We start from the raw sequence: 66,006 nt of genomic DNA on the forward strand, positions 1-66,006 counted from the left end.
CAGAGACTCAAGATTCTTTCAGAACGAGAGAGATGTTTGGCCTGAAGGTTATACTGCCATAAGGAAATTTACTTCAGTAACAGGTGCAATGTGATCAATATTCTATGATACATTTATTTAATTTTTCTTTTTCTGTACTTCTATGATATTCCTTGTTTTGATTTCATAAGTTTTGTAATAATAGTTGTCATTAATATTTTGGTTAGATCCAAGTGCATGTACCTTGTATAAAATGGAGGTATTGAGAGATCCTGAATCAAAAATTCGACCTCTGTTCCAAGTCTCATTGGACAACGGAGAGCAGGTTAGTTTTTCCATGCCTTTAATTTTCAGTGGTTAGACATTGTATGTCTTCTTTCTGAATTTTCCTTGCACTTTGATCATATGTCTACTGCAAAATTTACTTATGTATTGCTGATCACTCTAGATAGATGAATTTATATTTCAGATTGCAAGCATGGCTTGGTTGTATACATAAGAGGACTTTGTACATTCAATTCATTTTTAATTAGAGATGATAATGGCATTAGTGAGTATTCTTCTCCAAGTTATAAGTTGGATTGTCCTAAGCATATATCCTTAGAGGTGATGCCATTTAGGACCAAATTGTTAGGTAGTATTTGAGATTCGGGGCTTAAAAGACCAAAAACTTCCATGGCCCTTGGAAATTTGTTTCATTGCTGGGTTTATATAATTATGTGTTTTATGGCTGATTTTTTTCCCAAGTCAGAAACACAGTCCATTTCAGTGGGATGTAATGTGCAAGCCCTCTTTCTAGTTATATGAAGAACTGCCATTATATTTTTCAATAGGTGAACATATTGTCGTGTAATGTACTTTTACAGTTGTATTGTGATTCCATTTCATTCACAGTACAATAATTCAAATTATGTAAGATCAAGATATACTAGTTCTGTATCGTTATGTATTTTCCCATTCTCTCTTCCTAGTACAAGGGATCGACACCATCAGCTTGCTGGAATAAAATATACAAAAGGATAAGGAAAACACAAAATGGTGCTCTTGATGAATCTAATGCTAATGCTGAAGATGGATTAGAAAAGCTCTATAAATCTGGCTCTGAGATGTTTGGTTTCTCTAAACCTGAAGTTGCAAAACTCATACAGGTACCTTCTTAGCTCAGCTTTGCATTCACAATAAATTTATTTTGATTTACTACATTTGTCAGGAGATTAGATGTGGTATATTTATTCTGAAAAATATTAAATGATCTCACTGAGTCATTATATTTGGTTTCAGTGACTACCATCTTACATAATATATTTAAAGTCGGAATAAAAGAATCTAATCTGGGTTCCTGTAAATCAAAAATTTACAACTTTATTTTGTTCATAAATAGTGTGTTGGGTTTATGTAGTATATTAGGACTCATATTACACAGTGATGATAAGACAAGTGATGAGGTTGAGTGGATTGATATGTACTTTCAGATATTAGTCTAAATTGTATTCTGTAAGAATGCCCACCAGTTTTCTACCTCTTCCTTGGATAGTTGGAATCAAGTCAAGAAAATATAATCAGGCTGAACTACTTTGTACCAACAACACGTGGGTGGGATGTAGATGCATGATTTTGATTGAACACATGATGAAATTATTACATTTTCACATAGGGCCCTGTATGTAAAGGCCCACACACACACACTATTTATATATACTATCCATTTCATTATTGATCTATATTAGCATATGATATGTTTGCTATTTTTGTCTTTGATGTCATCATCTTAATCGTTAAGCATATGCCACTAAAAAAATTCTAGATATATTGCTGCTTCTGCATATATTGATCGATTTTTTCTTTCCTAAAATGATCTTGGTTTTGACAGGGGTTATCAAAATCCAGCCATGCTTCACAAGTAGCCAAGTGCAAGTCAACCTCTAAAAGATATAGAGATGTTCCTGTTGGTTACAGACCAGTTCGCGTGGACTGGAAAGACCTTGATAAATGTAGTGTTTGTCACATGGATGAGGTACAAGCTTGTTTATTTTCACCTTCATCAACTTTATCAGTGATACAATGTCTTTCCTTCTGTACAACAATTGGCTGCTTATTTCCTGTTTTGTTAATATTTGTTTCATTGGTAACAGTAGTGTGTCTGCGTTTTATTTCCTGCGAGTTGCTGAATTTTCTCTTCCTTTATTTATTTATTTGTTTTTGGGGGGGGGGGGGATGGGAAGTTGTGGAGTAGCGTGTTTAAATTGTTTTTCCTACTGCTGAATTCTCTCACTTTATTTTCCGGATTTTGATTCTTTATTTATTTGTGCTTGGCTGGCTAGCTAATTGGCGTTTTCTTTGTAGGAGTACGAAAATAACTTGTTCCTTCAGTGTGACAAATGCAGAATGATGGTAAGCGTTTTCTTCAGTTATTCAGAATTGGGGATCCCCTAACTTGTGCACTGGCTATATTGGTTTTGTTTTGGTCAGCCCCAGTTTAGTAAATCAAGGTTCTTATTATAGGGTTTGAGTTGCTTCGTTCTCTGCTGTATTATCTTTTACTGTTCTTAAAGTACTCTTGCTCTAGCTATATGTGGCTTATTCTTGATTTCACCAGAAGTAGTAATGTTTTCCTAGGTCCACGCAAGATGCTATGGAGAATTAGAACCTGTTGGTGGTGTTCTATGGTTATGCAACTTATGCCGGCCTGGAGCTCCTGAACCTCTGCCACCCTGCTGCCTTTGTCCTGTAATAGGTAGTTGGATATCATTATGATTTCATTTTTGAAATTCCAGGGTTTTATGTTATTAATGTATTGAATTGATAATTCCTTAGGGGGTGCAATGAAACCTACAATTGATGGGAGGTGGGCTCATCTGGCTTGCGCCATATGGATACCAGGTTGATGACCAAACAGTATATTGTTTATTGATATATATTATATATCTATTCTGTTAATGATTTAAAAAATACTCCAGAAACTTGCCTGTCTGATATCAAGAGAATGGAACCTATTGATGGGCTGAGCAGAATCAATAAGGTAATTGCTTTTTAGCTTTATATGCGCACCACTATCACCTTCGCTGTTACTGTTAGTTATTTACTCCCTCCATATTCTTAGCGATATTGGTCGTCTATTTTCAGTAATCTCGAAACAAATTCACCAAAAGCCTTCATGGTGAGGTGTATCTGTTTTTACTAATCATCTGTTCTGTAACAGGACCGTTGGAAGCTGTTATGTACTATATGTGGTGTTTCTTATGGCGCCTGTATTCAAGTAAGCTCATATTGGATACATATTAGTGTTCTGTGATCTATTATAACCAAAATTTCAACTGGTTCGTTTGCAATTTTTTGTTACGCTAGAGGGGAATCGATCCCTGACCTAGCCTACTTCTAAATCAATTACCACCGTAACCACTTGGGCGTACCCCAAGGGCGTTAATTTGCAGTATGGACCATATAGTGTCTGGGGTATTATTGTGCTGTCAATACTGTTGTGAAGTAGAGCTGCTTAGAATCTGTTAGGTACTTGCGTGCTACAGTAGTGTTACTTTTGAATTCAGAGGCAAAGATAACAATAGGGACTTCCGATGGGTGGAAAAAGTACTTGTGATTAAATTTGTCTCATTATAATCATGTTTGGACTTTTTTGGTGTTGCTGCAAACAATTATTAATCCATTAATAGAGAATCCATGGTGCTCCTTAGATATTAGAAACTTGTAGCAGTTAAGTTGGTGTGCCGCATAGAACTTTGTGCAGTTATATCTGTGCAGCAATTCTGCTTCTGCAGAAACTATTATTTAAGGTCGGTAGGACTAGGAACCTTTGCTTTATCAGGCCCATGGTTTGCTCCCATCAGGTTTGGGGTTTGAAAGGCCTCATGATATTTTCCCCTAGCTATTTGCTATGATTTGTTCCTTATGTGGACACAGGACGTGCTAGAATTTTTATGATACCTGGGCATTGGCTGTGGGGGTTGTTTGCTTGTATGTAAATAAGCTAAGCTCTGGAGTAAAATAAGCCAAGAAAATTATTGAAAAGTCAAGGCATAAGCCTTGCTGCATGAAAGAAGCTCTGTCCATGCTGCCTCATATACATTTTAGGGTTAGACATGAGGCCATGTTTCAACCCAAGATTTGTCTACCGGTCTTGGGAGATATATGCAGATATTGTAAAAATCACAACCTTTTTCCATTTACATTAGTATCATTGGGGAGTGTTTATTTCCTTACAAGAGTGGTAAGTGTTGCTTCTTTGCTAAAATTTGGTTGGTATTTTGGTATAGTAACTGGTCTAGTTTGGACTACTGAAACATAGAAATACTGATTTTATTTTAGTCTGTTGGGGCGGAGACTTAAATTTCTTTGTATGAAATAATGTTTTGGATTTTCACTGTGTTTATTTCTTCTGTAGTGTTCAAACCATACTTGTTATGCGGCATATCATCCACTTTGTGCACGGGCTGCTGGTCTTTGTGTTGAGGTGATTATTCTCTCAGTTCTACGTAATGGTTTTAAGCTATATCCATGTTATTTTAGTCGGTTGCTTTATGTTATTATTACTATCTTTCTTTTTGGGAATTAATTACCTCAAATAAATCATTGTGGAGTGTTTATATTGATTTCTTTCTCTCTATCTAATATATCCAAAGCTTGAGGACGAAGAGAGACTGCATTTACTTTCAGTAGATGATGATGAAGAAGGTCAATGCATTCGTTTCCTTTCCTTTTGCAAGAGGCATAAGCAGCCATCCAATGACCGTTCAACTGCTGGCGACCGGATTGGCCGAACTGTGCGTCGATGTTCAGACTACAATCCACCATCTAATCCATCTGGATGTGCTCGTACAGGTATGTTTATGCTTTATCAGTATTATCTTATATCTGCTTTATTGTTATTCTTGCTGCAATTATATGCATTTGATGTTCATAAAAACGTTTTTCCATTTTGGTGGATCTTATACATTTTGAAATTGTTGTTATTCTTGTAACAGATGTTGTGATTATAAGACTCTTTACTTAGAGACACTCCATCTGGTGTGATTGTAGTTGTTAATTTATACTTTGACGCAACTAGCGTTAGCTAAATAATACATACTAAAGACCTGGATTCCTCCTATTGTAAATAGTTTCTGAGTGAACAACCTCTGTGATACTGATGCCTGAAATCTGACCCCACAGCTCCTCAGCATCAATTTGATAACTGTTCAGTTTGCCAATTCTATGAATTAATTAATTTTGTTCAATAATGCCTTGCCTTTCAATCCATGGGCAGAGCCATACAATTACTCCTGTAGAAGAGGGAGAAAAGAACCTGAAGCAATAGCTGCTGCATCCTTAAAGCGTTTGTTTGTCGAGAACCAACCTTACTTAGTTGGTGGGTACAGCCAACACCAATTGTCAAGCAATCCACTGCCTTCTGATGGTGTTGTTGGCTCTAAGTTCATCTCCAGGCTTCAGAGGCTGAAAGCTTCTCAACTTGATGCTCCTACAGATATACTTTCAATGGCTGAAAAGTATAAGTACATGAGGGATACTTTCCGGAAGAGACTAGCTTTTGGTAAGATATAGTTGATATTCTAAGAACTCAATATCTTGGTCTTTATTGTACATTTTGAGTATTTAAAAATACTGTTAGTGTGAATTGAGCTATTAATTCTGTTGTATAACTGCATATCTCATGTTTAATCGTAGATTCTAATAGAACATTATTCTATTGATTGTAAAAAGTCTATGTTTTTAGCATTGAAGAAATAGTATGCAATTTAAGCTAATCACTCTACTCTTCTATAGTATACCTGTATAACAATTATGGTTAGTTGCAGATACTTATTGTTCTATTGGCTTCAGAAATAAAATCCTGTCATGTTGTACTAATAATCCATCAGATTTGACTGTTTCTTTGTAATTTAGGTGTGGCCGTAAGATGCAGGGTATCATTAAATAAAAGATACACAGGATCACCAAAAGAGAAAGAAAAATAAATAAAGAGGAGAGTTGCATAAATATCTTTTAAAAAAAATACACGTGTATCCTTTTATGCTCAATTATTGTCAAATTTAAGCATTTGTTCCACTAGTTTCTCATCTGTATTTTCAATTTTAAGAACACTTGCATGGGTCTGCCATATTATTCAACGTTAGATGTTACTCTTATAGTTCTTTTTAATTTATTCTTCTCACGCCTCGTTTTTCTTAGGAAAATCGGGAATTCATGGATTTGGTATATTTGCAAAGCACCCACATAGAGCAGGGGACATGGTATGATATTATTCATTGTACATTCTAATTTCCTCGAGAAGAATATGGAATGCTTATCTCATCTCTTGCAGGTGATTGAATACACTGGTGAACTTGTCAGACCTCCTATAGCTGACAGGAGAGAGCGCTTCATATATAATTCCTTGGTGGTAAGTTATCTAAAAGATTTCATGCTGAGATCATTCAGACATATTAGGAGATTACTTGTCCCATGCAAGAGAAAGTACCTTTTACCTAATTAATGCTGGATATAAATGTATGATTATGTAGAAGAAGGTACATGGGATAAGAATAATTCATGCAACTGTATCCCCACGTGTATGTTTTAGCCCCCGAGTTTAATTGATACTCTTATATACTCCATTGATCAAACAGAACAAACAGTCAGTTTCAATTGACTAGATTTGTTTATCAGTTTGTTTCAAAATTTGTTTATACTACTTTTGTCACAACTAAGAATCAGTTAGTCTTTAGTGCTTCCCCAAGACTCTGGTGTCTATGAAGCATAATATCCTCTTGTGTTCATATTGTTGTCCAAATAAATTAGATTATTACTATCTTGTAACTTGTACATATTTTGAAAATTACTTTTGTCATGCAGGGGGCTGGGACTTATATGTTTCGGATTGATGATGAACGAGTCATTGATGCCACGCGGGCTGGAAGCATTGCTCACCTGATCAATCACTCTTGTGAAGTGCGTGTAATTTGACCTGGTCTTGCTTATCTGTAATTTACTGTTAGTGAAGTTTCATAAACTGGTCGATTTTGCTGTTAGTTTAGACGTGGATTGGGAGAATTCATGTGTCTATTTGGTCCTGCAGTTTTATACTTTCATGTCATCTGATGTTCTTTTACCTGCAATTTTGTTTGTGAATTGCATATCTATATTTGGTGAATTCCTGACCTGAATCGCTTTACTTGGTTGCAGCCAAACTGCTACTCAAGAGTCATCAGTGTGAATTCTGATGAGCACATAATAATTTTTGCAAAGAGAGACATTAAAAGATGGGAAGAACTTACATATGATTATAGGTTATCCTCGATTCTTACTATGCTTGCGGTTACTACTTTTGTACCTAAAGGCGCTAACGTTCTCCTTTGTTTTACAGATTCTTTTCAATTGATGAACAACTTGCATGTTATTGTGGTTTTCCGAGATGCCGGGGGGTGGTTAACGATGTTGAAGAGCGAGGGACAAAGCTTTATGCGCCTCGCAATGATTTAATAGATTGGACAGGAGAATGATTAAGGTTGGTATAAGGAGATGGACGTCTTTCTTGTGCCTTTGTTACCTTTAATTCGAAGCAGGATTTCCTAGCATTTTTCCGATTTCTGTTTTATATACTATATATATGCCACAGCTAACTTATCTACTATACATACGTAGAGGGAGCTTCTAGAGAGGGCCTCATCATACTTGAGATATATATACAGGGAGGTTACAGAGCGGACGTCCGCACCCTCCCTTAAAGTGCGAACGTTTCTGACGACAGCGAGGCGCAGTGGAGCTCTACCCACTGCGGGGCGACTCCGTTTGTACTGGCCGGAGCTCCATCGGAGACCCATGGCGGCCAAAATCTGCAAAAATCAATTTTATGGGTTTATTCCGGTGACTTTGCGATTTTGGCCGCCAATGGAGCTCTGGCCGACACAGACGGGATCGCCCCGCTGTGGTGAGTTCGGCAGTGCTGCTCCGCCCCGCTACTACGCCGTCGCCGTCGCCGGAAAAGGGACGTCCGTCTGTGATCCTCTATACATATATATATACGACAACGATCGAGAGAGGACGTCAGACGTTCTGGCGACACGCAATGACGGTGCGGATGGTGCTGGCCGTGCTCCCCCCTCCCAGCGTTCATGTCTGTGCTGGTCGGAGCTCCAGTGCCGGCCCACGGTGGCTAGAATCTACAGAGCTCCAGCCAACACAGACAAGAGCGCTGGGAGGGGGGAGTACGGCTGACACCATCCACGTCGTCGTTGTGCGTCACCAGAATCGCCGACGTCCGTACTTTAAGGGCTGTGCGGACGTCCTCTCCATTACCGGCCTGTATATATATATATATAATATATATTGATTTTTTTTTGTTGAGAAAGTATATATATTGAATTAAGACTATGGAGAGTGTCCTTGGCCAAAGGTTTATCATGCCCGAATTAAGGTTGCAGGTCAATTTTCAAATTGTAAATGGGTAGTTTTTAGGGGATAGGTAATACATAAGTTTGTGAATTCATCGGGCCTGCGGTTTGCTCCCGAGGGATCTGGGGTTTGAGTAATGTACTGTTTGGTGGGGAGAGTGCTGACTTTGAGCTCAAGTCTAAGAAAAATAGAAGAAGACATAAGATGCTTCCTGAATAGTTAAACAGACATTGGCTCTGTTAGAGATCAGTCCTTGCGTTGGGTTTAGGATCAGGAGATGGATAGAAACTAGAAAGGTCCAAGACATAGTACATGAAATAAATGTTGGATATGAGTTGTTTTGGTTTTACTATCAAGAGTATAAATTTTTACTACTGTACATATCTCTCATTTTATTGGTTATTGGTATTCATAAAGCTGCAGTAGTCTCTTAGGTCAGTTTTGTAAGATTTGCACGATTGCTTTCATCATTGTAGAATTAGTATCAGTCGCAGTGTCCATCATGTAAACCTTTCGTATTCAAGAAGCAAGTCCACCTACACGCAAGCCCACCCTACATACTCGTTGAAGACATTTAACTTAATATAATGGTTGAAATAGTTTCCAACCAAGGATCATTCTTGATATTTAGTAAAGCCATTTTCTTTTAAAATGGTTATGTACTTACATTACCTTCTTTTATGCAGAAAATTCTTGTGGTCAAGTATATTCTGGTGTGATAATTGGTACCCAGAGAGTCATCCCAGGGCAGATAGTATTGCAGAGCTCAAGTTCTCTTGCTTTGACGTGACCAGAAGCAAGTGATTCAGCTATTTTTTACTCAAGCTGGTTCCTCTTCTTGGTCCAGGCGTGTATGTGTGCAGATGTTGAGGTTCATAACTAAACTTATTTTCACTTGGCTGAAAGTAAGGTACTTTATCAATCCTAGCTCATTTTGCCCTGATTCTGTGATTCACCAGTTTTTAGGGGGTTCTTGTTCATATGCTTACATAACTCTGTGAAAAACAATTCAGATGTAATTAATGAAAAGTGATTTGTTGTAGCGACCTTAACTTTTGAACTGTAAAATTTCAAAATTTAGAATGCTAACACTCTACAATAATCTCAATGTAATATCACTCTACAATAACCTTTATAGTTTTTACAATAGTCTCAATGTTTTGACACTGGCTCTGTTGAATATCAATCTTGAGTTTAAATAACAACTTTATAACTTGAATTTAAACACACTGTTTACATTTAATATAAATACAGTTGTAGGATTCACTCGAGCCTCACCAAAATTAAATAATAGAATCAAATAGCTCGCTACTGACAGCTGCCCGATTGACCAACTGCAATTACGTATAACCTACAGTACTACCCATTGGACCATTGATTGGTACACCAGGATTGTAAACACAAATTTGGTCAGCTTCACAGTTGATATGAATAAATTGAAATATAACTCTTTAACAGATAAACAATAATATCATGAAACAACGACAATATATAATGCATCATATCTAAATCAAAGTTAAGTTTTCGACTTAACATCATCATCTCAACAACAATAACACTATGCCCATCACACATTCTATAACACTCTACCTCTTACTCAAAATCCAACTCACACCACTAAAACAAGAAAATAATTAGTGAATCATGCATGAAAACGTAATTCAAGAATTCACGTATAACAAGAAAAAAATACAGAAGATAAGTGATTCTTACATAATATCTTAGTTCAAAAATCACTTAACAAACAATAAGATACAAGAGATAAGTAAACAAACAACAAACACAACAAACACAACAAAACACAAACATAAAGAAAACACGAACTCCGCTCAACACCATTAGCATCATCCTAGATGATACTCAACAATACGTGTAATATATCAATACACATATGATATATATACACACCACAAACAACACGTATAATATATATATATATATATATATTAATCCACGCATGATATATATACACACACCACAAACAACATGTTTATTATATATCAATCCATGCATGATATATATTGCACCTCAACTAATTCTATGTCACCACAGTGACTGTCTGAAGACAAAACGTTTTAACATAACTCTAAAGTTATAACATAAGTACAATATATCAATCCATGCATGATATATGTATAACACTCCACCAACTCACAACAACAACCCACACGACACCACCACCACAACACACAACTCAACGAACTCACTCACACCAGAAAGAAATGTAAGAAAACAAATAATGATTCTTGCATGAAAACGTAATACAGGAATTCACGTCACAAGAAAATAAGATAAGAAAGTGTAATCCCTGCATAATAACTTAGTTCAGGAGATTACACTACACAGAAGAACAAGTAGTGATTCATGCAGAATAACGTAGTTCAAAAAATCACTTATCAAACAGATAAATCTAAAAAATAATAATCATACATCACAATCATTTAACATAATCCTTAATCATTAATCTTTAAACATTTTTAAAAACCATAACAATAAAATCATGTTTTATTATGATAATATAAAACAACTCACATTTAACATGACCCTCCTATTCAACAACCTTTCAAACCATTTTACTAAATTCTATTTTTACTTACCCATGAACCGTTGACGATCAAACGATCAAGTCCATATATTTTCAAAACAAATATATTTTTGAATGATCTTAAGGTTTGTAGATTAAAGACCATGCTAACCAGCACATCATCACTAACACACACTGTCAAAACATCTAATTTCGCCCCTTGGGCCACACCAATGAAAATCACACTCTCATTCATTTTGCCCAAAAATGCCACCATTTAAGGCAAAACACTTTGACACTCACCACATGCCACTTTGGCTAAACCACATAAGCACAACATCAATACTACTCAACCCGCTACATTATCACACAACACCCAATACTCACACCACTGTACATTTTCTTTCATTCCGGTCAACCAGAACACACATACACTTTAACTATACAATTATCCTCCACAAACCTCCAATTTACCCGAGATGTACATTTTATTCCCTCTCGGCCTCATCCTCCACAATCAATATAATCCAATGAAATTTCAAAATATATTTCACAAATATAACGTAACCATATATATTCAATGATAATATATGCATATCCCTTTACTATTTAGATACACACACACACACACACATATATATATATATCACCAATATATTGACAATCTCGAAATAAATAAGGCATGCATTAAACTTACATAACAAGCATAAGTAACTTTGTCACCGCCAAGAGTGACGTTGAAAAATGTGAGGTTTACTCACCTTATACTCGTAAGCAACTTTTCTAATCCTTGTGAGTTCACTCACTTGCTTCTAAAAATACCTAAGTGATAATAAAAGCACTTAATTAAGAATAACCCCAAGATTTAACTACTTTAACCTCAAACCCTTACATCTCTCAAAGAGTTTGGTGCATCTCTCTCACCAACACCTTCAAACTCACTTAAACATAAAGCAAGCCATTTGGCCTTGCCATTAGGACTTCTCCCAAATTAAATAATAAATGAAAATAACAACAAGCTTCCACACACTACCCATGAACAACGTGAGTCCTCACCTCACCTCTCCACTGACATAAGCTACCATAGGTAGTAACACTTAAGAATTGGCAAGCCCACCTCTCTCACAACTCCCAACTCCACAAACACATAACACCACCAAACAAAATAATGGAAATCAAACCCAGCTGTACACACAACCATCTGCAAACCACACCAAAACAACTTACAAAGAACTCAACACAGTGGCACAACCACTGTCAACAACTCACCCCCACAAACGCTTAAACTCTTCAAACCCTCACCCTCACAAACACCCAAAAAAACCCAACAAGCTCTACAATGCTCAAAACCTCAAAGCCTTAACATGAAAGTCGTAGAATACAACTAGATAGAGGTTCCCTTACCTGTACCTGAGCTTGGAACGGCCGGAAAGTCGCCGGAAAACTCCATGGATGTCGACTGTGTCTTGAGCTTCCAAACTCTCACTTGCAGCTCGAATCGAGCTTGGTAGAGGTTAGAATCGTGACCAGCGGAAAAAACCCAGTGGGGAGAGAGCACCCCCGAGCTCAGATGTCGCCGGAGGCAGTGGCGCCGCTGCAACAGCTTCTTCCGAGCCTTGCAACGTCGTATGTGGTGGTCTCCAGCGTGTGGGTTGTGGCTCAAAAGATGGAGGACGTCACAGAGGTGACCCGCACAGTGGCATCGCTGAACGCCGGAGAACGAAGCCGGAGAAGAAAACTGAGATTTTCGGCAGTGAATAGTACTGCAGGCTGAAATTTCTGAATTTTGATATTTTGAGTTTATAATTTCCTCTTTTTCATTTTATATTCTTTCAAAATTGAAAACCAAACTTCCATAGCTAACAACTTCCACATACGACATCCGATTAAAACGTGTCACGTGTCTATGAACTTGTATTGACGAGCTCTACAACTTTTGTGAAAGAAGTTTTCTGAAACGAGCAACAGATTAAAAGTCAACTCTTGAGTCGAATGAAGTCAATTGAATAACGACTAATTGGTTCACGAAACTAATTCTTACTTTGAATGAAGGCTATTTAAAGACGTAGAACAAGATTATAACCACTTTATTCATTCCATTAAATCCTGAGAATTACAAGAAATGGAAACGAATATTCGGGTTATTACATGTGTACATCAGGATTATCTCATGTCTTGCATAATTCGTTTAGTAAACCTCCTTCCCGTGATGACCTTATCGTCCATCTGCTTAGACTTGTTTTCTTTTTGTTCCAATTATTTAGGTCATTTCCTTCCTCATTTATGCAGACATGTCTGAAATCTATCCCAAAATATGCATAGTATTAGCTAGACGACCTTTGTGATAAGCATATCTTTTAGGACTTAAATGTAGTTTTTTTTTTCACTTTTCCAACAGTATATCAAACTTTTTTCTCAATGAAAAACACCTCGATAATACATTAAAATAAGGACAAAATATTTGTTATTTATATTTTTACTCTAAAAACAGTTGTGTCCTTATGTTTTCAATTTAAACTAGTACATCCTCAATCTCTCATTTGTCAACACTTTAGTCCATTTTGTCAAATAAACCAGCTGCTGTTAGCCATTTGACATTAAGATGACTAGACTACCCCAATTTGAAATTAAGTTTATTTTTTATTTTCTATTTTCTATTTTCTATTTTCATCCATCTCTCTTTACACACCATCGTGACTCACTATCACCACCATCATGCTCATCAACCTTCAAAGCATTGAACGCCGAATTCCATGCTATCTAGTGACAGTCGGATGTTGTCGCATGCGAGAAGACCATGGTTTCCCATAAGGGTAAATTCCTCGTATGGTACCTGATGTTTGGCTACTTGGACAATTTGGTACATGATGTATAAAATCGGACAATTTGGTACCTAAAGTTATCAAATTTAGGCCATTTTAGTACTTATGTCAATTTTGACCATATTTTCAAGGTTATTTCCGTCATTTTATCTCTACTTTACTTCATTTTTTCATAATACCTCCAAATTGCCTCTAAATTATCACTAAAAATTTGATAACTCATCAACTTAGTATCTGTGATGATTTACGTCTATAATTTTTCATAGTGTAGCTATCATTCTAAATTAATTTTAATTATAATTAATTTAAAATATATATTTTAATAAAAAATTACAATTGCATAAAGACAATTTATTTCCTTTGCAGAAAATAAGTATATTAAGAAAAAAATTTATTTTCGATATATGCGAAGTAGATATATCAATTTAATTATCTCCAAAAAAAGGCAATTATATGCAGAAATGAAAAAAAATGTGAATTTAATGAGTTTAGGGCTATAATGACGAAAATAACCCTAAAAATATGATCAAAATTGATAGAGGTACCAAAATGACTTACAAATAATAACTTTAGGTACCAAATTGTCCGTTTTCATACATCAGGTATCAAATTGTCCAAGTAGCCATACTTTAGGTACCATAAGAGGAATTAACCATTCCCATAAACTCCTCTCTCTCTCTCTCTCTCTCTCTCTCTCTCTCTCTCATTAATCATTCAACTGTAGTCTTCGTCTATTTCGATCAACTGAAGCTATAGTACGTTTGCCTTTGAGAATTTGAGTTTGTCCATAAGAAAAAGGGAGAGGAAATGATCAATTGAATTAATTGGTCATTTGATAATTGATTATCAAAATATGGATCATGGATTATGTTATCCACCATTCTACAATATGCAACTATCCATTGATCATTGATTATTCCCAGTAATCAATGTTCAATTGAGTTTTCATCATTCCCAGTACGCCGTGTAACCCATGTACGCAATTAGCAATTGATACATTGCTTATTCCCACCACAGTATAAAAACCTCGATCATCCTTCAAAACCAAAATGAAAGCACACCGTTGTCTTGTTCTAGGATCTCAAAGAAAGCAAATCAAGTACTTGGCAAACGAAGGGGTATGAAAAAGAAAAAGAAATCTCTCCCTTCACGAGCCCAGTAAGGCCGTCCCTAATGTCTCCACTGCCGCGTAAGAATGAGATGCATAAAAGAAAACAAAAAGAAAAAAGAATGGGAGAGTAAAATAAGACAAAATCGAAAGAATATTAATTAAAAGGGGGGAGGTATTTTAGTTATTATAAATATTTAACGATATCTTTTAACGGTAATATAATGAGAGATTAGAGATGCATCAGTTTAAATTGAAAACACGAGGACATAATTGTTTTATGAGTTAGCAGTGAGTAACAAGTATTGTATCCTTAAAAAAAATTCCAAAATTACAACCTTTATAATCTAGAAAGGAACAAGAATGAGCGAGAGTGTGATTGGAGACAGTAGAGGGAGCACATGTGGTTTGGTCTCGTCAGACTGGGAAGTAGACATGTCTACAAGTATGTACTACTTTGCAGCACAGAAAACTCGGGCATTGCAGATTACCAGTGGAATTGTTGCATGTCAGTCTTTCTTTGGGATTTCTGACACTCCATGTGAAAATACTTGTTTGGTGGGGGGATGTCCTTCCCCCTCCCTCCTTCTTCTTCTTCTTCTTCTTCTTCCTAAACCATGCATGTGACTCTCTCTCTCTCTCTCTCTCTCTCTCTCTCTCTCTCTCTCTCTCTCTACAGCCACACATAGAGCTTGAAGCTTACTCAACCCTATCCACTCCTTTTCTATATAAACCACTTTCATGCTGCAGAAACTTGAAAAAAACTTCTTCCATCTCCTCATTTTAACCAGAATGCAAGGCCAAACAGCTTACAAGCTTCTTCTCTGGACATCTCTTACTTCTGCTTCTCTTCTCTGCCATGGTCTCTCTCTCTCTCTCTCTCTCTCTCTGGAGTTTGATTGGGTTTTAGTTTTAAGTAACTCAAGTACGTGCTAATTCTCTTTTTCAGGATGGGGAGAAAAATGTACTACAAATGATCATGCTCCAACAGTGCAACAGTCTCAAATAGCGGTTGGAAGGTCTCCAACATTCATGGTGGAAGTGCAGAACAACTGCCCAATGTGCCCAGTTATCAACCTTCACTTGAAGTGCGGTAGCTTTCCTCAAGCTCTGGTGAATCCCAGGCTACTCAAGGTTTTAAGCAACAATGACTGCGTGGTGAATAGCGGTTTACCATTGGCACCTCTGCAAAAAATTTCCTTCAATTACTCTCACCAACTGTATCCGATGTCTCCTAAAATCTGGTATTTCCAATGTGAGTGAGACGAGTGATAAAAGCACTAATCGGTAGCACCTCATTGTCCTTTGCTTTATATTTTATTGATCAGCTAATGTGATTGAGTAGCCACTAGTGTAAGGTTAAGGTTAAGATTCCATTGACCATTGGAGTTAATGTAAGAGTATTTTTGGCTAGTGTATTCATTCCATGAAATTCCAGTTCTGCACATCAAATAATCTTTATAGAAAAACACCAAGAACAAAGCTCAAATTCATACAACTTTCCCGAGGGATAGAGATCACAAACAATAGATTATAACCAAAAATAAAAAGAGCATCACTGGGACCAACTGTAGAATTGATAAACAAGTAGTTGAGCAAACAAATACTAGATCCACCTTTCAAATAGCTTTTGAAGAAGGTTCTAATGATGGAAGTTGTTCAATATGCTTTAACAATGACAACAATTCTTCACCTCATACACAGAAAATTGACTACTTGATGGAGCATCACAACACAAAAATGGTTGAAAATGACAAAGCAACAAAGATGTGTTGAAACTTTTTAAGTGTACTGGAAGGCAAAGTTTACATTCTCAGATGAACAAAGCACCAATCGAGACTGCCAGACAACAGATGAACAGATATAACTAGAAAATGCACAATGAAACTGCAGGGCAGAGGAACCAAGTGCACATACCAACCTAGTTTAGAATGCTGGTTTAGTGTTTTTATTTTATCTTTAACTACCTCTAATTGCGCAATCGCTTTTGGTCTAGTGGCAATTAAGCTGCAGTATTGGTCTTCAACTAATTTCTTAATTTGGTCTCTACACATTGACTTGGTTAAAATCGCATGTCAAAATACTCTTATCAACAATGATGAACAAAGAAACAGCTGTATACGTATATTCTTGTTTCTATGAAAATGCAACACATTTCTGAAGTTAGATAAGGACATGCTGTGCAAAGCCTGAACCCATGGAGCCACAAAAGTCCTATTGGACATATACTAAGGATTTTATGTACAATCTTGTCTAGACCTAAGCCTAGACAAATTTCAAGATTTTGAAATTGGAACCATATACACTTAAATCTGAAGCTTTTGAATCTAGTAAGCTCTTATATACTTCTATCAATTCACAATGGGGAGAAATATATCCTATAGTGAAGTTTCAAGAGGCAAGTATCCTAGCTTTTGGGAGATACACAAATATGAAGCTAGTCTATGCACCATCTCGACATAAGTTCTCATGATATTTCTCTATGTTGATTTCCTATAAGTTGAACTGGTTGTCAGTATGTTTTAGTTGTCCCATTTTCAGTACATTAAACTGTACAGCAGCAACGCAAGGAAGATGTGTATAGTCCATTGGTGATTCAAATGACAAGTTTTTGAAGGGATATAGTGGGAACCTACTAAATGCACTGTTCCATTATGTTCATCCTGCACTTTGATACTTGACGAGCCTGAAAGTATACATAGGAAAGCTGCAATTAGCAAGCAGGTAACAACACATTATAATAAACTCCACATAAAAATTAAAAACCTTCCCAGTGAATGCAAGGTGCAGACAAAACCCATACTTCAGTGAAAAGGCAACATACCAACTTCATTATTGACTAAGAAAACCTTACTATCAACTATTTAGTTTTCCTCTAAAATGTTCAGGAAATTTCCTTCAACAAAAATCATTTTACATAAATCATTAGATGGACAAACACTGACAATCCCCAGTTTGGTTTCACGAAATTGATTTACACAAGACAATGCATATAGCCAATAATGATACAATAATCACCGGCATACGATATATAGATGATGACAGAAAACTTAAATGACACCTCCGATAATTGTATAATCATATTGCACAGCTGAGATTAGTTTTACACTGCCCTTTATTTCATAGGTCCCTCAATATTGGTTTCAGTAGTAGAGCTGTAGGCTATTAAAAAAAGTGTTAGGATTAGAACTAGTGATGTATTGGCTACAAAGAGTCACTAATGGGGGACCAAAAGCAGATGCTCTAGGACTTTTTGCATGTTGACCACACTTTAACATGTAGAATTCAGCCAGAAAATATATGAAAGCAAAAACGGCTACATAGTGATGCAGCACAGTAGCTGCTTAGGAACCTAGATCACAAGCTCTAAGAACTGTAGGTTAAGCACACACTGATTTTAGGATTCACTCCCAGGCTTCACACCCAAAACACTATAATTTGGGAATCTCTCCCAGGTTTCTCACCTTAATCCTATCACAGGAAAATTCAGTAAACACTGATATTCTTCTTCAACATAGCATATCAGCCCATTGGCTTTTACAGTTATTTATACTCAGTTCTATAACTGACACTAACTAGCCTTTAAGACTCTTTAGGACTCTTGAAATTCAGAAACTGAAACATAAAAGACCTAATAAACAAAAACTTAATACTCCTAAACTGAACAGAAACAAAAAGACACAAGTAAACTCTTGAAATAACACTAAGCCTAAAAACTCTTTGGATCAAACTTCTTATCAGCTGCTAATTAAAATCCTGAGATCAATTAATCAACCATAAAGAAAGGTAATGATCAGCTGCTCTATTTTTTCATCCCTTCCATTCATAAACCTTGAAAGGGTTGGCATGTTGACCACACTTTAACATGTAGAATTCAGCCAGAAAATATATGAAAGCAAAAACGGCTACATAGATATTGTATGCAGGAGGAAGGTGACATAATTTCTGGATGACAATGCATGCGATAATGCTTATGCAGGCATACCAGGCTGTTTCACTTATTTACATGTGCTGACACACAACATACTGCACCTTTCTCCAATACAGTAACTGAAACTCGTAAACCCTTTAAGCCTAAGTTTTCTCCTACACCGAAGGTCTACAATTCAAAGTTTAGGAATGACAAAAGTAGACTAATGGCCTATAAGCCCACAAATGTGTCTGCTTTACCCGATATGATTTTTTTCCCATCTCAACTATCATCCATTAAATAGGCCGAGAGCTGAGCATATTGTTTTACAATTCAAAGTTTAGGAATGCCAAAGTAGACTAATGACCTATAAAAAGTTAAACCCACAAATGTGTCTGCTTCACCGAATAGGAATTTCTCCTCATCCTCAATTATTATCCCTTTTTAGGTCGAGAGCTAAGCATATTGTTGTACATTTTTATATTGGTATAGAGGATCGATTAACTTTAAAATTTGATAAACCCATAGAACATGCCTTATAAATATGTGTGTGTGTGTGTAATCCATGCAATTGTACATGAAATGATCATGTCAACAGAATGCAGCACAAACAGATGACAATAAAGCAGACCACATAGTATGCCGTATTACATAAAAGTACAAGCTGCAGAATTATAAATAAAAAAAATGAATTATTATGTTACTCACAGTTATACTCAGTCCATCCAATGACCTGATTTTCAAGATCATACAGCACTAGCTTATTTGAAAGTACCAGATCTGCAAGGAACACAGAACTGATCAAATACCCTACTTTTTATGCTTTTATAATAGAACTGTAAGGGGTATCTAAACATTATAATAGTTTTATAGCATCACTAAAGCTTTATATGTCATTTAAAAGGAAACTTAAAATTAGACACATATTAGTTGAGATTTACCTCCCAAAAGGGTCAAATTCTTCCTATCCCTAGATTGCATTCCACTATTTTGCCAACCAATACACCAAAAGCCATCCTGTATATCCACATCAGTATTTCTAGTTAAAAAATGACAATAATAAAAAAAGCTGGAAGCATAAGACTTGAAAATAAACTGCTAATACAAGAAGACAGCAAGTAATGGAAGAGGGTATAATACTTGGAACAAACACCATCTACTATTTCGGCAAAAGCACCAGTAGGAGGAGAGGAATGATGGGAATAATTTAACGATACAAGCCGTATAAATATTTTTTTAAAGCATATGGCTTTAAGCTGTTTTCCCGGGGTTCAAATGAAGCCCATAAGACTCCCAAAGAAACTGTACCTGGACTATAGGAGCCCTCCAGTCAAACATTATTAAAGCAGTGCTGCAACCCCAAAATTTCATTGAGGCATAATATTTTATTATTACTAGCACATCAAGGTATGAGTTTTAGTAGAGCAAGTGCAGCACAAAAGGCGTTAGTAATCTTGTCTTTCCTCTCTAATTCTAATGACACATTTCAACGTGTTTTTACATATAAACCTTAAGAACATGAACTTTTAAAATTAAGCCTCTTCAGGATGGTCTCCATATTAAAAGTGCTAATTTGGTCCATAAAATATATAAATGGATGAAGGACGGTCAGTTCCTATGACTTACAGAGGGGAACAAGTAGTCATGTGGATAAACCTTCAAAGAAAGTGAATTTTCAAAATATAAGGTGACTGCAGGAAATCCATTGTCAAGACTGCAAGAAGAAACAAACCATAAAAAAATTAGGAAAGCATGATGTGCTACATAATTGAATCGTACTTGATTTATTTGTTGTATGGCAGATCAACATATCATCTAAGAAAAATAATAAAAGAACTTATCAAGCTGTATATAAGTGATTTAGGTGACAGACTGTATGGTCCAGAAAACATTATAAGCGTAGTGTAACATCATTATTAAAACTAATAAATACAGTCCCTTCTTGAACACATAGTAAAGCATCTGAAAAGTGCTTTTTCCAATGAACTAGCAAGAAGGTTGTAAGTAAATTTGCTCAGGTGCAAGCAAGATGAAATTTACATCTATGATCTTTAAATATTCATGGCAGAAGATTCTTTTCTGGACATAATGATTGTTGTTATCGGTTTACTGTTATTCTTGACACTCAATTTAGTCTAAAACTATGTACCATGCAAAACAAGCTATTAAGTATTAACTAAGGAATCATACACTCGAGACATGATATATATTTCAACAGTCGAGAATGACTTTCTGCTACCTTCTCCTAAAAGAATGTCAATCGGACAAAGTTTATACCTTCCTGAGTACTCAAAGCATGTATACTCGCCGCGAAGAGTGTGAATTTTCAAATCCGGCTGCTGAGCAAAGATCTATCAACAGAATAACATTTCTGTTAATAATGATTGCAAGCTCCTATGAATGGATAAATAAGAAATGTATAATGTGATACTGTTACGATAATCAATTAGAGAAGTATAATGAATCACATACCTTATTTACTAAGGACTCGTATACCACGTCCGGAAGATAGGCCAAAGTTGTACCACTGTCAATTATAGTCCCTCCGGCCTCAAATACATCTGTGGAAATATTTAGAAAAGAGAGCCCGACTTGAACTGCCTTCATATTGACATTGTAGTGCTGCCTATAAAACAAGAGCCACAGAGTCAGGTGCGAGCTTCATACAATTTTTTTTTCATTTAACAATTTCAATAATAACTTGAATGGTCCACTTTAATAAAACACTCTCATGCTCTCATAGACTTAAGGGAATCAGTCCATCTAGATGCTACTCTGCACTCAATGCTCACTTATATTTGCTACTATTTGTTTCACTGGTTACTAAAACAAGAATATATATTAGTGTATCACACTTCATGTGCTTAACTTCTACTGTGTCAGTAAAAAGAAAAAAGAAGAACTCTGTGATAGCATATAATGAAGCTTATATCTAACATGCAAAGAATATAATGAAAGAGCACTTCATCATAAAGAAAATATATCTTATAGAAAATACCAATTTTCTATAAAAACAAAATGAATACACAAACAATAGTGATACTATTGAAAACACCACATACTGGTTGGGTACCAATGGAGTCATGTTAACTTTTGGCTGCACAACATGTCCAATAGCAAAGATACCACCTCCATTCTTTCCATCTAAGCAGTGGGCAAACATCTTCTTCACTTTTCCTGATGAACCTAGCTGCGAGATTACAGATGAATTGGACTTTCCAAAGCCTAGTATTCCATCAAGTGCTTCTTCACCAGAACCTTGATCTCCAGATTGTGTAGCACCACACCTATTGCACATATATCAGAACCACCAAATGAGAGAGAGAGAGAGAGAGAGAGAGAGAGATTGATCCTTCTACCAGATATCAATCACACAGCTGCTTATTCACTTCTTTTGTTCTTTCTGAATACAAAGTAATATGAAAACAAATTGAGTGGCGTACATACCCACTGTCCAACAGTGGACAAGTAGACCAAATTATAGTTTTTGCTGTAATATTATCTTTCTAATTACAAGTAACTACATCACCAAATAACATGAAAGAAAATATAATCGCTGTTTTTTCACTTTGACCACTATGAATGATGACATAAGTAGTTCCTTTTGCACAAAAAGATCTAGTCAACATAGTTGACCAATAAACTATGTTTTGACTTTTGACCGGTTAGTCCAACCCAGTCCACAGACCAAAGATTGCCTAAACCTGATCCATTCCTGTCTCGTGAAAGGCTTCAGTGTTTCACTCTCCTTCACAATGCTTAATACTTCACCATGAACCATTCCTACTAATGATGGTAGTGTCCTGCAGAATGAATTTCACTTTGCAACTATTGAATACAATAAAACTAAAACTTAAAAATTGGGGCTTGAAAGGGGTTGATTGTTGCTTAAAATACACATCTTCTGGTTCAGTTTTCCCCAACGGCCCAACCTATAATAGAACCCCGTAATGATTCTCACCAGTCTAAACGAACCATTTCTAGTCTTCCGGTTGCTAGATACATTATAGTCTATAACTGGAGCACAGCCGATATGCAATTTCGGCACGCCCCAACTTGACTGATCCAGTCAGGTAATTAAGCAGTCAAAACTATCCATCAATACTACATTAATGTTGTACACAGAAAGCAATTGACTAGTCAAGTTGGAGAATAACATGCAATGCTGAGTTAAAGCTGACAGCTTTGCCTCAACCAACATGATTAATTGAAACGTAGAACAAAGCAACAACACCAACGAAGGAAGGACGAAGTTACCCAAATATGACGCTCCCATTGGAAGAGGTAGTCTTGAGGTCACCAGAAACTTGGTCATACAACACAATATCCTTAACAAAATAACCGGCAGTGGAGGTGCCGTCTCCGTAAATCTGCAAATAGGGACACGTCATATTGGAGGCACTATTGGTATTGGCAGTACCATTGACAGTTCTATTGGTAGTACATCCAGCCAACAGACCGTTATTCACCGCCACGCAGAACTCCTGATCACAACTAACGAATTTACCAGTCGAAGACTGCTTGATATCATACAATGACAGCTCAATCTGTTCCAAAACAATAATAAACACTGGTGACAATTCGACTGCGAAAAAATTAATAAAGCAATCAGAGAGAGCCATTACACCAAGCGAGCTTCTTGCAGGGCAATCCTTGCATTGGATACAATTCACCCACATGATATCACTTCCGGTATCAACTTGCACATAGTAATCCCTCGCCGGCGTTCCGATTCCGATTTTGGCATAGTACAATCTACACAGCAACTACAAATCATCGAATTCTAGTACGAAATTGTGGAACTGAGGAAGGGAGAGAGGAGTACCCCACGGCGTCAGGGCGGCCGGAGCCGCCGAGGGGGAGATCGACGCCGGCGATGAAGCGGAGAGTGCGCTTGGTGTCGTGAGCCTTGAGGTTACTGAGAGTGCGCTCGCGGCCGGCGTATTTGTACTTGACGCTGAGGACGGCGTTGTTGAGGGCGACGGCGGCGGTGAGGTTGGAGGAGATAAGGAGGAGGAGGAGGAGGGCGAAGGTTTGGCTGGACCTACGGAGAGCGGCCATGACGGAGGAAGACGACGTCGTGGTGGTCGTCGCTGGAGTTGGAAGAAGAGAAGAAGAAGAGGCCATTTGGTTTTGCTGGCAATGACTCGGCGTGGAAATTACTACTAATTTTAGTGGAACTGGGTCTTACGTGGACCTTTTTAATTTTATTTTTATTAAAAAAAAAACTAATAATCTGGTCCGAATTAAGACACCCTCAATTCGTCTTCCTAGATTTATTAGATTAGTATGATGAACAAGGACAGAGGACATGAAGAATCTAAACTATTTTTTCACAAAATTTTTTGTTTTAGAAAGAGAGATTAATCGTAAAGAAATTTTATTCAGACAAATCAAATTATATTTAAAAAAAAAATTCTGATGTGCTTAATCTAACCGTTTGAACTAATATTAAGTATGAATTATATTAATTGATAAGAGTTTGTTGATGAGGGTTGTTGTGAATCCCCATATAAGAGAGCACCTTCTCTATCAATAATTAGAATTGATTTCTCGTATTTACTACGTGCTATCAATACATTAAAAGTTTGTCTCAACTCTAAACCTTCGAGCAACTAAGAAGGGGTTTTTCTTTGATCCACCCAATGTAGTCGATCGATTGATCAATGTATACAACTTCATCACACATTCAAATTGTTTGGACGTGTTGCACCTACGAATGTTTAAGGCTTCATGGTTGATCCTGGAAAGAGACCTCGAATCTCATTTGCTTGAAGAGCTCAAGCATGGAAACTCCAGTTTTTTTTTTTGCAAGAGACTCTTACCATTCTAACTTTATAAGACCATACAACGAGGTCCAACTCTATCTTCCGTTGCTTGTCATGAACAGACCACCCTCATAGCCGGACTAGATTCCGGTGACAAAGATAGGAGCCACAGCCAACAACTCCGCCACGAAAAATCTTCACTCATTGCATCGTACTTTTGACATGGTTTAAGGTATGCCGTGCCAATTGTCGTCTATGGAAACAGCAAGGCTAACAGAATCCACCATACAACATGAACTCCAGTTGTAATCTTTACATGAAAACTAAGGTAACTATCGGTTCATCAACATCAATTTTATACCTTCCTTTATGAGTGAGACAAAACATTTCCTTAATGAACCCTTAGGCTCACAACATGGGGAGGAACTTCAATGTTCTCACATACAGAATCTATATACAATTACTCTCTGGCATTTGTTAATGTTTCTCTATCTATTCCTACCAATGGAGACCAAAACTGGCTGTCTGCATAAGGGGGTGTCCAAAGTATGCACCTAGCGTCAATGCAGTGATCGCAAAATATGGCAGCCGGATGAATTCCTTGTAGTAATCTTTTGGCAACTTTTGACGGCCATCTATAATGGCTGCAAAAGGCACAATACTTGTTCGCTTTCTCACAACTTCAAAGTTATCCCCATATCTTATAGTTAATCTTCTGTCACCATTCCAAGCACCAAAGAGGTGGTGACCAATTAAACCAATAGAAGCTGCCACTGTCACTGAGTTTCCAATCCAAAGTGTGTGAGCCAAGCACCAAACGACCTGGCCTACAAGCTAAAACAAATACAAATGCATTTGCAAACTATGTTAGTAAAATGATATACACAAAAAGAAACACTTTATTTTTAAACAAACAGCTGGTTTCTATTTTATTTCACAGATAAACATATAGAAAATCTTATTTTAAGAACATATCATCAGAAAAAGGGCCTGTAAATATCATATCCTACAAAAGTGCAAAACATGAACAGTAGTTTCACTTCTACATGTTTCTCCAAAATCGCAAAGCATCTATCCATACAATACTGCAAAACTCCAATTTTCCCAAAGAATCTCAACTTAATCTGGTCCTAATATAAAAATTGATATCAAGTTAGTTGCAGTCAACTTAGATCAATGGAACCAACACCAGCATTTCACCCAAATGCTCCATAAGTGACTTAAATATGACCACGTTAAGATACTGAACTAGTAACCTGTGGATGCCTGGTGATTCTCATAATCCCAGTTTCCCAAAGATGCATTTTGGGCTTGTCAACAGCTGCAACCTCTAGTAGATTGAAAGTCGATGGATAAAGGAAGAGGAAGGAAACAAAATTAGACAGCCACACTAATTCATGTACACCAAATACATCCTTCAGTTGCCATAACTGTACTCCGTCATATCTGTGGTTAATGAAATATACCTAAATCACAAAACAAGAGAGTCAAAAACTGAAACTGGATAGATTTTCCTTTTGCACTGTTGGATAAATATCTAAACATATGGTAATAAGGGAAGCTAGCTACAATGAAAGAAGAAGAATCTCCTTATGGAGCGAGTACTCACAACAGTGCTAACAGCCAATGGTAAAGATGTCCCTGCAAACAAAACCCGGAAAGCACGTTCTCCAATAAGCTTCTCGCCAGCGTCTCGTAGGCTGGCCAGACCACTATGGACTATGGCAAATATAAGAATCAAGAGCAACATTACAACCTGCAGTGTAACATTTCAAACCTCAGCTTTGTATGTAACTAAACGCTATCAACTGTTACATCTCAAAGTAGTCTTTCATTGAACAACCAGCATGTTGACAATCCATGAATCTGAAAGGAAATGAGAATATCCATCTCTTTTTTCCCTTTTCTAGGGGCTGTAAGGGTATATATGTTCACGAAACCAGATACTCATGGGAAAATAAATGAGAGGAAAAAACAAAAGAACAGGTTTACAGCAAGTAATCGGCTATATTACAAATTATATAGCACACCCTATCAAAACTCATCCTACAAGCTCCACAAGTGCTTTTGTTCCAAGCTTCAACCATGGACGTCTCTCTGACTTCTCTAATCTTCAGGAGACAAGATTAACCAAATGTAGACCATAGAAACAAACAGGTTACCCAAATGCTCCGGAACAATTCCCATGATTAAATAAACAAACAGGCAATCGCTCTGTATGAACATTGTCACCCCCTTATCCCCATCATTACCAGCACTAAATAAACCAAAGCGCCGGAACAATTCCCCATTCAGGTCAATCTGAATCCACTCATTTATAAGTTCATCTAAGCATTTAATCCACATACCCTTTTCCTCACTCCCACTCTAACAATTGCAACAAGTTCTAAAGGGCAGCTGTATTCTATTGACTGTCATCTTTTGTTATGTTCATGTAGATTTTCTCTAATCAATTAACAGACAAATCCAAGAACAATTATACCAGCATCTACCATGCTGCATTCTCAAAAATTGACTGCTTTGGTAATTAACCGAGCACAATGAGATGAATTTACCTCATGGCTATCAGAAAGCCTCGAAACCGCGTCAATGAAGGGCTTCCCAAACCCGGTGGAGTTATCAATCCAAACCACGTTGAGCACAAACAGCACAGTCCCAAGAACAGCAGTGAAATAAAGCCAGGAAGACAGCTTCTGCTTGGACAACAGAAACTCCGCCGAGTCTTCGCCCACAAATGCCCGCTCCTCTTCCTCCTTCTCAGCATCTCTGATGGTCGTGTAGGCTCGAAACCTCCTCAACAGGTGAACCCGACTGCTCTGAATGGTGTTGGATTTCAGAGGCTTTGAAGAAGAGAGGGTGAGCTTGGGGAGAATTGGGGAAGTGGGGAATGAGGAGAAGGGGAGTTTGGTGGTTGGGTGAGGGAGGGAGGAGAAGAGGGTTGAGAGGACAAGGGTGGATGAGGAGGAGGAGGAAGCCATGAATGAATGAAGCCAACAGGGTTTAGGGGGAGTTGAGGAGATTAAGGAGAAGACATGGAACAAGTGTGAAGGAGGGTATCTGGAACAAGTGTGAAGGAGGGTATCTGGAACAAGTGTGAAGGAGGGTATCTAGAACAAGTGATGCTGTTTGGGGGTGGTTTTGGAGTGTTGGGAGTCTCCTCAGTCTCACTCTCACCTATTTTGGAGGTGGAGACAATACTGATCAAAACAATTCTAGTTTAAGGAAGAAAGGGGATAAAACTCTCCGTTTGAACGGCTACGTCCAAAGTCGTTGACGTGGGCCAATGGGATCTCGACACTGTTTTCTACTAAAACCTTTGTTACTGAAGTAATTGGATTAAACCTCATTGTGGGATCTCACGTTCTAAACTTGTCATTTGACACTGATTGTGGTTATGGTCGATCACTATGTTAATACTTGTTCCATTATTTACCTTCATAATTAAAAAATATGTATGAAATGAACAAATACACCAAATCACCGAGCGTTTAGTGACTTACTCAAATAACGTCCGCTCATGCAATATCAAACTATCACTCTTTAGCCGTGACGTAACAAGTGTGATTGTTGTAACTGCAAGCTAATGAGGACAACAAGCCTCTTTAGGAGTTCATTGTTGATGTTGTTGCTAGTGTAGGTCATAATTGTACTAATGATGTAATTTGGAATGACTTTGTTAAAAGTGAGGTGCACAATGTGTTTTTATTTGGCGTTGCATATGCTGGATGCCCGAGAGGCTTAGCTAATGTAAATTCTTTCCTCCTTAGGAATTAGGAGTTACCAAGATGATTAATATATAAGCTTATTTCATCACTATTACTCAAGGTGACAATCAGCCCTATTGCACGGTTGAGCAAACACTGACTTGATTGTCGCCCAATAAGCAGGTACCAATGCAAAGCTTAAGGGATTCAGTTGGTTCTTATTATACAGATGGTTCTTCCGGCATGACTCCTAGGTGCTGCAATAATTGGTGCTCTCACTGAGATCGAAACCTAAAATATTGTTGCGAACACGACTCTTTACGGATGTCATAATGCAAACCAATCAGTCATCCTCCCCAGTCCCCAATGTATTCTGATAATTCCGATGCCCGGTGGCAGTAGGATTTGCGCAAGGAAGAGCATAGCTGAAGTCTTAACATGCTTCATCTGTATGACCTTCCTATGCCATTACTAGAGTTCATACAACACTGAACACAAATAACTATGCCAAGCCAAAATCTTATTTGCAGAGTGATTATTCATTTCACGGTGTGACCATTGTCAGCGGATAAGCAACTAGCATGCAAAAAACCCCCAGACCGTAATGCTTAAAACATGAGAAGAAATTAGAAAATGGAGAACAAGTCCAAACTGAGGTCTGAGTTAAGAAAAGAAAAGACCACAACACTAGACAGAAGAATAGCACCAGACATAGAAGGAGATGAGTTCCACGGCTCCCTTTCAAACAAATCTTAATACACCCTTTATATTTTTCCAGGACTTTGAAAGACCGAAAAACTAAAAAAATCAATAAATGATTGAAAGAATGACGAGAAATATACACAATAAGAACGGAGCTAATAAAACCTTGCTACTGCTCAAATCAAGAAGGCTTAGGAATAGGCGATTGTACCACGCCAAAAAGAAGCATGCAACCGATGTTCTTGTACCAACTCACATCCTGATATTAAGCCAATTTTTCAGATGGTATTTCTGAAGCAACTTAAACAGTTATTTTAACACCATCGACGTCAGCTACTTCTAAAGAGTTAACTTTCCCCTCGGGTATGCAAAGGGAAGTATTGTCTGAAGCACTAGAAGTGAGAAAGAGACAAACAACGGCACAATCATCAACCTTGGCATATGAGTATTTAAATTTCCAAGCTTGATTGGCCAACTCCACCAGGGCTCGAGCAGCAGCTGCTCGTGGGGATGCTGCCACTATTTCCACAACTTCTTTGTTTGAGAGAACATCCCAGATCTGCAGGTATGGGATACAATTACGTGCGGAATATACATAAACCAGGTGTACAAAATAAAATAAAAGCACATCCAAGTTCGTCTTTCTGTTGTTAATAGTACACGTCTTCTTCGCTAATCCCTTCGCAAGGCCAACAGCAATAACATTTTCTGACTAAAAACAAACAACTATTGTTGCATTATTTGAATTCCGAAGTAATCATGCCACTAATGATCACATCAAAAGTAAACTGTATATTTCAGAAACTGATATTTAACTTCTAAAATTCCTTCAAAGAAATGAAATTTACTCTGGTAGCAGAGATACAATAACTGAATATAGTAAACACAATTAATGCCCAAAATATAGTTTGTCCAAGGTACTTCTACCATCTGGACTTTAAAACCGACCTGTGCAAGTAAATATTATGCCTGTGTCTTTGGTTCAAAGGTTGCCAACCACTCGAAGATAGTGGTTTTAGAACTTTCTTAATCGAACATAAGCTATTGTTATAATTCAACGATTCACTCTACTTATGGATAAATATACACAGCTTGTCTATTCCACTCCAAGATTCAAAAGTTGACAGGCTTCTCTCCAATAAAAAAAGAACTAAGGCAAGAATGCAAGCTTGCTAGGCCTAAAAATTATAACGGAATATTTCCATTCCTTAAAAAAAGGTGGGTAGTCTCTCCATTAAATTTTTTATTTGTTTTCAAGTTAGATATTTAAAATGTGCTTGTGGTTTGTTGGTTTTTCTTAACCAAAGCCTTATTCTACATTGCTACCCTTGTGAACTAATAATACCCTTTTACCCATCCTTAATTTAGACTTAATCACCCACATTATAATTCATACCATCACATTTGTAATGAAGATCAAACACCAGCCATATATGCAAGTAAAATTGTGTTTTTGATGAATAAGTTGTAGGAAATATTATATATGCAGATGGATGTCTTACTCCATCAGTTGCCAATACTACAAATTCATCCTTCTCAGTGAGGCAGCGATAAGAAACATCAGGGACAGAGATTAAACCATAATCCTTTAGGCAGAAATCTCCAAAAGCCCGGGCCATCGCAAGTCCTGGAGAATTGCTGTTGGGCAACCAAACACGAGTGACATCAGGCTCGTTGTGGAGAGCAAATACTCGACCTTTACATAAGGTGATCCTCTCAGCTTCCCCTAGATGGAGGCAGAAGAAGTGTATTAATAACCAAAACTTAGCATTGCAATATTATGGTCTCAAAACTTAACTTTTTGAGATAGATTTATCATGTGACAGCACACCACGTTAGTATATCAAAAATAGATGTCAGCTACCAAAACACTAAATTCTATCATCAGTCAGTGCCATTTGTGAGCAAATTTTCCCAGTGAACATACTTTCATATCAAAGGAAACGAGAAGCATCCATATGGTGAGGTATAAGATCTAACATCTGACAGATCCACTTGAATGCAAAAGCTTTTAGATATTATTCACCTACTTTCAATGACTCCTTTATAGAAGTTCATTTTGATGACGACCTTATGCAGTCCTAGCTAGTCACTAACATACACCCAGTATGCTGTTGACCTATTACTAAAATGGAAATTCAGTTTAGCCATCAGACAAGAAGTCAAAATAATCAATAAATACGCAAGAGTACTTATGAATTATATTCGAGCTTGAAATCTTCAAGAATCTGAATAAAACCGTTAGATGTCTGGCTCCTAACAATATAGAGAGATTAAACAAACTATAGCTGTTAGAATGAAGCAATCCTAGACATGCATTAATCTATGTCCAAAAGGGTAGTCACATGCAGTATATCTAACACAAAAAAAGAAAGTACATCTGTACTCTACTAAAATAAGAGAAAGAATGTTACTCGGAAGATTTGGTTTTAAGTCTACAGTCAACTGAACAGCAATGAGAGAACCGTCTTGATCTCTTGTGCCTAGCACAGCTCTTGAGTCCCCAATATTTGCAATAACAAGATCCTGACCCTACAATTGTAACAACAAATGATATCAACATGAAAATTCACACATGCTCTGCAGCCTTATGTAGCAAACTTGACCAACAGTACCTGCTTGACCATGGTAACTGCAGTTGTCCCACTACAATAGCAATCAATACGAGGATGCAACTTAAGCTCCTTGTCCATAACCTTAAAGGCCTTCAAAAACGAATCTTTCAATGAGTCAAAGAATCCCCCGTCCCTATCCTTGTTCTCCTCAGACGCACCCGCGCGGTTAACATCTGCTGCGCTGGTGTTCAACACCCACTGTGAGCTGACTTTCAAAGGCAGAGAATCCCTCACCTTCTTTGCCACCATATGACCACTAGGACCATGTCCATCAAACACACCACAAAATATTGTATCTTCCTTCGAGCCGAAATTCTACAAGCCAACCACAAAACTCCCTAGTAAGCCCAAATCACATATACATATACAAACACACAAATGTAAACCCTTCGGTAATTCAAATAAAATTAAAGAGTTCCAAGGCAAAATCTCACCTCCCAAGCAATCATAGCGTCCTGATTGACACCCTTCCTGCCTTGCTTGCTGAACAAGGAAGCCACATCAGAGAAGCCATTCAGGAACAGCCTCCCCGGAACCCTATGCAGCCACATCTCCATCGACGAGACCGGTGACGTCACCGCAGTCGGAGACGGCGAGTTCCCGGCCAGCCTCCTCCTCCTCTTGCTGCTCGGCGCCGAGGACGACGACACGCGGCCGTCGCCGGTGACGGAGAGGCATGAGCCCATCCCTAGAGCCCTGACGATGTCCAGAAAGCACTCCAACCCAACCATACAGTCATGTCCTCTTCTCGCCTCCACCACCGGACCTACCATACAGTCCGGCTCCGCCCTCGTCTCCGCCGCCTGATCCGTCGTCGTCGTTTTTTTTTTGGATCAAAGCAACAACCTTTTTCACACCCACAAACAAAACAAAAATCAATCATTTCAATTCCAATCATATTCACAAATCGAAATCAAGTTCCAACCTTTATGATCAAATTCTTACCGAATTGCAGAGGGCTCCGATTGGTGAGTTCAATTGAGGAGGAAGGGTGTTGGATTGTGGAATCAAGTTGGGGACTTTTGGTAGATATGAGATGGTGGAAAATCAAAGAGGGACCAGGCAAAACCCAAAATGGTGATATGGATGTTTGTGAAGGAAAGATATAGTCTAGGCTAAAATGACAAGGGTTGTTCTCATTTTTTTTCAATGTCACTGCTCTGTTGATATTTGCTTCTTCTTCTTTTTTGGGGTCAAACTGTCAAAAGTGAGAATGGGATTTGAACGAGTGCGTGTGCTAAAGTACGGAACCGATTTAGATAGATGGATAATTTATGTTAGGATCAGTAATCACGATTGGATTTAGATTCTGTGGTTTTATTACAAGATGGAAATAGAAGTAAAAGATTTGCCACATTTTGGGACAACTTGTATAGTGATTTATGGATAATTAAATTAGATTAGACATTGTTTCTATCTAGAGCCAAGTTAATTTATTTTAAAATTACATAGCGAAAATTCTAGTTTCAGTTAATTTTTTTTATCATTAATCATTCAACATTTTAGGGTATATTTAGCACCGTCATCTTTATAATATTTTATCTAATTTGATAATCGGTTTGAGTTTATAAAATTAAAATTTACACAATCGGTTGATGTCAATATAATTCTAATACATTGACGATGACTGAATTAGATTAAAATTTGTAGAGATGAACGAATCATGTATACATAATATTAGAAAAACTAAGTGATTGGATTTTAATTCTTGCTGAATCCCCAATTTAAAAGCCAACTGCTCAATAACATTAGATGCATTAGTGGATGATTATGAATTTAACCGGTAAATACAATAGATCGATTGTGGCATATGATATAAAATAAATTTCCAATTTTTTTTTTACAAAACAAAAAAATGGTATTTTATAATTTCATAACTTGAATATGTGTTCGGTGGCTTTTCTGCATAAACTTGTTTTTCACCCCCCCCCCCCCCCCCCCTCCATGTGTCTGCAGCAGAGCATATTATATTCTACTCTATCCAAATCCAACAGACGTCACTAATCCTATTTCTTTAACAACCTACCCAATTCAAACATCTAGGAATCCCATAGATCTATTGGTTTTCAACGAACCAATTAGAGAAGAAATGGAACACGATGGAACTTTGCGATTCTCTCTCTTTAATTCTATCGGGCTTCTGTTCTTATTGTTCATTGATACAGAGTCTACAAATCTCAGAGATCAAAATGAAAGGAAAACTAAGGAAGATCAGTCGAACAAGTGCTGGAGAATGGGGGTTGTGGGATAGAGGGAACATGAATCTATCAATAAGAATCGAGAGCTTGGTAGAGAGCATATTAAGCACAAAGAGTTGCAGGTTTTTAGTTTTCGGTGATTGTATTTGGAAAATACTAAAAACGAGAATTAGACGTTTCCACAAATTACACGGCGGCTTAGAGTTGTATTAGGAAAACCATTTTCCTTGTTTTTGGAATTCACTTCAGCGGACGTTTATTAGACTATTTTCAATTTTGAAATACTGAAAACAGTATCGTAAAAACGATACCGAATAGCACCTTATAGACTAGGTACTTCTTTTCACTTCTTAGTTTGTACTCGGCAAATAATTCATCTAGTCGCATATAATAATTTAGTGGGCCTCATGTATTCACTTCTGAATAAAAATAGTTCTATCTAATGTAGTAATTTTGCCGGTTACGTGCTTTCTAATATTTCTTTTCAACATAAGATAAATTCATGAGAATTGAAATCTCTAGGGCAGCTAACATTTCAATATTAGATAAAAAGACCTAAAAGGGCTCTATGAGAATAGACTAGAATCAAAATTGACCGTCATCTATATTATGGCCTAAATTAGCTAGAACATCGGCATCAATTCGTGTATACATAATACATTGTCAAAAGAGAAATTTCCAATAAACTTGCAAGTTGTTGTATGTCACAAATGATTGCTTCAAAATTCTCCAAGGGTGTGTGCAAGTACCGGAAAACACCTTTGATGGTATTTGTTTTGAGTTTTGAGTCGCTTTCAACTTTGATTCTATGCGTTTTCTAATATATTTGTTTAAAGTGGTTTTCTATAATTTTTGTCCTCGTTTTTCTTTCCTGCGTTTTTGGGTTCAAACAACTAGTAGCCGCTCATAGTTCACCTAATTGTCAAGTATTACTCTTAAATGTGACACATGAGACTTTGACAATGTCTATTTGTACATGCTTGATCTATTACTCTATTATAGACGAAAGCAACTCTAACAAATTTCACTTCAAGGCCAACCATAAGATCTAGGAGAAAGAAACAATGGTGAAATTTATCAGCAATGGTTACGATAACATATAAGGAAGTGGGATAGTAAGTGTCGAGACTTTTACTTTCGAATCATTCTGAACAAATTTGATATCGGCCTAATTTTGATGCTACATTATTTCTAAATTTATGAAGCGCAAATTGGCATCACAAATTTTTTCTATCTAATCTCGATAATATGTGACTTCCTTTAAGATTTATATTGCATCGCGTAATTGTCATGGGCAGTCTTTATCTAGGGAGCACGGAAACGCGGGGGAATGTGTGTTTCCCGCTTTCGAAGCGGAACCACTACGGAACCGCGACGAAAAAGCCCGGAAACGCGTTTTCAAAAAAATGTATTTTAGAAACGCGAGTTTTTCGATAAAATAAGGGTTTTTATTTTTATTTTTTTCTAAAAAATGAAGGGGTAGACCTATCTTCATCGAGTCAAATGACGTATTTCGACATATTTTCGACCTCCCGCTAAGTCGCCGACCCTCCCTCCCTCTTGTTGATACCTAGATCTCTCATTATATTTGAGTTATTTTGAATATAGAACACTAAGTTATTTAAGTTATTTAAGACTTTGAGTTACTTAAACTAATAATTTATTATTATATTTATTTTTTTGTATAATTTATATATATTTATTTATATAATTTTTATTTCGACATTTTCAAAACGTAACCGCTTCTTAAAAAATATTAAAAAAACGCTTCCGCGTACCCGATTCCGTGCAGCCTAGGTCTTTGTTAACATAACTTGCCTTATAGTAACAAAACTTTATCTTTTACAACTCAAATCCTAACTCTAACCATATTAGCATCATCAAGTTGGAACTTGATTAGTGGCTAAACAATCATGATTAACTATATATTCTTGCTTGTGGATATTTCGAGACAAACAAAGTCATAGAAAGATGGCACACATTCCAAGCTTGGAATGCGAGCCCATAGAAAGACAAGTTGTGTTGGATTCGGTTGGGTGCTATGAGGCACATACACGCCTATTTGGTCACGTATCACATGTCCAACACGGACACAGACACGCGGAGATACGCTCGGATACGCGCGGACTCACGAAAGACACGTTCAAATACATAATGGACACATACATGCAGTGGCGGAGACAAAAATTGAGCTCTATTGAGGCACTCAAAAGTCAAAAGAGAGAAAAAAACGACAAAAATAGTTTTATTGTTTGATTAGTTTTGAAGAATGATAAAAATTAAAGTGTTTATGGTTTTCTCTTAAATAGTACCATATGAAATAACAGTAGTGCATGTTTTTAAAACAAAGTATATAGTATAAATTTTAAAAGTAAAAATAAAATAAAAAATACAGTGTTGCTAGTAGCATCACTCGAACTTCAGACCATTAACCAAGTAATTGGGCACCATAACCATTGGGGAACATTGTGTTATAAATAAGCAAAATTACAATTATATTTATATAACCAAAGCTGTGTGGGGCACGTGACCCATTTGATCCTCACATGCTCCGCCTCTGCGTAAATGGACACGCTCCAAGCTTCATTGTTCGGTTCGTTCTTCTTATTCTTTATCTATTGCTTATTCTTCTCCTTTGTTCTTCGGTAGTTCGGTTGCTTCTGTTTGGAGTTCCACCAAGATTAGTTTGATGATTCTTGTTGTTGTCTATAGAATTGGGCACATAAAAAAGGTTCTCTACTTCTATGTGACTATGTATATAGTATATACAAAGGTAGTGTTAGGTGGTTGCGGTGGTTGTGGTGTTGAATTAAAGAATGAAGAAACTAAGCGGTGAGGTTGTCACATCCCAGAAGGGATAATAATAGTATTAGAGTTAAAAAATTTGGATTAACAAACGATAAACGAACAAAGTCCGATTGAACACTTGTTAATTTGGAAAATATGTACAAATTTTTCACAAAGGAATAACAACAGAAGTTTACAAATGTAACTTGAATTGAAAATAGAAACTCAAATTACAACTTTAGAAACATACCTTGAATAATTATGCGAATTTTACAATACTTTTGAAACAACGGAAGGTCATATACAAGTCACCGGCCCAAAACAAATACAACAACGACAACCCAAAGTATACAACAAATGTGACAAATAAGAGTTATACACCTCGAAATTCATATATCAAATAATACAAGAATCAAGAGAGAGCTAATAAATAAATAATGACTTCGAATGACACAAGGAATTGTACTCCTAAGCTCTTGCTGGCTCTTAACCTGTAAAGAAACTATAGTATGGGTGAGCTTCGTCCTCGCTCACCTAGTAAGAGCCAGCTCACCCATGTGGTTTGAAAGTAATGTATTCTAAGTTTTATGAAAACTTAAAATATTAGATGTGAGCTCAAGTTATAAATACTTTATTATAAACGAGCTAAGTTTCATTTATTAGAAAATAATGCAAACAATGCATGAATGACCATCAATAATATCCAATCAGTGGTGACCAATCCTAACGAGTAGGAAACGAACGAGTCACCTCTTAAGTCGAGGCCAACTACCTTTGTTGAAACAACAAATGAGTGAGAGTGTCCATTTCACTAGAATGCCCTCAATAATAATGAATGGATCCAATAATAAACAAGGCATTGCCCCTCTCGAGGTTTATGGTTATCGACACCAAGGGGTTGCCGGTTATGTTGGGCCTCATTCACTCTCAGGTCTACTCACTCACAAAATATTCATCTATCCTCGGGTTTTAGCATTCTAAAATCATATATGCAACTTCTAACAAATAAATATCACCGAGGGATAAACAATGAATTTAATGGGCACGAAATAACATAGGCCTCATCAATTAACCCGCAGATCCAAAAAGCCCGCGGATGCCCGCAAGCTCGATGGGTTTGTACCCAGCCTAGCCAGCCTGTCAAAGTCCGCTTCCGTGGGTAAAAGGTCGGGCTTAGATTAGAGGTGTAAAACCCAGCCCGGCCCGCCAAAAGCCCGCAAGACCTGGCCAGTAAAAGCCAGCCAAATAATAAAATATTATACATACATATTTTATTAGGTTTAGAATAAAACTATGTCAAAATTTTAATAAGAGTACATTAGGTTTGAGTCATTGAGAATTAAGATGACTTTACTTCTTAGACAATCACAATGGTGCATGAGGTTACAAACTTGCCCTAAATTCAGTACATACTGTCAATTGCTCCGTTAATTTGAATGTTTCCCGTCTAATTGCTAAGGGCAAAATCGCATCTTCAAGATGATTGTTGCAATACATACAAAAGTTTCCCTATTCCCAGAATCCCAGTAATCATATCCTCCCACCCTATATCAAAAACTTATCTTTTCCAGTCCACCATTGCCCCCATTACCACATGATCAGGACTCTCGGTTAAACCGCCACAACCCACTCAAAATATATAAGAACGAATTCATCTCTTCTTACACTCTCTAGTACTTCAATTTGGGCTATGATTCTCTTGTCGAATGTCTGTCCATTTTCATCATTGTTACCAACTCTCCAAGTGAGTATCTTAGTCAATCGGGTTGGCAGGCTCAATTGAATTGAAGCTCTCCATATTAAGACACACATGGCTGCATTTGGGTTGCCGAAGTGGAGATCGAACCTGTTACCAAGTCAAAGTTGCAAGAGAGGAAGAGGAGGAAGAAAACACAAAGGTTTCCTGGGTTCATGACTTCTTGGGTTTTCAAGAGGAAAGTTAGTTTGGGGTTTTGTAAATATTAATGATTGAATAATGGAGGACGGTGGATCGGACGGACCGGGGAGGAAGAGAAAAGAGATGGGAATCATAGGATTGAACAATTCAAATGAAGGGTGACCGGAGATGAAAAGATGGTCAAGTTCTGAATAGCCCTTCCAATAAATATATAATTACATGACACTAACGGTGTTTCTAACGGTGTGTACTTAACTTAGATATATATTATAACCTCAGACACCATTACGATGTTTTGGTTAGTAAATTCCCCTTAATTCTCAGTGGCTCATATCTCATGTACTGTTCTTAAAATTTTCTCTAAAACTATTGCATTATGAAGCAACTATATGAAAGAAACTTCTCGGGATCGATCGACACCAGTCGATATGATCGGTATATATATTTAGTGACCATGTAAAAATTTCATCTAATTCGGACCTCGTTTAACCATTGAAATTTCCGGTAAACCGAAAACAACACGAATATATCATAAGGTAAGACCCATTACTAAAACGAACACCGAAAGCCGTTTACATATCTGAAATCATCTAATTTTTGTCACCGATTGTGTGTGGTCACACCAAGAAAATCCATTTGGCAAAGCCCCGGTGAATGAGGATTTTAATATGTCAAAACACCTTCTTTTTTTACCGTAGATACAGACGGTCAAACAATATCCAAAACGGATGAAATTTTTACGGGTTCCCTAAATATATATCCTGATCACATCTGCTGGTGTCGATCGGCCATATTTCGAACTGGAGTTATCGATCGCCGAAGTGTCCACTAATGTATCATACTTTTTATATTAGGTTTATAATAAAACTATCGCATTATGAAGCGACTATATGAAGGAAATTTCTCGGGATCGATCGACACTAGCCGATGTGATCGGTATATATATTTAGTGACTCTGTATAATATCATCCAATTCGGACCTCGTTTCACCATCGGAATTTCCGGTAAACCGAAAACACCACTAATATGTCCTAAGGAATGACCCATTACAAAGATGCGAACGCCAAAAGCCGTTTGCATATCTGAAATCAACTAATTTTTGTTATCTATCATGCGAGGTCACACTGAAGAAATCTATTTGGCAATATGTCAAAACGCCTCTTTTATAGTTGACCGTTGGTACGAACGGTCAAACCATATCCAAAACCGATGAAATTTTACGGGTTCCATAAATATATATACCGATCACATCTACTGGTGTCGATTGCCCATATTTCGAACTGGAGTTGTCGATCGCCGAAGTTTCCACTATTGTATCATAACCATTATACTAGATTTATAATAAAACCATCGCATTATGAAGAGACTATATGAAGGAAATTTCTCGAAATCGATCACCACCATCCGATGTGATCATTATATATATTTAGTGACCATTTTAAAATTTCATCCAATTCGGACCTCGTTTAACCGTCGGAATTTCCGGTAAACAAAAAACAACACTAATATGCCATAAGAGGGGACCCATTACCAAGATGCGAATGCGGAAAGGTGTTTACATATTTGAAATCACCTAATTTTTTTCAGTGATCGTGAGTGCTCGCAACGAGTAAACCCATTAGCAAAGCCCCAGTGAATAAGGTTTTATTATGTGAAAACACCTATCTTTTGGTTTACCGTATGTACGGACGGTCAAACCATGTTCAAAACAGATGAAATTTTTACAGAGTCCCTAAATATATATATCGATCACATTTATTGGTGTCGATCGACAATATTTCGAAACTATAATTTATTTGTGACTTTTTTTTAGAATGTTTTATGATAATTCTTTATTGTTACAAACCCTTAAATTAGAATATTATATTTTTTTCTAATACAACCCCGCAAAGCCCGGCCCGGCCCGCGAAATCTCCTAGGGTCCGCTTTAGGTGGGCGGGCTTGGATTTTCGTATTTGTGAAAATACCCGGACCACCACTTATTTAAATCTACTAAGACCCGGCCCAGCCCATTGACGAGACCTAAAATAACATACGGGGTTAACTCACCCTACCTGGATTAAAGTGTAGAATCCACGCTGCTAGCCCAATTCCAAATAAATGCTAATATTGCTCGAGCTTTGCACGATCACATAGTATAAACTCTGAATCTAATAATCACAGGAGTCAATACCAAATTCAGGTATTGAAAGTTTACTCGATTATTTATACCTAGTTTGACCAAGAAAGTAAAAAGTTGACTTTTAGTTGACCAAGTCTTCCTGGGATGACCAAGAGTTGACAATGATGACCATTATTGACTAATTTTCGAAATACCCGAAAACAGATTAACTTAAAATGTCAAGCGATACTAAATACTTTTAAGGATATTAAAACTACTCAAAATTATATTGACGACTTTATTATTTACCAACATATTTCTAAGTTAATCGGTTCTCGATTTCTGAACCGGGCAGAAATCGGAACTAACATAAGTCGTAACTAAACATTACGTTAATTGTCGCGATTTTAAACAAATTAGGTTTTTACCAAGTTACTTTAGATAAAAGTAAAACCGGTAAAATCATTTGGGAAAACAGTTATAGGTAACTTAGGTAAACCGTAAAACAGTAACAATGAAACTAAAAACAGTAGATTAGTAACTTTCTGCCGGGGGCAGAGAGTAATTTCACCTCATAGTAAAACTATAAAAAGGTAAATGTAAAATGGTAAAAACCAGGGATTGTGAACCCCATCGTTTCTCAATCGGTTTCTCTTTGTTAATCTCGTCTCTGATCAAGCCTAAACTAGGTTAACTAGCAAGCAGTTCAAAACCAATCTTCCAACAACAAAAAAGGCACAGAAACACAACAACAGTACCAAAATCGAAATCAGAAACCATAAGAAGATGGTCTGCTACCTCGTTGGACTTCCAGAAAAATGAGAGTTGCATCATCGCACTCCTTGACCTTCAACCCAGCTGATGCAATCCCTTGGACGGCTGTTGTTGCTCCAAAATCTCCTTTTTAAACAAGATGAGAAAAGGTTGGTCACCGCAGCTCTCAGCTTCACCGAGAAGGAGGAACATAGTGGTGATTGTGCGGCGACGTTAAACCCAGAAAAGGAAGACATTGTATTAGCTTAAATATAATGAAACCAAAGGTAGAAATGGATTGGGTTTACGAGATAATGACATGGCTTACCAGAAAAGGATGAGGAGTTAATCGGAGCTAAAGAACTCGTTGGAATTCCAAGATTGCTCCACTACTTCATTTTCAATTTGAGGGAAACACGACACCAATCCCAGTCTTGTAGAGAAAGAGAAGGGGAAGAATTTGGTGGTGGTGCGTCAAACCGATTTCGCCGGACGGCGGCGGCGCAAGTAGGAGAAGCTAGGCGGTGGTCTAAGTTCGGTGGAAGAAGAATAAGAAATGAGGAGTTGTGTGTTGTCGAATAAAGAGAATGAAGGAGAGATGTGAGGTGACTGGTCAAAAGAGAAGGACTTGGGCCATTTGGCTCGGGTCCTGACTAAGAGAAGAGAAAGGTTGAGCTGTCCCAAGCCTAATACTAAAACCCAAAACAGATTTTTTGTTAGAATCATTTAAAAGCAAAGTAAAACTTTAGAAATACGTAAAAATAAAACCGAGCAAGCGAAATGTTAAACTACGTTTTTGACATTTAAAAGCAAAGTAAGACATTTTCGAGTTCGTGGTGACGTATAGTTCAATATCGACATATTAAACTACGTTTTTGACATTTAAGATAAATATTGATTAATTAGTCATATTGTATCGGTAATCGAGATTAGAAATCTCAGATATTACAAAGGTTTTCTGGGTTATGATGTTGAAAAAGAGTTGTGTTATGAACTTATAATCAGTAGATAATTATGATTTTGTACTCATCACGTGCTCAATTGTGTGTAGTTACAAAAAAAAAACAACTTTTCAATTCCAATTACCATGAATTTTGACTTTAGTTTTTTACTATTATTGAAAATTGAACACAAATTTTAGGCACCCAAATTTTATGCTTATTTCTTCAATAAATAAGTTTATACGTGGTTCTTTGTATTTATCTACTTCATGTTAATAACTGTAGCAATATTTATTTAATTATTTAATATATAAATATTAGAATTAATATGAGAAAATTAGAAAATGGTACAATCACGCATCATAAATTAGAAAAAAGTCATCTCATTTAATTGAAATTATAAAAGAATCGACAAGGTTTAAGCAAAATTAGAAATTAAATAGTCACTTGTTTATATTTTCAGGACTATTTTGCATTTTCTTACACTTTTTTCCTTCTTCATTTCTTCTTCTTCTTCCAGCTATAACTTTACCGTCCGGTGATGAATTTGAGTGCGGTTGGTACCGTTGGATCTCTCTCCCCTCTTTAATTTGATATAATATTCACTCTGAATCGACTACCGTACAAAACGCATTAACCCTCGAAAGGGGCAGCAACTGTTCATGGTGATACTCCAAGCTATTTTGGCGAAACCGGACTTCAAGCCTCCATAATTCAAGCATACCCATATCTATATCCTTTGAATTTTAACATAATTTCACTTATTTATACATTTCTCTCTGCATATTACATTGTCCGTCACACTATCTATCACACTAATTGTCACACTCCCTGTTATACTACATATCACACTAACTGTCACACTCCATGTTACACTACTTGTCACACCCTCTATCATACTACCTATCACACCACCGATTTGTAATATCCTGATTTTTGAAGTAGGTTAAATTATATTTTTCTTTTTAGAGGTCGTTACGAGTTCGCCGTATTTTTCGGTGAATTTTTCGGAGTACTGAGCTATTTTTAACGATTTAAAGAAGTTTTGTTGAAGTTATGTCACATAGTGACGTGGCGGGCTCTGATGGTGGTGACATGTGGCAGGTGACCAGCCAACCCATGTGGGCTGCTAATGTAAGTCGATTGAAGTAACTTGCAACTTAATTAATTATTACTTGTAGCACTGAAACAATTAATTTGACTTTGGATATAAAAGTATTGACTCTCCAAACAGTATTGATAATTTGATAGAGAGAATGAACCCGGTTGGAACAAATTAATAAAGCCATATTTATATATAGTGGAGTTTCCGAGTTTTATATATAGAAGTCAATCATCTAAAGTCTCTGGAGTCTTAGAGGGATCTCTACTACAATAATGGTGCTAGATTAATATTATGAAAATTCAAAACTTAAGATCAGGGTTAACCTTTTGCATTAGAAGTGACGTGAGTCATGTGATATTTGTCACTTAGTGAAATAAGGTTCTGTAACATTCTCTTGTGCTGACACATGGCACCAAGTCATATAACTGAGTAACACGTGTCATCTTCAAAATCTATAAATAAGGCCACGAGTCATAACTTTTAATCCGTAGCTCCGATTTGTAATCCCAGAGTGGCTACGAATTTGTATGGCATAGTCTTTCCATCCTATAGGTTTTGGCTAGATTCAATAGTGGTTTCTAAAAGACTCGTTCGAGATCAGTGGTTTATGTAATGTGTTTCAAGTGTTTTTATATGTTATTAAAATTGTCAAAAAGTATGATTTTGATCTATTTATGAAATATCTTTCTATTTTCAAGTGAAGCATGTCGATTGTGAACTGTGTTGGATTATACGTATTGTTTGACCAGTCATGGAACATGTGAATTTCTTGATTTGATTATGCCGAAGGAAGGATATCACACATAGAGGTATAGGGCAAGAGGTCATTAGGTGCCCCTGGGGATCACTAAATTGAAGGATAACCAATAAGAATTGATTGTGTGATATTGCGCATTGTTGTGAACTGTGCGTATATGATAACTGTGCGGGAGTAAAATGACATGACTTGACTAGCATATTACATTATCCACTCATTAAATACGTGGTTTTGCTGACCCACACATATATAAATTCTTTTTACAGAGAAGTGTAGATTTGTCGAGTCGGGAAGGAATTGGACGAGTTTAAAGTGAAGAGCCTAGAAACAAGTTGTTTTTATTTTTAATTACATTCTCGCACTGTAACATCTAAGTCCCGCTCCTCGGGACCAGCGTCTGATGGGGGGTAAAACCCCTCGACTTCCGGGATCGGGGCGTGACACTATCATACTCTGTGTCACATTCCTTGTCACACTAACTGTCACACTATTTTATGTGACTATATTGTGAGAAGAAGAAGAAGTAGAAGAAAAAGAATGATGACTAGAAATAACGAAGCTTTGTCTACTGTTATGTGATCTTGAGCTTCTCAAATCAACTCATACGATCAAATATCGACACTAATGTTGTCGTACAAAACACCACATGACCAGTCAAACAAAAAATTCGTCAGCTACTCTATTAGTCACATGACCAGTCACATTACCAGCCACACTACTAGTCACACCACTGATAGGAGCACAACGTGTGACGTTCTTAATGTGATTACGTCATATTCTTACTCTTTGTTACCTCTTATTTAGTAGGTTTTAGTTTCTTTTGTATGAATAAGTGTCTAGGTAGAGCTTATATCAATTATGAATGAATTGATGATGAAATCGTGCTAAGTGTTAATAATCCTTGTTGAGATATGATTCCTTGTTCGAGTAGGATTCATCCTTTCGTATTTCTTTGTTTCTAACATACTTATTCTTATTAGGAAATACAAATCCATGTTGGAGAAGGAAAGCAATCCTAGTTCCACAAGGAAAGAGAAGAAAATACACTTAAAAGCCCAATCCATGCAAGAAATCAAAATGCTGTCAAGATTCATTGTCCAACTTCGATGGGCTCCCCTGGATAGCTCCGATTGCGTTAGAAGACGTACATTATATGAATAAAAAGGATTTTCAGTCTAGTTTCTGTAGGATTTGGAATCAAATCAATATCTTATTCCTACAGGGAGATATGACCGAATCATTACTCGGAGGTCCAGTGAGCTCGACGGAATTATCTCAGCCATTCATTTGCTTTTGATCCAAGGGCTATGAGGGAAACTTGGGACTTTGTTCCTCCTGAATATAGAGCACAAATATGTATCAGAATGTCCATAAATCCCTGCACCAAATAATGTCAAAGAAGGCATGCAGCAAATTAAATGAGAAGTGACAAGAAAGTCAAAGAAGGCATGCAACAAATTTAATGAGGAGAGGTAAGAAAAATCAAACATGGCTGCAACAATTAAGACTTTTGCTGCCTCCCTAATTCAAAGTAAGAAATTTGTGCAAAAGAAATCAGCATTAAAGGAGGAAGAAGATATGCAATTAATGCAAAAGATATGCAATCCTTATAGAAATCAGAATTCTGGCACTGCAGATCATCCAACTTTGACGAGTTCCCCTGGATAGTTCAGAATGACTGAGAAAGTGCATGATAGATAGATGAAAAGCCACAGAAGTCTAGTTGAAATTGCCAGTTGGAATCATCTCAATATCTATTTTCTAGAGAAAGTTATGGCCACAACAAGGGACAAATGTCAGATCTGCCGAATCTAGGAAACCTCAACCAATTTGGTTTCAACTTTGTGGACTTTGTGGCCATCCTCCCTTGGGTTTCTTCCTCTATATATAGCACCTCATTTCCACATAAAATGATCATCAACCTTGCTCACAAGACTTGCCAAAGCTCTGCCCAAACACTTTCATTCACCAAGAACCATAGAATCCGAATTCACCACCCTTCATCATATTTTCTGTCCAAAGCTTGGGAGCCTAGGATACCATACTCTTGAAGATCTCGTGCTACCTCTGTAAGGAACCTTGGGAGGAGAATTATAAAGTGTAACTCTTTGATCTTCATGTTAAGTTTTCGGGTTTTTATGTTCTTGTTCTTGGATGATTCATGTTTAGGTTTTGTTAAAGTTATTTTTATTCTTGTCTATGAGATATTTGTAACTTTTGAATGACATGATGAATTAAGGTTTTCGATTTTAATTCAATGATTTTAGGTTTTATGCCATGAGTTTCTGTTTATTTATGTTCTTAATTCATTTTCGGTGTGTTCTTATATTGCATGTGTGATTAAGACAAGTAGTTGATGTCGCATATGTTAATCATTCAAAGTTAAAAACGATTTTGATACAAGTAGTTGATTAATTGTTTCTCCCCTTTGTTCCTCCACCGATTATGATCTTAAGTTCGACATTGGATAGGTGCTTTAAACATGTTGATTTCTCTTTGTGATACGTAATTGCATGATGAATTGGTATGTTAGATTTCGTAGCAAGACAAGTAGTTGAGCTCAATAATATCTATGTATTAGGAACCAAGTAGGAACTTGATGCATGATCGAATTTAAGATGAACTATGATACTTACGGCATGAACAAGATTGAGAGTAGATTTTGTTACCTTTGTTCTTATGTTATTTGTTTGGTAATTTCTTATGTGTTGGTTGGTTGATCACATGTATATATTAGTTTAGGTTTATTTTATGTTTGATCCGAAATATATATCAAATCTTTTAAACTCTTATGAATTCGTTGTTAAATGTTTGTGATTCTTTACCCTGGTTGGATCCCCGGTTTGTGAACGATACCCTCTTGCTTTATACTACTAACGATGCTTACAGGGTTAATATTGATCTCGAGTAATCGAACCGATCAACCACCAGTCACACTAACTTTGTTCTCTAATAGATAATGTGACGGGTAATGTGATAGGTAAACTGATAGTCACACAATCAGCCACACTACCAGTCACACTATTAGTCACATTAATTTTGTTCTGTCTTTGATGTTACACAAAAAGAAATTAATCTTGACTAGGTGCATAAACACATCCATCATGATTATGCCAAATTTCAGACCCATGTTGCGGTCAACAAGAGGGAATATTCATTAGTATCAATTTTCGATACAACTTCCAAGTACTGAATTAGAGGTCAAGTCCCAAAGTATGGTAACTCAATTCAATAAATCGTGACAATTTTCGTCACATTGGTATAAGTGATCATTTCTGTCACAAACCGATGATATAAGCAACAATTGCCGTCACAAACCAATGTTTGTCTTTTTTTTTTCAAACTTGTTGCTACATTCAACGGCTATGGATGGTATCGGCGGCACTGCCAACCGCCCCTAAAACTCGATACCAGGAGAATTATATCCATGTATACCACTTTAGAAGCGATAGAATCAGGTTGAAAAGGAAAGTGATGTTGAAAGTCTCCGATGAAAGACAAAATTCACAAGAATTTAAATTGCATGAAAGTAGCAACATTAGTTAAAACATACTTGGTTGTTTGCCAAATAAACAGTGTATATGTGTCGTTCTTGCTTGATTTCCATAATCATGCTTGATTCCATACTTCCAGGAATATATGGCGAAATGACTCTCACTATTGCATTTTGTATTGTTGCGCGATTAATTTCATGGAAAGCAAAATCATATGGTCAGATATATTCACCATATAGATTTAATTTATTGATTTACCATCAAAATATTATAGAATAGTAAATAAATTTATACTCGGTAAGTATCGAAAATTACCATTTACTATTATCAGAATAGGTAAAACCCTATTTCACCGATTCAGGTCGTACTCAAAGACCTGGGTCGGGCTCGCTGAGTTTGCTGCCGAGAAGGTTGTAGCTAGGACATGCGGGGGCCGCATTCGAGGCTTTTGGTTGTCGTCATTGTGCTTCGTTGACAAGGACCGAACGTCGCAGGTCGTTGGAGCACCCACCGGAAGAGAGAGACGTCGAGATTGGCATCGATTTGTGGTGCGGCCATCTAGTCGATTACGCTTGGGTAGGAGCGGCGCTAAGAGAAGTTGACGACCATGGTCGTCAGTGTGTAGGACCAATCTGGTCTGCTTTCTGAGGCTAGCGTTGACGTTGGTTCGACGTGGGTGCATACGTTGATCTGGAAATAAATCATAACTCAATAAAGATTTTAAACACTTAGCACAATTTCATTATCAAAACTCTCATAATCGACATAACTCTACCTAAACATACAAATTACAAATATGAAACTAAAACAACCAAATAAGAAGTAACAAAGAATAATGATATGACATAATCATATTAAGAATGTCACACTTTGTGCTCCTATAATAATTCAATAATTGATAAATAAAAAATTTCGGAACATGATTGATATTTTTTTTCTAATATCCCCGATATCTCCTTTAAAAAAATGATATATCTGATATCTTCTTAAAAAACGATATATCTACTGATATCGATATTTTGAACCTTGGCTTTGATAGACATGCATAGTAGAGTCTTTTGTGTGGCTCAACAGTAGTTTTGTTTGTCGTTGATAGTAAATTTGTTTATCGTTGGTAGTAGCTTCGTTTGTTGTTGATAGTAGCTTTTGTTCTACTTCATAGTAGTTTGGTAAACATGCATTATCTTTTGTCTGGGTCAGTAGTATCTTTTGTGTGGTTTGGTAGTATCTTTTGTGTGACTCGGTAGTAACTTTTGGGACCTCGTCGGAGGTTGCCAAAAATATCATCGTAGTACCTTTTACTACAAGTGGTAGTAGCTTTTAGTGTCTGTGATAGTATCTTTTATGTCATCATCAAAGTTTGTTGGAGTCATGCGGAAGTTGCCAGAACCTCACTGGAGACATTACCAGAGTTAGCCGGAAGTCGCCGAAACCTTGTCGGAGTCAGATGGGACCTCGCTAGAGCCGGTAGAAAGTTGTCGGAAACCTAGCTAGGGAAGAGAGAATATTTAGATGTTTTTAAAACTCTAGGGACAGTATGTAATTTCATTTAACTCTTATAGTGGAAGTCCTTTTATAAAAAAAAAAAGGCCTAGAATTTTGCCTTTACATGAAGCTTCTCAGGCTCTTAGCTTGATCAACTGAATATATATAAGTTGTAGAAAAATTATTATATGTACGCGGGTAGTTGTACGACACAAAAGATGAGTAATAAATACTAAGTTTTAGGCCGTTTCTGCTTCAATCAATCAAAATCCCTAATGAGTATTATGGGCATTAAAAAAAAATTCAAGCATTAGAATTTTTTTTTATCCAATAAGTGGTATCAACATGGCACATCCATAAGGACGACTCGACCTAAAACAAACTAGATCAAATCATAACGTCAATAACGTCGATAAGAGTTATCATCAAAATCAAAATCAATTTCATTTTCTTTTTCTATCTATCGATCGACCCAAATACGTTTCATTCCATGCACCGAATGAAATCAATCATTTTCCATAAAACAATCCGTGGATATAGATCATCACCCACCTCACGAAAGCCATACATCATATGAGCATGCATCTATCAGCTGTAACATATAATTGAGGAGATAGGCTCATAGCCTCTCATAGATCAGCCAGCAAAAGAAAGAAAACATAGCGAGTGGCTTCAAAACAATTAATTCACTAATTAAGATCTTGAGACGAACTGAGATCAACGAGGACCTGCTGTTGATGAGGAGGTTGGTGGGTGGTCTGTGCAGCCATTGCCAACTCAAATTGCTTCAGAGAAATCGAAGGGAGTTTTACTACTTCAGAAGGAGGAGCCTTGCTATTAAAAGTGTTGAGATTATTATTTGTTGTGGTAGAGCCATCCAATCCTATGTGTGTCACATGTTTCACGTCCGTAGGGAATCCAATCTCCATTTCCTTTTCCTCAGTGTCTTCCTTGTAAGCTAATTAAACAAAGAGATCGAGAAATAGGTAAGAGTAAGTAAACGACTAATTATATGGAACATGTGTAATATATATCTGTCTCGTTCTTTAGTACTCAATCAAATAATTAGGTTTCTTGGTACTGCTAATAACGGCGTTGGTCATATAATGTGGACTTGATATTGCATGTACGTGTAGACATATATATAGGGCATGCTTGTCAACCAAAATATGTGTGAAGCTTAAAGTTAATTACTTTCCATTTTTCCAAGTTACTTTTAAACTAGTACACTATATATAACTGAGCACATCAAGAGGAAGAGAGCTGAAACTAGGTGGGAGGCTAGGGGGTTCGAATGCTATGGTGGCGGCCGGTGGCTGCAACAAGGCAGTCTCATCACCACTTCCATGTAATCATCGTCGGAATATAATGGACCTATCGGTAGAAGGACACAGATCTGAAATTCTGAATAGTGTGCTTTAGACGGTCCTCTATTTGCGAAATACGAGTTAAAAACTTCAAATCTGTGAAATCACAATTTCAGCTGTTTCGGCTTGGAAGTTGGAACTGGTAACACCGACGGATTTGGAGATATTATTATGAAATTTCATGCAAGGCTGCTATTCCTGCTAACATATATATATATATATATATATAGCTGTGATTTTTTTTTCTGCTTCAACGTACGTAGCCCGTAAAGCATACCTATAGTATTATATCCGGTATGTTATCTTTTTGCATATTTTTACAGTATTACTGTAACATGCATGCATGGATGGTATACAGAATTAAGTTATCTGAGAACTCGATCAAATGGATCAATTACTTAGACAGAACCTATTTTACTCCGATGAGGCCCTTATACACCTTAATGTACGAAGAGTGTTGATCACTGCCGTCCGATCTGGTTAAACAGTGGTCAAACAGTCAGATTGGTCGGCAGTTGAGCGCTACCTAGTACTCAACTGCTAACCAGAGAACGGGGTCTAATGTATGAATAGTAATTCTTCGTTACGTACGTACCATATTTCTTAATTTCGTGATTAACTTTACAGTTTTGTGATTATGATTCTTGATCTATACAACGTTGAAATATATATTATATGGAAGATTCTAACACTGTACCTATGATAGAATGAGTGCATGAACGGATCGAGTTAATTTGTTAATTAATCTTATATACCGAGAGGGGCGGAACCACATGTAAGACTAGTAGGGCTATAGTCCTACCGAAAAACACCTGTAAATATTATCTAGTATATATGTCATATGTCCATATGTTTGAGTTAGTCGAGTTGATTAAATGTCAATTTAAATTCAGTCTTACCAAGTGGTACTAGGTTCGATTCCCACCCTCCTCATTATGTTTTTTTCTTTCATTTTTCTTCTTCTTCTTCCTCTTCTTCCTCTTCATTCCCAGTTCCCCCCCTCTTTGTCTACTATAGAGTTATTGCTTTTTTCATTCCTTTTTTTTCTTCTTCCTCTTCTTCCTCTTCTTTCACAGATCTTTTCTCTTTCAAAATTTTTGCTCTATCCTTAATGCCTTATCCTTTACAACGTTATCTACTATTGTCTATCTTAAAACTATATATATATTGACAAAAAAAACTCTATATTGCTTTTTTCATTTTTTTTCTTCTTCCTCTTCCTTCCCAGTTCTTTTTCCATTTCAAAAAAATTTATCTATCCTTATACTTTATAATTTTGTCTACTATTTTCTATCTCTAAACTCTATATTAATTTATTTCTATTATCTCCCCATTTTTTCTCATTATATTTCTTTAGTTACAACATATAATTTACATATTCTTTAGGTATTTAATTTTCTATATAAAAAAAATTTGGACTAAAACTAGCCCTACCCACTTTTCAATCCTAGTTCCGGGGCAGTTGTTATTTTTGTTATTCTAAAAACTTTCACCTTATTCTAACACTGTACCCTATGATAGAATGAGTGCATGTTGAGACTATTTAAAATCAACTCACCAAATATTTGTGAGAAGCTTTTGATGCTTCTGATCAATCTCTGCATCCCACTAGATATGTGATGCTTCCCTTGACTCAACAAATGAAATGAGTTCTTCATCGCTGATCTACCTTCTGTTGGTCCATCATCTTCCTTATCAGAATGACATGACACGATAAATATATATATCACAACCAAAGCAAAACTTGTCCGAGAGAGAGAGAGAGAGAGAGAGAGAGAGAGAGAGAGCTCACCTGTTCGTTCGGGAGGTGGCGGTGGGTTTGGTGGTGCTGCTCTCATTTTCGGTTTTTGTGGTTGAGTTGCTTCGCCCACTTCAACGCTGGAGTGGGAAGCGCAGCGGAATCCAAAAGGGAGAACAGCGAATCTTTCCATAAGGAAATGAAGCGTCTTGTTCTGAATCAAAGACATTGAAACAGTATGGGATGAAGTCTTGTTATATTAGGCTACTTAGGCGGGTGCTGGCTTTATGGACAAGCTACGAACAATGATTTGCATGTGGAATTTATATTTGTGATTCTGGATAGTTTAGGATGCAAGGGAGAGAGAGATGATAATAAGAAGAATATGATGATGGAGTGGGTGTTGAATTGTTGGTTAAACTGCAACGCTCAACCTACTTTTCGAGCTGATTTGCATTTGCCATTTGTGGGATTAGCAATGATATTATTGGACCAGATCCACTAGTCAGACCAACCTTAGTTTTTCATTAAGTTAACTACTGTTCCTAATAATTTCTAATGCATGGTGGGGCTCCTCTTTACTTGCCTCTCTTTGAGATTAAGCTATAACCCACCTTTCGTTGTTCTCATTCCTTTCTCATTCCTTTCCTGGGTCTAATGCTTAGATAAATAGTAACATTAGCAAGTCGTACAGTTGCAGAAAATGCAGGTAGGAGAGAATAAAGATGTGTTCTCTAACATCTAAATTAGGATGTCTATTCTGGCTCACCATTTGTCAAAAACCAACTAGCACGACTCAAACTTGGACGAAATGGAAGAGAATTAACATTACCGTCCAGCACCCTAACTGTATATCAACTGCGGAGCAACCAGCAAAGACAAATTAAAGTGCATGATCTAATTTCGGCATGGATCCAAATTAAAAGATAGGCTTGAGCTCCTGAAGCTTTACTTCGTTCTCTCTTCAAAAGATCAAAATTATTTCTAGCTATATTGTAATTGATGAGCTTCATGACCATGGTGGCAGATTCAAGAGAACATACAAGATTGCACTTGAAGAATGAAGGAGTTCACGTAGAAGGTAAGGACTAAGAGGTCACTTCAGTTTAGGGATCATATATACAGTGATTGAGCTAGGTTGCCTCAATAATTAAATGAATCTTGGATCATTGATAAGCAATATATTAAAATTTAAAATGAATAGGCGTGTCTTTATCAAGCCATATGGCAGAGGCTATATTTGCGATTACTTACTGTGTTGGTGCACTGATGCTCTTAGGGGTACTTATTGAGTTCAAGGAACAAAGATATCGAGATGAAGAGTAAAAGTTCAAATCTTAACTTTTAAAAGTCAAGCCATATCAGTGACTAGTGCTCTTCTTGGCCTTGAGGGAATCCAAAATAAAGGGTCACAACGTAGTCTCACACTCTCATGAAAGTTATAAGAGAATATCCAAAATTCCAGATGAATAGTGAGTTTTCGAGTAATTTCAGTAACAAGTGTTCTCCTCGAGTAATATAGAAAGAGTAGTAATCTTTATCACATTGACGTCCTCTCAAAGGATATTTAGATAAGTAGTGTTCTCCTCGAGCACTATTAGGGAAAGTAAGAAAAGATGAGTCACATTGTATTCTTGTCTCCTAGAAGTTCCCTCATACTTTCATAGATTGCTATCAACCCTGAACCCATCATGGAATGATGATAATATTGAAATTTTCCATGTGCAAAATTTATGGATGTGAATCAAGAATGATGTGAATCAAATATAGTAGAATAAGAAGTAGGAACTAGCTATGGATACTTAGCTAATATATAGACCAAGAAAGGAAACAAATGTAGTTGGATTTTAGGCAAAAGTAGTGAACTAGTGATATGAAAACAATAAACAAAACTCATACCTTTATAGGTTACTAGCAACCCGTGAACCCATTATGGAAGAATGACACTAGCAACTAAATTTGCCTCATTGTTGTTGGAGAAAGTCTATATAAGAGCAGCATGCAACACATACAGAACATCAGCTTATTTGCATTCTTGTACTTCTTACGAAAATAAGTTATAAAATTCAGGTAAATGTTTTGTATAAATCTCTTTGTCTAAATAGTTTTATCTTAGAAATAATGTTTGTTTTAGAAGATAAGTAATAAATGATATGCTAATTATTGATGTTGAACTGATGGTTTATATTGTTATGTTCTAGATTAATAATGGCAAGTAGTAGTGGACGGGGAAATGATTCGTGAAGTAATGATATGAAAGCAATAAACAAAACTCATACCTTTATAGGTTACTAGCAACCCGTGAACCCATTATGGAAGAATGACACTAGCAACTAAATTTGCCTCATTGTTGTTGGAGAAGGTCTATATAAGAGCAGCATACAACACATACAGAACATCAGCTTATTTGCATTCTTGTACTTCTTACAAAAATAAGTTGTAAAATTTAGGTAAATTTTTTGTATAAATCTCTTTGTCTAAATAGTTTTATCTTAAAAATAATGTTTGTTTTATAAGATAAGTAATAAATTATATGCTAATTATTGATGTTGAACTGATGGTTTATATTGTTATGTTCTAGATCAATAATGGCAAGTACTAGTGGATGGGGAAATTATCCGTGAACTAGTGATATGAAAGCAATAAACAAAACTCATACTTTTATAGGTTACTAGCAACCCGTGAACCCATTATGGAAGAATGACAATAGCAACTAAATTTGCCTTATTGTTGTTGGAGAATGTCTATATAAGAGCAGCATGCAACACATACAGAACATCAGCTTATTTGCATTCTTGTACTTCTTACGAAAATAAGTTGTAAATTTCAGGTAAATGTTTTGTATAAATCTCTATAGTCAAATTCGATGATATCGGGAAGAAACAATTAGTTACTAATGTCATTAAAATTGCTAAAAGTGTAACTAATTACATATACAATCATGGTTGGGTGTTAGCAGAGATGTGGAGCATCATTCATGGAGATTTGGTTCGTCCAGGAAAAACTCGATTTGCGACAAATCACATTGCCATCGATAGCATCTTAAAATATAAAAGCAAGCTTGAGAACATTGTTTACAAGCAGCAAATGGATCGAGCATTCAACAAGCAGAACCAAAGAAGGCAACATGGTAGAAAGAAGAATTTTAGACGGGAGTTTTTTGGATGGTATGGAAACGGTGCATAAAATATATAAGCCTTTGTATGAGATACTTCGAATTGTTGACACAGAAATCCAACCGACCATGCCAATATTATATGACATGTTTCAAAGAGTTAAGCAAGAAATATCGCAGATGCCAGGAAAGCAGTGGGTGCTTGACATCATTAAAAATCGATGGGACAAAACATTGAGCCAACCATTGCATGCAACAAGTATTAGTTTAAAAATTATATACTCTATCTCTAAGTACATTTATATCTTTAACCTAATATGGTATGTAACTTCTTGGTTTCTTATTTGTAACGCATTTTTTGAATCCAAATTTTCATTATACACCCGAGGTCGGTCATGGGAGAATTTTTTCTAAAGTAATTAGTAAAGTGTTCGAACAATATACAAGAATCAGATTCGGTGTTGGTGTTGTGGATACTTTTCTAGATGAGGTAATTTTAAATTTATTACAAAGTTTAAAATATTGGACAATCAGTATACCCGATTTTCAAATGGTTAATGCAGATCGTATGCTTTCGGGATGCAAAAGGATCATTTGGCCAAACATTAGCAAAAAAAACAAGAGGGACCAGAAGTTCAGGTTTGTAGTTTATATGAATTTTCAACATTTATGAAAGTTGATGTAGTTCGTGGTAACCAACTATAGTTCATTTACAGCTGATTGGTGGGCACAATGGGGGTATATTGCACCAAACATATCAAGAATTGCCATACGTATTTTAGCACAAACAGCTTCATCTTCTGCTTGTGAAAAAAATTGGAGTACTTTTGCTCTTATTCATACAAAACAAAGGAACCGTCTTACATATCAGAAGTTGGAAAAACTCGTATACTGCTACTACAATATGAAGTTACGACTACGTGATAAACGAGCAAAGGATAAGGTGATCAATGAAAACAACTATATTGATCTACTTCATGTTGCTAGTGAACCACTTCAAAATGGCATTGATCCTCTTCATGATTAGATTATGCCTGCACACCTCGATGATGAAAATGGCAACCCTCCTCCACATGTCGTAGAAAAGGCAACTGATTTTAGAATTGATATAAACAAGGTATTATCTGATGAAGTTGGAGACCCGGGAGATGATTCTGATAATCCTAGTGTGTGGGGCGGTGTAGCAACTCCAGATAGTTCAAATAGTGATGATGATGATGCTAGTGGTGGTGGTGGTGGTGGTGGTGGTAATGGTGGTAATTGTGATGGTATTGGTGGAAGTAAACAAAGTGGTGGAGATACAAGGTTTAAATATGGACAATCTTATGTAGGTGGAGAATTTGAGCAGTTTACTTGTGAAAGTAATTTTGATCATGCTACCCAAGATGAGAATCATGGATCTAGAGCAGGCGGTCATGGTGTACAACAGCAAAATAAGTGCAGGAGGAGGACAAAAGGAGTCATTGATGATCAAAGTATTTCATCTGATGTTAGTTCAGTTGCCGTAAGTTTTTATTCTATCAGTTTAGGCACAGAGCACAGTGGGATGTCAAACGATCACATGAAGCCAACTATCAATATGGTCATCTTACTTACAATTATGGTCAGTTTGGAGACGTTTATGATCAATTATCGAGTTGGGCTCATCCTTACTATCCCATTCTCGGAGAAACTGTTGGTAGCTCAAAAGAGATATATGACTATCATGTTAACCATTACAATTCGTACTATATGACTCGTATGTATTGGGCAGAGTATTGTAGTTTTATTGACCAACGTGCATCTTTTCAAGCACCTAGAGCCTCTTTCTGGTACTAGATAAAATTAATAATTGTATTTGTTTATATGTAATTCAATAATAAATAAATAAATAATTTCGGAAGAGGAACGATATTTTTTTTCCAATATCCCCGATATATCTCCGATATATCTGATATCTCCCTTTTTAAGAAAAACGATATATCCCCTGATATCGATATTTTAAACCTTAATTTGAGTTGTGCTCTAACAGCTAGCCACTAATTAATTTTTAGATTCAACGGTAGAGAATGATAAATAAGTCAGTTGTTGTAGGTATCTCCGTAATACATTGTTCCCCACCATTCGATTTCGACTTAATAACAATTGAGTACGTGAGTATGAGTATGAGTGTATGACTACTATGATACCTTTGCCCTACTTTAGTTGGTAGTGAACCACATGATATATGTTTCACAGATTATGATGGTTAAGTTCGAGTTGGATGGTTGATAGAACCTGGCTAGTACTGTTGTGGCTACCCTTTATGCATTGGCGGGGGGAAATTTAATACACAATATGAAGGGCGGTCGCAAGGATGAACTTATGACAAAGTTTTGATTATCTATTTGCCGGATCATCCTCAATATACTTTAGAGGTAAATATTTCATTTTCTCTCGTATTTGCGATATTTTTCCGATAATATAAAATATCTCCGATATTTACGATATATCCGATATATCTTCGATATTTTGGAAAAATATAAGAAAATTTTAACTTAAAATATTATCTCAACTTTAGGATGTCTCAGACTCTCGAAAATTTTTTTTTAGTTAATTAATCACCTCGAGGGATATAAAAATGAAGACTAGAATAATAGTCACACAATTGGCTAATTTTTAATTTTTTGTAAAAATATATTCGGATGAGGGGTGAATATTTAAGTCTCAACTCTTAAGAGCAAGGTTCAAAATATCAGTATCGGTAGATATATCGTTTTTTATTTTATAAATGAGATATCAAATATATCGGAGGACAAGAAGAGCTATTGATGATCAAAGTATTCTATTTGATGTTGCTTCAGTTGCCTCAAGTGTTGATTCTATCAGTTTAGGCACATAGCATAGTGGGATGTCAAACTAATCACATTAAGTCAACTATCAATCTAGTTATCATATTTACAATTATGATCAATTTGAAGAAGTATCTGATCAATTATCGAGTTTGATTTATCATTATTATCTATTTCTCAGAGAAACTGTCAGTAACTCGAAAGAAAATATATGACTATCATATCAACCACTACAATTCTTATTATATGGCTCATATGTCGTGGGCAGAATATTGTAGTTTGTTAACCAACGTGCGTATTGTTAACCATCTAGAGTCTTTCTGGTACTAGATAAAATTCATAATTATATTTGTTTGTATGTAATTCAATAATAAATAAATAATTTCGGAACATGAACAATATATTTTATCTAATATTCCTAATATATCTCCGATATATTTGATATCTTCATTTTTTTTAAACGATATGTCTGCCGATATGTAATTCCTAATCGTGTTTGTGTAATGATTCAAGCAAAAACTTCCCATCTACGGCATATCTGCCACGACAAAAAACGCAATACTAAGCATATCTCAGATTGATGTCTGTGAGACTGTGACGATGTGCTCTGTACTTTATACATGCATGCAGACATACATATATATCAGAAATAAGAATGACAAAGTGAAAGGAGGTCGAAAGAGTGTATGTATATATATGTTTCCATTTCCATATTTTTGACACTGATCATATGAGCAGCCAAGTTTGCAGTAGTAATGGCATGCTGATCTAGTTGGTGTTGGAGTTCTACTCATCATCGGGGACCCAGTTATACATCTATAGAAACATGTCATTGTTTCACTTTTAAATGGGTCTTCTATAGTACCGGAATGCACATATTTCAAGCATATTTATCATAAATATCAAAATTTTAATTATATTTTACAAGAATTATTGTGATGAAAAAGAAGAGATAAATGATAAAAAAACAAAAAATATATATTTTTATAATATTTTATAACCATTGGATTATTAAGGATATGATTGTCTTTTCATTTAAAATGATATTTTTATTTTATTTTATTTTAATTGTTGACGTGATAATGTGACATGACATGCTACATATGATTATGACGTCGAATTTAGCGCCATATTATGGCGCCCTAACAATCCTCTTCATGTGCACTTACAATTTTTAGTAACGGTCCTTAAGCACATTTATGGCGTAGTCGTGAACCTTTATGCAGTGATCGAAGTTTTCATTTATATTTTCTAACCTCTACAAACAAAACTTTTAACTTTCCCTGCTTACAGACAAGTGTAGGCTAATGAATTTCTCTTTGTTGCATATATATATATATATATATATATATATATAGTCCCTATCCAGAGTGAAGCTTCACTCTGAAATTACAGAGTGAAGTTCTAATTTTGGCACATTTTTTGGTCAATTTGTTTTACCATAAGTGATTCAATATTTAGGTATGCTATTTAAGATCATCTCTACAAAATTTCATCTAATTCGGACATCGTTAAGGTATTGAAATTAGATTAAATCAATGAATTAATTAAAACTGTTCAACTGTGAACCGTTCATGTAAATCTCAATTTTGAAAGCTCAAACTATAGTCAAATTCGATGAAAGTTTGTAGAGATAATCTTCAATATCATACATAAATATTGAATCGCTTATAGTGAAAATATTTGACCGAAAAGTGTGCCAAAATTGGAACTTCACTCTGTAATTTCAGAGTGAAGCTTCACTCTGGATAGGAACTGTATATATATATATACAGGTGGGATCGAGAGCGGACATCCGCAAGTGCGGACGTCGCCACTTCTGGTCACCAGCGAGCGCAACGACGACGCGGAAGCTGCCGGCTGTGCTCCCCCCTCTCGATGCTCTTGATGTGCCGGTTAGAGCTCCATCGTCAGCCCATAACGACCGGAATATGTAAAGTTCTTATAAACTTGAATTTTTTGGAAATTTGCAGATTCCAGCTACCGTGGTCCGGCGATGGAGCTCCAACCGGCACAGAAAAGAGCGCCGGGAGGGGGGCACGGCTAGTACCTTCCGCGTTGTCGTTGCGCGTCGCCGGTGGTTCGAAGCAGCGACGTCCGCACTTGTGGATGTCCACTCTCGATCCTCTCCGTGTGTGTGTGTGTGTATATATATATATATATATATATAAGTCTAATTCATAGTTTGCAACTGATGCATGCGAATCTGATCGACCATGTGATATGAGCACTTTGTGCGACGTTTTTAACATGTTTTTACCTCAATTTGTACTTTGCTTAGCCCTTATTGTTGTACTATTGAGTCATTGAGTCGTAGTAAGAGTCTTGAGCGGTATTGGATGCATTTTTGTGCTTACATGAGTTAAAACGCATAATTGGTTTATAGTCCTAGTTTGACTAGGAATCCTTGTTAGGTTTTGAAACTAATTATCTCTTACTTATGATTTTATTTTCTTATTTTCAGATTGGATTGAAGAGATAAGTAAAGAAAAAAAGATGGTGCCAAGTCATGCAACAATTAAATAGAAGATGATCATTAAAGGCATAAAACATGGCATGTTTTAGGGAATAAAACATGACATGTTTTAGGGATTAAAGCATGACATGTTTTAGGGGATAAAACTTTCCATGTTTTAGGGATTAAAGCATGGCATGTTTATAGGAAGAAAGAAGCAATTTCAAACCCTCCATCTTTCCTCTATATATACATGGCTTCACCTCTCAAATATGATGACTTCTCATTAGCATTCAAGAGCCAAAACTCTACCAAAACACCACCATAAACTTCCCTCACAAATTAGCCAAGCCGTCCACCCCAAAACCATCATCATCTCCACCGAGTTTCACCATTGAAGACACACCTCCAAGGTTCATACAACGTGTGATTCTCGCAACTCATCTCCATGGCTTCGTCTATTTGTGTTAATCTACAATTCTTTGTCTATGAAGATTGTAAGTTGTTGTTTATGTGGAAATATTGGTTTTGTATTTGTTTTAAATTTCAGTTGTATTTGATATTTTTTTGAGACTATGCCAAATCTATGTTCTTATAATTAATGAGTTTGTATTTATATTGTTGTGTTCTAATCATCTTTCTCATATTTTTAGATAATTTTCAGATATGTGCATATGAATTTAGTGGTTGGATGCAATCCCTAAGATTGTGTTTGAGTGCTAGATTCATCAACCATATTGACACAAATCGAATCATGCCCTAAGTAGGTTCGGTTTGTGTTGATTAAAAGTGGTAAAAAATTCTGGAAATTTGCATGTGAAACCATGGTGGGTGACGCCACACATGAAACATGTCTCCAACAAAGATTTGGTGTTTAAATGTAATCTTGTTTGATTTCTACTCTAAGTGTTATTGAATTCGATTGCATGCAAATTTAGATTAGGCCCTAAGTCAATCTAAATGTTAATTGAAATCTTGCATGATTAGATGATCCCCTAAGGCTCTAATTGTATTGGTGTCTAAAAAATATGTAATTGGTCGAATTAGAATGCATGATAGGTTCGAACTTGTAATTATGTGGTGTAATGGTAAATTTTGGTTTAAGTTTGTTAAAGAGAAGTCGATCATGTAAATAGTAATTTAGGTTTTATTTTAGTAGTTAATAATCAATCTCAAACCCCCCATTATTTGTTAACACTAAAAGTTTAGAATTCCCTTCAATTCCCCGGAAAGAACGATCCCTGCTTATTCTATACTAATGATGATGTTTTACAGGGTTTATTATAGACGTTTTAACAAAACGCTCTATCACCATGCCCTACACTACTACAAAAATAGTGATACACAACACAACTCATACAACCAAGTGAAGACCACGGCTTGTCTGATAAGTCCAACCCCTTCATACAACTAAGATTATGAAATTTTGTTGTGTTAATGGTGATAAATGAAAAGAATAATTTTTGGTTTTATCATACAACAAAGATTAATATTTTCTATTGTATGTATATCCTCCATCAAGCACCCTCAAAATGCAGAATTATAGAGACAACAAAATTATATGGCGCAGTTGTATAACTTTAACAAGACAATACACAATATCATTTTTTTGTTGTGTGAGAGAAGCTCATTTTGGTTATCAAACCCCTTATTTTGGCCGATCAAGTTTTCAACATGTGCGAGGGGATGCCAATTGCATTTGGTAGATGACTTATACAACAAAAAATAAAAAACAAGTTGTTTGAAAAAGATCTAACAGTAATTCACACAATTGTTACTACAACTCTGTTGTGTGAGTATGTTTCCATATTTCTTTTCCATGTTTAGGGGATGTCAATTGCATTAGGTAGATGACTTATACAACAAAACATAAAGAGTTGTATTGTTTGAACAATATCTCAAAGTAATTCACATAACTGTTACTTGATATTCTGTTGTGTGTGTATGTTTCCGTATTTCTTTCCATGTTTCAACACATGGTAGAGAAATACCAATTGCATTTGATAGATGACTTATACAACAAATCATAAAGAGTGGTGTTGTTTGAATAAGATCTCAAAGTAACTCACACAAGTGTTAATTTTCCCTCTGTTGTGAGTATGTTTTCACATTTCTTCTCATATCTACTAGTTACCACCTTGTGCAATTAGTAAAACACCAACAAAATATACATGATGATAATGTTTTTATGTTGTGTGATCATTTTTAGTGTTTAGGGTTTAGGATTTGACATTTAAAATGAAAATCCTATTTTAGATTTAAAAAAAATTAGTATTATTTAAATTATTTAAGAAATATAAATATTTGAAAAGCTAAATAAATAAAATGCTAGTATTTAGTCACGTAGGCAATGTTTGACTTTTTATTATTTCTTAAATTACTGAAAATTTTCATAAAATTTTAAAAATATCTTCATTGGCAAAAAAAAATCTCAAAAAGTTTTTTACAATCTTGCCCTAATATGCTCTATTCTATGGTGTAAAAAATTTCACGTACTTATACACGTGTAACATGGATGCCCTTGAGAGGGTATGCGGATACTTATAGTGAGTAGTTAATATTTAGGGATTGACCGCATTGTACCAAAACTATATTTCACTATGACGATCTCATCCTACAGTCGATTTTTGAAAATGTAGTATATTCAATATAGTTGATCTAGAACGACATACGTTGATATATAACGTAGTAAAAATGTTATACACCATTAATACACATGTTGTGCTTCAAATGACAAATAGGCACAAACTGAAAATTCAATCAATCGTAAGATAGTATATTGTATGCCATTAACAAAACACTTGTATGGTACCAAATCGACATGTTTTGCGGCAATGTTTAGATCTCGATCCGCAATGTTAACCATAAATAATGTGCGATACTTATTACATGAAGTTGTTCTTAACTATTTTCTCATAACTTATTTCTTCGATTTACTTGATCTTAAAGGAAATTGAATCGTACGTAAGATGTGATCTTTGTAGTGAAATATACTTTTACACATTACAAGGTTCGATCACCTATTTGCGACAAGATGCACGATTCACCCTAAACAAAATTAAGAAATAATAATATTCTCACAACAAGAAATACTTGAAGTATAATATATCAACGTTTGACAAGAAGCATAACCTCAATGTTTTCTATCCTTTACTACAAGAAGTATAATAGCCCTTAATAACCATTTATGTTGCGCATCCACAAAAGGTAAATTATTTTACTTATAGGGAGTTATATGAAGATTCTAATGCTCTTTCATGATATGTATTCACTTATCCAATATTTCTAGTTCAATTAAATTTACGATTGTCTTTGTTTTCCTTGAAACTGTAAATGGCTGTTATATATTGCAATTTGTATTGTTATGAATTCTGCTTGGTTCATTCTTACCATGTTACATTGATATGTAGGGGTGATACTTTTTCTTGTCTAGTTCCAACTTCCCTTTCTCTCTTCTCGATTTGGTGGTTTATTGCTCTATGTTTCCCTTCAATCACTGTTTTTGTCAAATGGTATCGAACTGAAGGTAAATTCCCTTCTAACTGAGTTTCTATGTTGAGAATTGATTGGTTTTGGAGCAGTAGAAATTGACTTTGGATTTTAATTGGATTTGCATGTCAAATTTGGGGAGATTTGGAGGAAGATTACATGTTAGACTTGCATTGGAGAAAATGGTGGAGTTTCAGCATTACAAATTCTCATTTTAGGATAAGTTAAAGTAAACTCTTCCCCCGTATGCTATTGTATTGCTACTGTGTTGTTCTTGGTTATGATTTGGCATCTAATCAACTCTATAACCTTATTTGAGGAGATGTGGTGCATTGGAGATAGATTTTGGCTGATTGGAAACCAAAGGGAAAGCAAAGGAGCCTCTATTGATCAATTATGTCTTTAAGGTGAGCTATTCCCAGCCTTGGTACTACTGTGTTGGTGAATGAAGTTAACTGGAAATAGTATTGGTTGTAACTTCCTCAGTTACTTAAATGTCAAAACTTACTTAGCCTATCTTTTTATCTTTCTGAACTTGACATGATTGCATTGTGGAGGCTGAGAAGTCTGTGGTGACTAAGAAATCAGCTTCATCTTATGAGATTCATGAGACTGATGCATTGGCCAATCATATCCATAAATTTTGGAGAATGTATTTCCTTAGAGCCAAGCTGATATTGATGAGATCAAGGAGAAGTACGTGGGCTAAGTTTGCCGTAGCCAAGTATATGTATGAGCTTGTACATTTTTATTCAATAGCTATTAGGAATCTGAAGGACTTTTGGATATTTAAATACTTGAATGACATGGTTTATGGATCTTTGGTATGATCACTATTTTAGTATTGACTTTGATTGAGTTTATAATATGATATTGCAGTAGTTCACCCAACAAAAAAATTTAAAAGAATATGCTCTCTTTGAACTCGCACAACTAACCAAAATGAGTACAATTGAAAAGTTGGTGTATGATGAACTAGCACACAACAAAACACTAAAATAGATTGTTGTGTGATTGTCAAACACACAATGAAGATCAAATTAACATTAATTGTAAGATAGATTTCACACAACTATGTTTACATAGTATTAGTTGTCTGAAGAGCCAACTACTAAGCGCCTCTTTCGACCATCATGCCAAGGTCCATCTTCACACAACAAATTCTATTAAAATCTTTGTTGTACAAGTTCCAAACACACAATGAAACTCAGGTTTATAGTTCGTTGCCTGATTCACAAAGATACAACAAACTCAATATGTTGCAAAACACGTTTGTTGTATGATAGAACCCAATAATATCGAGCTGCCGAGAAGCTGTCGAGGAGCTATCGAAGAGCTGCCGAGCATCACACAACGGTCATTCACAATTGGCCATTTTCAATCACCCAAGAGCTGAACATACAATGGTTTTGCTGGCCATCATACAACTAGAATTCACTGTTGTGTATCGCTATTTTTGTAATAGTGCTAGGAGTTCACAGTTGCGCACTCATGAGGATAAATTGATTGATAAGGGGCTAAGTATGTGATAGTTGTGACGAAAGCTAGCTTTCAAGATGTTACGCGCAAGGAAAGCTCGAGTATTACGTTTTAAAAAATGAACTGATATTTGTTCCTTCTACGTATCTAAAGTTCTTAACTTCAAAAAGAAAAAGGAAAAAAAAAAATATATATATATATATATATATATATACCTTATTCATCTTATCAAGATGGTTGCAAATGCCTATCTAATCATGACCAACAAGTGAAAAAGGGTTTTAAACCTACATCTATTATAAATTACATCCAACCATATTCCTTATTTAAGAGTATTTTTAGTTGTTGGAAAATAAATTCATAGAAAACCCGATTTATAATGGCTGATGATGCATATAAAAGTCATCTAAATAAGGGTTTATATAAGCAACTCGTAGGGCTATAAGTAGGCTCGAGCCGCTCGTGTTCGGCTCGCTTTTAACTCGTTCGATTCGAGCTTGTAAAGTTAAATGAGCTGAGTT

The 66,006-nt window shown here is 36.2% G+C and overlaps 7 protein-coding genes across 12 annotated transcripts in view; 3 read left to right on the forward strand and 4 right to left on the reverse strand.

Annotated features, from left to right (window-relative positions):
• The window catches only part of LOC126790355 (histone-lysine N-methyltransferase ATX2-like), a 13,010-nt gene extending 3,603 nt beyond the window's left edge, over positions 1 to 9,407 (forward strand). For 2 of the 5 annotated variants that reach the window (XM_050516559.1, XM_050516563.1), the window contains exons 8-25: positions 1 to 83; positions 207 to 304; positions 951 to 1,127; positions 1,850 to 1,993; positions 2,323 to 2,370; positions 2,596 to 2,713; positions 2,794 to 2,859; positions 2,937 to 2,998; positions 3,179 to 3,235; positions 4,376 to 4,444; positions 4,614 to 4,812; positions 5,237 to 5,521; positions 6,160 to 6,221; positions 6,293 to 6,370; positions 6,823 to 6,918; positions 7,153 to 7,256; positions 7,334 to 7,474; positions 9,048 to 9,407. The exon at positions 1 to 83 is cut by the window's left edge and continues 10 nt beyond it. In XM_050516559.1, the coding sequence (XP_050372516.1) occupies positions 1 to 83; positions 207 to 304; positions 951 to 1,127; positions 1,850 to 1,993; positions 2,323 to 2,370; positions 2,596 to 2,713; positions 2,794 to 2,859; positions 2,937 to 2,998; positions 3,179 to 3,235; positions 4,376 to 4,444; positions 4,614 to 4,812; positions 5,237 to 5,521; positions 6,160 to 6,221; positions 6,293 to 6,370; positions 6,823 to 6,918; positions 7,153 to 7,256; positions 7,334 to 7,469 (1,882 nt within the window). In that variant the 3' untranslated portion in view covers positions 7,470 to 7,474; positions 9,048 to 9,407. Of the gene's footprint in view, positions 84 to 206; positions 305 to 950; positions 1,128 to 1,849; positions 1,994 to 2,322; positions 2,371 to 2,595; positions 2,714 to 2,793; positions 2,860 to 2,936; positions 2,999 to 3,178; positions 3,236 to 4,375; positions 4,445 to 4,613; positions 4,813 to 5,236; positions 5,522 to 6,159; positions 6,222 to 6,292; positions 6,371 to 6,822; positions 6,961 to 7,152; positions 7,257 to 7,333; positions 7,475 to 7,611; positions 7,721 to 9,047 lie in introns of those variants that run through there. The other 3 variants (XM_050516560.1, XM_050516561.1, XM_050516562.1) reach the window with 3 other exon arrangements.
• A 5,781-nt stretch (positions 9,408 to 15,188) lies between these two features.
• LOC126790809 (uncharacterized protein At1g05835) lies at positions 15,189 to 16,784 on the forward strand. Its single transcript, XM_050517158.1, has 2 exons — positions 15,189 to 15,677; positions 15,765 to 16,784. The coding sequence occupies exons 1-2, from the start codon at positions 15,557 to 15,559 to the stop codon at positions 16,076 to 16,078; spliced, it is 435 nt and encodes a 144-aa protein (XP_050373115.1). The 5' UTR covers positions 15,189 to 15,556; the 3' UTR covers positions 16,079 to 16,784.
• A 235-nt stretch (positions 16,785 to 17,019) lies between these two features.
• On the reverse strand, positions 17,020 to 23,852 carry LOC126790808 (aspartic proteinase 36). The gene is made up of 10 exons (XM_050517157.1): positions 23,551 to 23,852; positions 23,351 to 23,480; positions 22,983 to 23,272; positions 21,788 to 22,012; positions 21,198 to 21,351; positions 21,003 to 21,076; positions 20,352 to 20,439; positions 19,667 to 19,742; positions 19,434 to 19,505; positions 17,020 to 17,501 (listed from the first exon to the last, which is right to left on the reverse strand). The coding sequence occupies exons 1-10, from the start codon at positions 23,850 to 23,852 to the stop codon at positions 17,353 to 17,355; spliced, it is 1,560 nt and encodes a 519-aa protein (XP_050373114.1). The 3' UTR covers positions 17,020 to 17,352.
• Positions 23,853 to 24,762: 910 nt separating this feature from the next.
• LOC126791093 (15-cis-zeta-carotene isomerase, chloroplastic) lies at positions 24,763 to 27,648 on the reverse strand. Its single transcript, XM_050517498.1, has 5 exons — positions 27,604 to 27,648; positions 27,049 to 27,553; positions 26,103 to 26,249; positions 25,750 to 25,959; positions 24,763 to 25,327 (listed from the first exon to the last, which is right to left on the reverse strand). Exons 2-5 carry the CDS (start codon positions 27,469 to 27,471, stop codon positions 24,992 to 24,994), a joined length of 1,116 nt encoding a protein of 371 aa, XP_050373455.1. The 5' UTR covers positions 27,472 to 27,553; positions 27,604 to 27,648; the 3' UTR covers positions 24,763 to 24,991.
• Positions 27,649 to 29,015: 1,367 nt separating this feature from the next.
• Positions 29,016 to 32,625, reverse strand: LOC126790494 (probable protein phosphatase 2C 33). The gene is made up of 6 exons (XM_050516745.1): positions 32,460 to 32,625; positions 31,949 to 32,360; positions 31,515 to 31,829; positions 31,314 to 31,431; positions 30,402 to 30,625; positions 29,016 to 29,458 (listed from the first exon to the last, which is right to left on the reverse strand). Exons 2-6 carry the CDS (start codon positions 32,285 to 32,287, stop codon positions 29,201 to 29,203), a joined length of 1,254 nt encoding a protein of 417 aa, XP_050372702.1. The 5' UTR covers positions 32,288 to 32,360; positions 32,460 to 32,625; the 3' UTR covers positions 29,016 to 29,200.
• Positions 32,626 to 49,492: 16,867 nt separating this feature from the next.
• On the reverse strand, positions 49,493 to 52,574 carry LOC126790655 (CRIB domain-containing protein RIC4-like). Of its 2 annotated transcripts, none has more exons than XM_050516981.1 (3): positions 52,192 to 52,574; positions 51,958 to 52,071; positions 49,493 to 49,990 (listed from the first exon to the last, which is right to left on the reverse strand). In XM_050516981.1, the coding sequence occupies exons 1-3, from the start codon at positions 52,364 to 52,366 to the stop codon at positions 49,722 to 49,724; spliced, it is 558 nt and encodes a 185-aa protein (XP_050372938.1). In that variant the 5' UTR covers positions 52,367 to 52,574; the 3' UTR covers positions 49,493 to 49,721. The 2 variants fall into 2 exon arrangements, with proteins under 2 accessions (XP_050372938.1, XP_050372937.1); XM_050516980.1 differs by having other exon boundaries at positions 51,958 to 52,086; positions 52,192 to 52,573.
• Positions 52,575 to 55,098: 2,524 nt separating this feature from the next.
• Positions 55,099 to 60,109, forward strand: LOC126792177 (uncharacterized). The gene is made up of 9 exons (XM_050518655.1): positions 55,099 to 55,267; positions 55,368 to 55,511; positions 55,816 to 55,891; positions 55,958 to 56,195; positions 56,280 to 56,478; positions 56,584 to 56,756; positions 56,861 to 56,990; positions 59,838 to 59,924; positions 60,036 to 60,109. Exons 1-9 carry the CDS (start codon positions 55,099 to 55,101, stop codon positions 60,107 to 60,109), a joined length of 1,290 nt encoding a protein of 429 aa, XP_050374612.1.
• Positions 60,110 to 66,006: the final 5,897 nt, after the last annotated feature.

This window comes from Argentina anserina, chromosome 4, assembly GCF_933775445.1.
Source record: "Argentina anserina chromosome 4, drPotAnse1.1, whole genome shotgun sequence".
Taxonomy (NCBI): domain Eukaryota; kingdom Viridiplantae; phylum Streptophyta; class Magnoliopsida; order Rosales; family Rosaceae; genus Argentina; species Argentina anserina.

Bases quoted from the DNA above. Each gene is read 5' to 3' on its own strand.
- LOC126790809 (XM_050517158.1), top strand. From the start codon at position 15,557: ATGCTGCAGAAACTTGAAAAAAACTTCTTCCATCTCCTCATTTTAACC. The intron at 15,678-15,764 runs GTCTCTCTCTCT...TCTCTTTTTCAG, and splicing joins TGCTTCTCTTCTCTGCCATG to GATGGGGAGAAAAATGTACT.
- LOC126790808 (XM_050517157.1), bottom strand. From the start codon at position 23,852: ATGGCCTCTTCTTCTTCTCTTCTTCCAACTCCAGCGACGACCACCACG. The intron at 23,481-23,550 runs GTACTCCTCTCT...GTTGCTGTGTAG, and splicing joins GGCCGCCCTGACGCCGTGGG to ATTGTACTATGCCAAAATCG. The intron at 19,506-19,666 runs GTAAATCTCAAC...TGTTCCTTGCAG, and splicing joins GAATTTGACCCTTTTGGGAG to ATCTGGTACTTTCAAATAAG.
- LOC126791093 (XM_050517498.1), bottom strand. From the start codon at position 27,471: ATGGCTTCCTCCTCCTCCTCATCCACCCTTGTCCTCTCAACCCTCTTC. The intron at 26,250-27,048 runs GTAAATTCATCT...GTTACACTGCAG, and splicing joins GGCTTTCTGATAGCCATGAG to GTTGTAATGTTGCTCTTGAT. The intron at 25,328-25,749 runs GTTACTAGTTCA...TATTTGTTTTAG, and splicing joins GAATCACCAGGCATCCACAG to CTTGTAGGCCAGGTCGTTTG.
- LOC126790494 (XM_050516745.1), bottom strand. From the start codon at position 32,287: ATGGTAGGTCCGGTGGTGGAGGCGAGAAGAGGACATGACTGTATGGTT. The intron at 31,830-31,948 runs GTGAGATTTTGC...GTTGGCTTGTAG, and splicing joins ACGCTATGATTGCTTGGGAG to AATTTCGGCTCGAAGGAAGA. The intron at 29,459-30,401 runs GTAAGACATCCA...CCATACCTGCAG, and splicing joins TAGTATTGGCAACTGATGGA to ATCTGGGATGTTCTCTCAAA.
- LOC126790655 (XM_050516980.1), bottom strand. From the start codon at position 52,366: ATGTCTTTGATTCAGAACAAGACGCTTCATTTCCTTATGGAAAGATTC. The intron at 52,087-52,191 runs GTGAGCTCTCTC...CTGATAAGGAAG, and splicing joins GCCACCTCCCGAACGAACAG to ATGATGGACCAACAGAAGGT. The intron at 49,991-51,957 runs GTGAGTTGATTT...TTGTTTAATTAG, and splicing joins AAGCTTCTCACAAATATTTG to CTTACAAGGAAGACACTGAG.
- LOC126792177 (XM_050518655.1), top strand. From the start codon at position 55,099: ATGTGGAGCATCATTCATGGAGATTTGGTTCGTCCAGGAAAAACTCGA. The intron at 55,268-55,367 runs GTAGAAAGAAGA...TTGTTGACACAG, and splicing joins GAACCAAAGAAGGCAACATG to AAATCCAACCGACCATGCCA. The intron at 56,196-56,279 runs GTGATCAATGAA...CTTCATGATTAG, and splicing joins ATAAACGAGCAAAGGATAAG to ATTATGCCTGCACACCTCGA.